General features: G+C 35.2%; 5 protein-coding genes and 1 pseudogene across 7 annotated transcripts; 4 read left to right on the top strand and 2 right to left on the bottom strand.

The window, feature by feature from the left end:
- Positions 1-18243: 18243 nt before the first annotated feature.
- LOC113349480 (venom phosphodiesterase 2-like) lies at positions 18244-20122 on the bottom strand. The gene has a single exon (XM_026593452.1). It carries the CDS (start codon positions 19980-19982, stop codon positions 18531-18533), a length of 1452 nt encoding a protein of 483 aa, XP_026449237.1. The 5' UTR covers positions 19983-20122; the 3' UTR covers positions 18244-18530.
- An 8461-nt stretch (positions 20123-28583) lies between these two features.
- LOC113349482 lies at positions 28584-31551 on the top strand (annotated as a pseudogene).
- Positions 31121-33089, top strand: LOC113352272 (acylamino-acid-releasing enzyme 2-like). The gene is made up of 9 exons (XM_026596115.1): positions 31121-31173; positions 31301-31347; positions 31438-31547; positions 31650-31728; positions 31876-32053; positions 32168-32228; positions 32325-32447; positions 32654-32854; positions 33003-33089. Exons 1-9 carry the CDS (start codon positions 31121-31123, stop codon positions 33087-33089), a joined length of 939 nt encoding a protein of 312 aa, XP_026451900.1.
- On the top strand, positions 33001-39486 carry LOC113349481 (acylamino-acid-releasing enzyme 1-like). 3 transcript variants are annotated; one of them, XM_026593453.1, is made up of 20 exons: positions 33001-33071; positions 33183-33259; positions 33352-33411; positions 35062-35232; positions 35347-35656; positions 35765-35986; positions 36070-36306; positions 36411-36488; positions 36617-36755; positions 36908-37059; positions 37150-37229; positions 37323-37432; positions 37514-37592; positions 37718-37895; positions 38009-38069; positions 38174-38296; positions 38556-38756; positions 38900-38968; positions 39077-39153; positions 39242-39486. In XM_026593453.1, the coding sequence occupies exons 2-20, from the start codon at positions 33247-33249 to the stop codon at positions 39303-39305; spliced, it is 2424 nt and encodes an 807-aa protein (XP_026449238.1). In that variant the 5' UTR covers positions 33001-33071; positions 33183-33246; the 3' UTR covers positions 39306-39486. The 3 variants fall into 3 exon arrangements, with proteins under 3 accessions (XP_026449238.1, XP_026449239.1, XP_026449240.1); XM_026593454.1 differs by having other exon boundaries at positions 35077-35232; XM_026593455.1 differs by lacking the exons at positions 33001-33071; positions 33183-33259; positions 33352-33411 and adding an exon at positions 34675-34826 and having other exon boundaries at positions 35077-35232.
- A 903-nt stretch (positions 39487-40389) lies between these two features.
- On the top strand, positions 40390-45277 carry LOC113349483 (acylamino-acid-releasing enzyme 1-like). Its single transcript, XM_026593456.1, has 18 exons — positions 40390-40526; positions 40832-40987; positions 41083-41392; positions 41499-41720; positions 41810-42046; positions 42156-42242; positions 42360-42498; positions 42709-42860; positions 42951-43030; positions 43125-43234; positions 43343-43421; positions 43519-43696; positions 43807-43867; positions 43976-44098; positions 44373-44573; positions 44698-44766; positions 44877-44953; positions 45047-45277. Exons 2-18 carry the CDS (start codon positions 40861-40863, stop codon positions 45108-45110), a joined length of 2316 nt encoding a protein of 771 aa, XP_026449241.1. The 5' UTR covers positions 40390-40526; positions 40832-40860; the 3' UTR covers positions 45111-45277.
- Positions 45278-45407: 130 nt separating this feature from the next.
- LOC113349484 (60S ribosomal protein L22-3-like) lies at positions 45408-47727 on the bottom strand. The gene is made up of 2 exons (XM_026593457.1): positions 47420-47727; positions 45408-45758 (listed from the first exon to the last, which is right to left on the bottom strand). The coding sequence occupies exons 1-2, from the start codon at positions 47653-47655 to the stop codon at positions 45614-45616; spliced, it is 381 nt and encodes a 126-aa protein (XP_026449242.1). The 5' UTR covers positions 47656-47727; the 3' UTR covers positions 45408-45613.
- Positions 47728-72089: the final 24362 nt, after the last annotated feature.

Raw genomic sequence — 72089 nt, forward strand, 5'->3', positions numbered from 1 at the left:
ATTCTATCCCCTCTCACTTGCCACCCTTTCTAGTAGACCCAAGGAGCATATTTATACTCAAAAACACGCTTAAATCCATCGCTATAACTCCAAATAATCCTTCATTACTCGGGCAGTGAAGAGAATATTTTCTTACCATTTTTGGAATTTCACACGTAAACTTCATTGTAGCACGCTCCAATTCAGCTTATACACGCCTCAGAATTCGTCTAACGCTATCAGAACTTCTCCATGCACAGCAGAAACATATTTTTGCTCGTGTTACAGTCCACGTACTCTGTTTTGGGCTTGTGAATCACACCGAGAATTCCATCCAAAGTTAATCGATCCTGTCACTCATACTGTGTTTCTTAACCTATATCACATCTCTCTACCAAATTTCAGCCATTGAATCGACCCATAACCCCTTCATTTTCTCAATCGAAATTCTTCCAGAACTGTTTAAGTATTTCCCACCAAAATTCAGAATTTGAATTCTTGAGGATGACTGCCCCCTAACCGTCTGTCGAGTGTAACTAGCAGGTTTCCAACTCAGGTGCCCCTTATAAATTGAGGTGCCCTTTATCCAAAACAGAGAGTCCGAATAACAAATGTCCTCCGGGATGCTCCGCATAATTTTTCGAGCCGATTTTTCCAAAATTATTTATTTCCAAAAAAATACCTACAAACACATAAAACACCATAATAAGGACAAAAACGAGTACTATCAATAGAGACATTGAGGACAATTCAGACACAAAAATGTGTCTACCAATGCACGAAGATGCAAAACAAATATCAAGACGCTGCGAAGATTGTCAGCGACATAGAAAGAAAATACATGCACCTGGATCACCATTGTCATCTTCAACCAGTGTGTGGCCTTTTGGAAAGTGGGGCTTAGATATTGTAGGGTCATTTTTACCAGGTTCTGGACAAAGAAGATACTTAATAGTCGCAACAGATTATTCACAAAATGGACAGAAGTGAAGGCAGTACAGCATATTCGCGATAAAGATATCTTTACATTCATATTCGAAAATATCATTTGCAGATTCAGAATTCCTGCGCAGTTGGTATCTGATAATGGGAAACAGATTGAAGGGCAGAACATAGAACTGTTACTTAATGCATTTAAGATAAAATGTGGAAAGTCTACTCCTTTGTATCCACAAGCTAATGGGCAGGTGGAGGCAACAAACAAAACAATTGCAGATATATTAAAGAAGAAATTGGAAGGACATCATAGAGCATGGTGCGAACAAGTACATAATGCAATATGGGCTTATAATACAACTAGAAGAGAAGCTACTGGAATGTCACCTTTTTGTTTAACATACGGAGTTGAAGCGGTGTTACCAACAGAAGTTGTTATTCCGACAACAAAGAGAGAAGCTTGGGAGAAAAATCTTAGTGCGGGTTTGATCTTAAACAAACTTGATGAATTAGAAGAAAATAGAGAAAGAGCTTTACAACATATGGAGAATTATCAGTGAAGATTAGCCCGAGAATATAATAAACGTGTCAAAGTACGCGAATTCCAGCAAGGAGATTTAGTTCTGCGAGAGACACTAATATATCAGCGAGCAAATGGTGGAAAATTAGCGAAAAATGGGATGTACCTTACATCATTAAGGAGATAGTTGGAACATGAGCTTATAAATTAATGGATCCAGAAGGTAGATATGTTGGTCATAGACTTGACAGACCATGGAACATGTTGTACTTAAAAAGATATTATCCGTAAGAAGCTTTGAGAAGTTATGGATTCTAAAAGAATAATTGCAAGGTTATTCATATCAAAACAAGATCATGATGTGCGAAAGTTTCGCAGAGATAATCATAGAACAATGACATAAAAGAAAGGGGCAAACCTTTATGGCGTACACCCTAGTTCGCGAATAAAATTTCGCAAGAGGCAAATGTAAGACCTAAAGTACGTCATATAAGGGGGTACCTGTTGCATGGCTCAGGGAAAGGCTACACCGCCACTGGAACCTGAGTCATGGAGATTTGGGGTCAATAAAGCCCATCCGGGAGAGGCACCTTGGATTCTCAGCTTAAGCATATGACTTAGGTTGGGAGACTAAGGTAATAAGGACTCTCCCAAGGAGTGCAGAATCTGATCAAGGCGCCGAGGTACACGGTTGAGTCAAGAGTGCCAGGGGAGTTTGAAGCGTACCTTGCCATTCTTGAAAAGTCTTGGATTATACTCCACTGGGCCTGAAGAAAACCCCACTTAGGGTGCAGTCTAAAAAGGGATAAGAGGCTGCGAAAACAACTGGTTGTTGTTAAGACTGGATGGGAGGAGCTAACCTTGTATGGTAGAAGTACGCCTCCTTGAAGGGGAAACCAGGGGGAAGATAAGGGCGGCACCCTCCATTAGGGAGCTGATAAGTGTCTTAAGACGCAAATGTCATGAGGCTTTTTACTTGCAAGGGTATTAAGGCTTGTCATATTTGTGCAACAATCCTGAAAAGGCAATAATACAAAAGAAAAAGATAAGACGAGATCAATGGGTTTTCGCATGAAAGTGCGAAGACGTCCTGCGATTTCGTCGCAAGACGGCAATGTCATGGGGATTTATTTTCGCAAGAATATTTAGGCCTGTCATATTGTCGCAACATTCCTGAAGAGGCCATAATACAAAAGAAAAACTTAAGGCAAGATCAATGGGTTCTTGCATGAAAGTGCAAGAACGTCCTGCGATTTTGTCGCAATGACAAGAGGTGGCATAATAAGACCTTTAATTAGGAAGGCAAAATAAGACCACATGACAAAACAAAATATTTATAAGTATTCATAACAGATCATTTCTCGCAAGAAAGATAATGAGAGGCAAGTATGAGAATCAATAAACAAGAGGCATTATCTTTCTCACCAGCAAAATACTAAAAGGGAAAATTGATTCCAAAGTTGGTTGAAGAATATTGTTTGCAAAAAATAATAAAGATGAGACAATTCAAGAAGATAGAACTAGATAAGAAGCTCATGCTTCAGTATTAATTCCATTAGAAGGAGATAATGGACGTTCTTCGCCAATGTTCTTATTATCGCCAACCTCTCCTTCATTTCGATTCTGATCTTCACCTTGATTAGCACCTTGATTATCGCCAGCAATTACTTCTTCAGAAGAGATTTCTTTTTCATTTTCATCTTGATTAACACCAGCAGTTGTTTCCTTAGAAGGAATCTCTTCTCCATCTTCCAAAAGACTATCCTCTACACCACTTTCATAATCATAATCACTGTCAGCATGACGAGGAACTTCATCATCATCTACTTCCAAAGGTTCGATTGATGTAGGAGGAAGAGATTTAGACAATAAAATATCATTTACAAGGACTTCAGCCCGGAGATGAACTTGACGAAGAAGTGCTCTCTGATGATTCCTATCTTGAATATCCTTAAAGTAAGCAAAATAATCAAGTCTTCTTTATGCTCGGTCATGAGAACCAGTAAGGACAGAAACGAGTAATGCATTTTCTTTGCGAATCTTGACATATTTAGCCTCCAAAACAGAAATGGAGGAATGAAGATTTTTCTCAGACTCTGCGAAAGGTAGAATACAAAATTTCAGTAATATGAAGAACTCAAAAAGATATGACAAAGAAAAGATAGTTAAGGCAGTCAAACTATTATGACTACCTTCCTTTTGAGAAATAAGATGTTGAATCAAGTTCAGAAACTATTCTCCCAACGGTCCATTGCATCATCAAATTTATCTCCAACTAAACCTTTAAGTCGAGACTGAAGATTTTTCTCTTTAGAAATAAGGAAGGCATTTTTCTTCGCAAGAGAAGAATAGGATTCTTCTAATTTGGAATATTGTTCTTTAAGTTGATTCGCCTTTATACTTAAAGCTATTTTACCTTGAATGAGTGTATCTCTTTCAGCGATAGATGACTCTGTTACTTCTTTAAGTTCATTTCTCAAAGAGTGAAGAGATTGCTCTTGGTCATCACATACTTTCTGAAGGATGCCAAGTTGTTGCGAAGATATCGCCATCTTATTTAAATAAATTTGTTTCTCTTGAGATAGAGTTTTATTCTCATCTGATAAAGATTCCATCCCAAGATTAGCTTTAGTTAAAGAATAAGAGAGGCGAGACATTTCATTACTTAATAAATCTTGCCTCTGGATTAATTGGGTATTTTCATTGGTAAGATTATTTATATGATCAACAGAGTATGAATAGAGGTAATTGGTTATATTGATCCATCAAAATCTCTTTATCAACACGGGCTTCTTCAACAGCAGATTCAAATTGATATCTCTCCATTATTCGTTTCTGGTTTAAGGCTTAACATGCGAAATAGGGATTTCAAGGATAATTAAATATGGAAAGGATAAAATCCTTAGAAAGGAAAATTGAAGACACTGATAAGGAAATCATACCTCTCAGTTCATCATTCTTCTTACGAAGGTTGTCACGATCCAGCAAAACATTCTGAAGCTTTTGATTTTCGAGACCAAGAGCATTACACTCTTTTTCCAAAGCTGTTTGCGAAGCAGCTCTGTCAGAACAAAAATACTTACTTAGAATTTCGCAAATACCAGACTTGACAGGATCAATGGGAGACTTCTTGCCATCATCCAGGACCTCAGACAAGACTTTGAAAGCAATGTCTATCCCTTCCACGATTTCTTTCGAAAAGGGAAGAGGCTCAGATAGAGAACTGGTAATGATAGAAGGTTGAGAAACATTATCAACAGAAGGAGAAGAAGTTTCATTCACAGAAGGATCAATAAGGGGGGTTTCAATCATTGAAAGGTAAGTTGAAGAAATGAAATCTGAGGCAGCCTTTTCGCGAATTGGAGATAATGTTTTAACTTGCGAAGATGTCGCAGAAGATTTACAAGAGATAAGTAAGTGGAATGGAACAGAGGTTTCAACTGTTTTAAGGTGGCGAGATTTCTTGAGAGGTTTATTGACATCCTTATCACCCTGCGAATTACAATCCAGATAAGAAACAGAGGCAACAATATTGTTATTAGAAAATAATAATGTTTCTTACTACCTTCTGATTCGCAGACTTTCTTTTGTGTACAACAATCTTATGCTGCGGTTTGGGAATATTAGGGTTCTGAACCGTGAATTTGGTGTTGGAGGCGTTTTTGCTGAAATAACAGCAGTATGGGAATCACATAATCAACATAATTAAATAAAGTAGTAAACAAGATCAATTTCAGCAAAACCCATAAGAAAGAAAAAAGAAAACTAACCTCGACGAATCCATGGAAAACACCAGCAGGAAGATTAATTCGTAAAAATTAAGAAAGTTACAAACAGTGAAGATCTTCAAAGGGAACAGTATGGAGATGAAGAAGAAAATAAAAAGAGTAAAAGAAGAAGAAAGAAGAAAAGTTGTAATGACAGAATTTACGGAAGAATAATAGAGTTGCAGAGATGAGAGAATAAAAAGAGAAGAGAAAGTAAAAAGAAAATGGAAAGAAGAGTAAGAAGAATATACATATAGAGGATTTTCTGCTCGAAGAAATAAACACCATTAATATGAAAAGATGTGAGCGGTTAAAAAGCAGCAGTTACAGAAGACGTGTCAAGAAATAGATGGAAGAAAGGATACGTGTGATAAATGCAGAATATGAAGAAATGAACAGTTGCAGCATTTCTCACATCATTCTCTACTTCGCAGAAAAGATATGAGAAGAGGCAAGATGTAGGATCAGAATCTCGCAGCAATAATGCCTCAACGAAATTATCAACAACACAACAGCGTTGCAGAACAATTTCAGGAATGACATAATAAACGACGTCAGCTAAAATCATGAGAAAAATGTGATGGTCCTGCGAAAATTAGAGAGTTTGCGAGATTAACATTTGTAAGGTTGCGAGAATGTCTCAAGCCATATCCGAAAATAAAGGACAGATTAGCTGTCATCCACTATGTACTCCCCTATAAATAGTCGTTCAGTTGTAAAAGGAAATGAGAGATCTTTTTCTGAGTGAGAAGCAAGTAAATAGGTGAGAGAAAATCTAGAGCAGGGGTTATTCTTGATTTATTTATCTTTTCTTGTAAGATTGTTCAAAGATTGATCAATAAAATTAAGATTTTTAATCCAAAATGAGTTGAATGTTAATGAAATCTTGTGAGGGGTGTAGTGTAGGATTTCCTGCAACTACATTTTGTTATGTTTTGAATCGTGTTACAAATTCAAAAACTAAAATTTCACCATATGAACTTTGGGAAAACAGAAAACCAACTGTATTTTATTTTAAAGTATGGGGTTGTTTGGCTTATGTTCGTATTCCTGATCCTAAAAGATCAAAACTAGCTAGTAAAGCTTATGAATGTGTTTTTGTTGGGTATGCTCAAAACAGTAAAGCTTATAGATTTTTTGATCTTAATAATAAAGTTATTATTGAATCTATTGATGCTGATTTCTTTGAAGATAGATTTCCTTTTAAATCTAGAAATAGTGGGGGTTCTCTACCTAGTACGAGTTCTGAATTTAGAATAGAAGAACATAGAACTGCAGAAACTAGAGACGCTGAAATTGAACCTAGGCGTAGCAAAAGGTCTAGGATTGCGACAGATTATGGTTCTGATTTTGAAGTCTATACCATAGAGGAAGACCCTTCTAGTCTTCAAGAGGCACTTAATTCTCCTGAATCCGGTTTTTGGCAAGAAGCCGTAGATAATGAAATGGACTCCCATAATCTTAATGGAACTTGGAACCTAGCAGATTTACCCCCTGATTGCAAAGCAATAGGTTGTAAATGGGTACTTAAAAGGAAGTTGAACCCTGATGGTACAGTAGACAAACACAAAGCTAGGTTGGTAGCTAAAGGATATAGACAAAGAGAAGATGTAGATTTCTTTGATACTTCTCCTGTTACAAGATTGACTTCTATTCCTGTTTTGATTGTTGTTGCTGTTGTGCATAATCTTGTTGTTCATCAAATGGATGTTAAAACATCTTTTTTGAATGGTGAATTAGAAGAAGAAATTTACATGGAACAACCTGAAGGTTTTTTTGTTCCTGGTGAAGAACATAAAGTGTGTAATTTAGATAAGTCACTGTATGGTCTGAAACAAGCTCCTAAGCAATGGCATGAAAAATTTGATAACTTGATGACTTCACATGGTTTCAGAATTAATGAAAGTGACAAATGCATATACTATAAGTTTGAAAATAATACATGCATCATGATTTGTTTGTATGTGGATGATTTCCTGATTTTTGGTTCAAACTTGTCTCTGGTTGAAGAAACTAACAATATGCTTAAGTCTAACTTTGAAATGAAAGATTTGGGTGAAGCTAGTGTAATTTTGGGAATTAAGATTACTAGAACTAATGATGGCATTTATTTGGATCAGTATCATTATATTGAAAAGATTTTAAAGAAGTACAACTATTTTGATTGTAAACCTGTGAGTACTCCTTTTGATGCTAGTGTTAAACTGTTTAAGAATACTGGTGATAGCATTAGACAATCTGAATATGCTAGTATAATTGGTAGTCTTCGTTATGCAACTGATTGTACCAGACCAGACATTGCATATGCAGTGGGGGTTTTATGCAGGTTTACCAGTTGTCCTGGTTTGGAACACTGGAATGCAGTTGAGAGGGTTATGCGGTATCTTAAAAAGACCGTTAACCTAGGATTACATTATAAGAGATTTCCTGCAGTCCTTGAAGGATACAACGATGCTGATTGGAACTCTCTTTCAGATGACTCCAAGTCCACTGGTGGATATTTGTTTAATATTGCTGGTGGCGCTGTGTCTTGGAAGTCAAAGAAACACACAATTCTGGCTTAATCTACGATGGAGTCTGAATTGATAGCACTAGAAGCAGCTAGTGAAGAAGCAGGATGGTTGAGAAACTTGCTTTCTCAAATTCCTGTATGAGATAGACCGTACCAGCTATTATGATCCATTGTGATAATGAAGCGGCAATTGCAAAAGTACAGAACTATTTTTATAACGGTAAGAATCGACAAATGCGTCGAAAGCACAGCACAGTTAGGGAGTTTCTCACAACTAGTGTTGTACGTGTGGACCATGTTAGGTCGGAAGAGAACTTAGCTGATCCTTTGACGAAAGGATTAGCTAGGGAAAAGGTATTATATACCTCTAAAGGCATGGGACTTTTGCCCACTAGAAGTTGAGTCATTTTGTGATGGATACCCACCTAGAAATAGGTTCAAAGGTAATAACGATTCACAAATGATATGGAGATATAATCATGCATCTTTCTCATGGCATGATATCCTGAAGCGGGTTAAGGTTGAGTTCTTTAACTCTTAATGAAGTCTATAGCTCTGTATAGATACCAATCTAGAGGAGTACTTTTGATAGACTCACCTATGTGAATGAGAAAGTGTGGCCGCTTTCGATGAGAACATGGGCAGTTCTCTAGAACATTCATTGAAACTGGGATAGGCACAAGGCCGTAATGTGCTGGCATTTAGGACTTTACTCTTAGTATACTTGTGTGTGTATTAAGTAATTCGTTCTCTCCATAGAGTTCAAAGACATATGTTCACTCTGTGTCAGAGTTCGGAGAATTTAATACTATGTAAAGGTTCAAAACCGAAAGGTACCTTTGCTTATGCACATAACTATACGGATCTTGCTCAATGATTTTAAAAAATATAAGTAGGGGATTGTTGGGATATATGTTTTAAAATAATTATTTTGTACATTTATATCAACAATTCGAGCTTGGCCTAGTGGTTAAGCATTTTGGGCCCGGAGGGATAGGTCTCAGGATCGAATCCCTCCCCCTACTGATGGGTGTATATATATAAATAATATATATAACATCAGTCCAGGAGCGGGGCCTTGGGGGTCTTGGGAGGTCTCTTTAATTTGGAAAGTAGTTTTTGCTCCTTTTAAAAAGTTTTTCTTCAAAACGTTTTCACAGGTTTTAATTACAAATTAAATAGTATTTATTCTGGCATAAATTACTTGGCCGTTTTTGGACTGTTACACGGGATTTTATGGAGAAATTAAAACCAAAATTTATTCCCATTAATTTTGTCTTAATTGCGAAAGCTATAATAAGCCAGTTTTGAGAAACAGAAAAGTAAGAATTTTCTATATACTGTTTTTGTGAATCAAAAGTTTTTCTGAGCAAGATTAAAAGAGTGAAAGTGATCGATTTCTCACTGTGTGCGTGAGAGATCGACGAGAGTTTTTCTCGGCTGTTTTATCCTGGGGACGTTGTGACAAACAAAGACTGCTTGCACAAAACTCAAGGCAGAGCCACGAAACGTCTTAAAGAGAGCGACCTGGTCGTGACTCAGCCGCAATCCAGTTTTTGTGTTTAACCTTTGTTTTGCAGGAGTGAAATCAACAATAGTTCTAACAAAAACTATGAAGAAAAACTTCCTAGCAGTGACAACAGAGATAACGGAAACCTATCATTACCATTTAAACTCTGGTTACATACTTAAATATTGAAGTTATAGATTAAGTCAACATTATCGACTGGTTTTAGTAGTGAATTTTAACTTGCACATATAAGATGATCCATTGAAAAAAAAAAAAAAAAAACGCAGAATCAAAGAGTGGAGAACTGTCGCGTGGAAATTTCATTTTTTTAAACGAAAGAAGAATTTACATCGGGGCTACAAGCAGTAGAAAAGAAAAGAGAAACAAAGCAAAAAAATAATTAATGAAAAATCGCATCCCAATTATTTCCTGCAGAGACAATTTGAAGTCCAGCCTCCTAAGAAAACATAGAAAGTTTCACAGGAATACAACCAGGATATGACAACTATTATGCTTCTTTGCTAGGATTTTTATGACAAGGATGCCAAATGATAAAACTCAGCCAACTAAACATGAAAACTATAACTCATAAATACTTAAAAATGGTTTTACTTGTTGCATGAATATTCTGCACACATGTTTGCTACTATATTGCATCGACAGATTGATACGTAATCGATCAAGGGTACCTAGAATCAGTGTTGTTTAATAGGAAATTAGGAAGAACGCAAAAGAAAGATAATAGAATACAAATAAAAGAACACAATTTATTCTTCTAACTTCTTCTTCTTTATAACTGTGAAAAAACTCTATTACAAACCAAAACTATGGTTGCACTCTCTCTCGAGTTTCTCTCCACCTGCTAACTTCTTCTTCTTAATTGCTTGAAAGAAAACTTTATTACAATCAATAACTGACAGCTCTCCCTCTCGTTTTCTCTACCTTTCTAGCCTACAAATCTCCTCCTTTTATAGGAGTGTAAACTTGCTGAAAAAAATAAAGCTATGAGTTTTAGAACTCATTTAAACTAGGAATCCTATCTATAGTAGGAAACCTCAAAAGCTATGAGTTTTAGAACTCATCGAAACTAGGAATCCTAATCTAAGTAAGGAAACCTCAAGTCTTGTTGATGAAACAAACTGGTCGACCAACATTTAGTATCTTCTAGACACTCTCTAGCCATAGTATGGCTCAACTAAACCTAGGCCAATGATTAGCCTCATCTGACAGCCTTAGCTGTCCCTATGCTTCTGTTATTTTCTTGTGTGAATATATTCTTCACACCACTTAAGTTCTGTGCATATGATCTGCACCTCTAACTATCTAGTTGTTGTAAGGCTCTGTGAAGATAATCTTCACGTCACTCTTCTAGCCTTGATACGGCTCAACTTCTGCTATGATACTCTTGTATCATGGCTCCCCCATTTTAGGAAGCTGGAACTCCTGTGTAAGCTCTGAACTGAAGGTGAAAAACTCAGTCTCCCCCTGTTCCTTGTTGAACCACCTTGCTTTACTAGGTTAAAAACCCATTACCTTTTATATTCCGCAGATTAAAGCTTAATTTCTAGCTCAGTTGTCTCGAGCTCATTCTCTAGTACTCTTGCGCAATATCCAGTTGACTTCCCACGATCATAAACAAACCCAAATCTTCTCTTCTAGTACTGAGCTTAGTTACACCAATAGTAAACATCGACTCCTTCTTCTCGTCTTTGGAATCTGAACATACTAATCTCTAATCATCATCTTCTATTTCAGGAAATAACCACTCCATTGAATCCTGCCAAGCAACCAACCAAATTCTCCTTTCTTTTCCTTGTAATTTCTGACCAATTTGATTAGCATTTGCTGTGCTTGCATATTGCACATTCAACATAATATTTGCATTCAATATAATCATCTGAACCAACCAATTAGTGTTGCAAGTTTGCAACTCTTTCTCCCTATCTTGATATTCGAAACATGTTAATATCTGATCTACGCTAAATATCAAACCACGACAGACAATTAATGAATTCTTCCTTGTTTTTCCTTGGAAATCTTCATGCCATCGAATAATACTTGCTGCTCTTGGATAATTCTCATTAGTCTTACTACTGGTAGCTCGTACTTGTTGACGCAAACTTCTTATATGATCAGTATAATCCTCTTTGTCCTTACTAATATCCTTACTCCAAGTATGAGCAGCACGAACACAAGAATCATTTGACTTAATTTTCTAATCCAAAGGTAGCTTCCAATCTAGAAGCACGGTCTCTTCCTGCAGTAAATCTTTGGTGTCTCTCTTTGCAAAAAACCGAAGTAGTTTCTTTGTTGTCTTTGAAATTTCTTTTCCTCTCTCATAATAATTACCTCCACACTTCGAAAACAGAACAACACCATCTGCAGTAACACTAAGGACCCAAATCTGAGCCAGAGGTAACTCCACATCTTGCCCTTTCTGTCGGTGGTGCTTGGCATACATCTCTAGAACTCCATTCTTGAATATCCACAACAATTGTTGATATGCAGATCTGCACTACATAGCTTCCATCAAAGCTAAAAAAAATCTTACTAACACCACTATCGTCTGCTAGAACACCTAATATCTCAGCAAGTACAAGCTGGCGACCATCATATGATGTTTATTTTGACTTGCCACGGTCAAAAACCAAAACCATTCTATGAACTCCATGTAAAACTTGAACTACTAGGAATTCTCCGTCATACTTGTTGAAAACATCATCTTTACTATGTCGAAATTTGTAAAATAAACTTATGTTAGTCTCTTTGCTGATAAGAGTATCAGCAGGACCTGCTGTAAGAACTTCATCTTCAACTTCTGAAAAAATATCGCAAAGTTCTCTACAGACTTCTTCAGGACCAAACTCTTCTTTATAAGAGTTTATGACTTCCTTCTCTTCCCTGATATGGGTATCAATAGCATCAGATGTAAGAACAACTCCGTCTTCAACTTCTGGATAGCTGTCTTCATCTTCAACTTCTGGATAATTGTCTAAGACTGGTGGTAAATCCCAATCAACTATAACTTCGGCTTCACTCGCAAAGTTATCGTATTTCGGCTCTTCAACATAGTTTATCTCTTCCTATAATTCTTCTTTTTCTCCCTTTGTACTTTCTTTTCTACGCTTAGGCTTTCGTTTGACAACACTTGCTTTTATGAACGCAACTAACGTATCTGTTAAGTTTTGTATCTTAAGTTCAAGTTTAGCAAGCTTGTCCTCATCTGTTAGTTTCCTCTCGTCTTCTTTACTTCCCATCTTGATTCTAATACTTTCTCTAAGTTGCTTTGTCTTCCCCTGATCGCGTACACTGAATTCGTGTTGAGTCCATGCACCACATCTAACCCTAGAAGTCAGAACGTGGCTCTAATACCACTTGATACGTAATCGATCAAGGGTACCTAGAGTCAGTGTTGTTTAATAGGAAGTTAGGAAGAACGCAAAAGAAAGATAATAGAATACAAAGAAAAGAACACAATTGATTCTTCTAACTTCTTCTTCTTTATAACTGTGAAAGAAAAAACTTTATTACAAACTAACACTATGGTTGCACTCTCTCTCGAGTTTCTCTCCACCTGCTAACTTCTTCTTCTTAATTGCTTGAAAGAAAACTCTATTACAATCAATAACTGACTGCTCTCCCTCTCGTTTTCTCTACCTTTCTAGCCTACAAATCTCCTCATTTTATAGGAGTGTAAACTTGCTGAAAAAGAAAATAAAGCTATGAGTTTTAGAACTCATCTAAACTAGGAATCCTATCTAAAGTAGGAAACCTCAAAAGCTATGAGTTTTAGAACTCATCTAAACTAGGAATCCTAATCTAAGTAAGGAAACCTCAAGTCTTGTTGATCAAACAAACTGGTCGACCAACATATCTTCTAGACACTCTCTAGCCATAGTATGGCTCAACAAAACCTAGGCCAATGATTAGCCTCATCTGGCAGCCTTAGATGTCCCTCTGCTTCTGTTATTTGCTTGTATGAATATAATCTTCACACCACTTAAGTTCTGTGCATATGATCTGCACCTCTAACTATCTAGCCGTTGATACGGCTCTGTGAAGATAATCTTCACTTCACTCTTCTAGCCTTGATACGACTCAACTTCTGCTAGGATACTCTTGTATCTCAGATGCAGACAGAAATCATCTCTGGGTATTTCATTAGGGCTAGCATCATTGGGATTCATTCAAAAGAATGGAATCCACGAGTGTTGAACTACCGTTTTTTGGAGCTCCTTTTATCTTGAGAAATGAAGTTAGCAAGTTACAAAAACATGGAGGGAATTTGTAAAACGTTTTCATCACAAGAATTTGATTCATAAAGATCTTGAACTAGCGAAACAAAGAAACATCACTATCGTTTAAGTCAAATAAATTCATATAGATAACAACACGGTATTTAGTCGTCTTCAATTAAACATGAAAAATGAAACGCATATACTCGATGCCTATGAATTTCATAGCAAAGAAAGCAAGCAACTCAAAGAAGGAATCTATACTATCTAATTATCTTACATATATACTTCCAGATTGGGAGATTCAGTTTGCTTCAATGTCTCATAAAATTGTAGACACATGTTTATCAATTTATCTACCAGAACAACAAACATCTAAAAGTTTCAGCTTGTTGATTGTTCAAAATGCATACCGTATTTCCTTTCCTCTGTCAAATACTTATTGTTTTCTGTTTATATAGATGTTGCTTGTTTTACGCCAACAAGGACCCTTCTCAAAAAAAAATTAGGCATGATTAATTGGTTTGTTATAAGAAAAATCTAATATGACTTCTCATGATAGAATGTATATGCCGTCTTTCATTCATTTTACACCTTGTAATTTCATCGTTTTTGTGAATAACAGCTGAATTTTCCTCCGAAAATATAATGCTCATATAAATTACATTTGGGAACATTTTGTATGCAATATGAAAAGCAATTCATGCCTATAAGTAGAATCTACTGTGGAATGTGGTGTATTGTTGTTGTGTAAACATTTGTGTGTGAATCTCTGCATATTCTGATATTTTTAAACTTACATACCAAGGCACTCATTTTAGGATGAAAGATGGTTTTGGGTTATGAAACATTGGGAAAAGCTGGAGAGAAAAAATTATTCTAATTAAAAAGTATGAATTAGGGTCCCGAGAAGTTGGAGAAAGCTGGAAAAAATTATCAGACTAACTACTCATGATTTAAAGGAACGACTTAAGTTTGGGTATGGGCTTGGCTATGATAACAGGAGAAATATTGAGGTAAATCTTCGAAAAATTGGAAAAAGAAAGAAATTATGCAATTGGTATAAATTAGAATACAGTAGAACTTCGATAAATTAATTCGCGATAAATTAATAACTTCGCTAAAATAATATTTTTTATCGGTCCCGAATTGGGTCAGTGTATTAAATTAATAACCTCACTAAATTTATAAGATAATAAAAATAGTGTCCAATAGGGCCCAACTGAAATATAAATTAATAATCGTTATAATGACACTACATTATGATGCCTTAGTAAAATAAAATTCCAAAGTTGTTTGTTTTTTGTTCACATTTATGCAACGTCGGACTTTATCTATGATATTTTGCAGTCCCTTCAGGAGTGCCGTTTTCAAATTCTAGGAGGAAATCATTTAGTTTTACTATTGATAAGATTTTTCTTTACGAGAATCTGGCTCCACGCAACTATCATCCTTTAGTTCCTCTTTTTGGGGATTGATATAACACTCCCAATAATTTCTTCGTCTGTCCAAATTTCCGTGTTGTTATCATTTTCACCTGGATAGTATAGCAAAATGTCGACATTTATTTGATTACCGTAATTCAACTCCTTGATTATGAATCCAAGTTCATTAATACCTCCATCTTCAACGAGTACTGGTACATCTTCATTTTCTTGTGACCGAAGTTTACAATGTTGGAAACAATTTGCAATTGACTTTTGTTGAACATCTGTTGCCCATGACGAAATTGCAGTATTAATCGCCTCGCAAGGACATTGATTTATTATGAACTTAATTTTCCCGTTTCATAACCTTGAATATATCTGTTATTATGAGAAATATTTAAGTTAACTTAAATATTTCGTTTTCTTTTATTTTTGAAACTTAAACTTAGAATGTTTTGATAAGTTAATAACTTATTAATTTATCGATAAATTAATACTTCGCTAAATTGATAGAATTTGTCAGTCCCAACATTATTAATTTATTGAAGTTTTATTATAAGCATAATTCATAGTATCGTGCAAAAACAATGGAAAAAAATCGTGAAAACAAAATACAGGTTTTATACATCCATCAGTTTCTTTTTTTTTCAATTTATAGGTTATTTTCTTGTATCGATTTGATTTTTGAAAAAATTAAGAGGTTTTAGGAAAGATAAGAAAATTGTAGAAGGAAACCGAGAAATTATGTCTATTTTGATATTTATGGTGCAGATTTCTTTCATTACTTTCTGTGGCTATAAAAAACAAAGATACTTCATATTTTTCTTTGAGTGTTTACATCCTAAGCCAGAATGTATACACATGGAGACCGTCTTTGCAGCTGGGCGTATAGTGTAGCAACACAAAAGAAAGGCTGGAGAGGTAAAATTCGTCTTCCGGCAGTAATTTAAAAAATATGTGAGGACACCCTTAGGACAACCAAATACATTATTTATATGTCCTTATTATTTTTGAAACTCAATAAATATATCCTTATATAATAATAAATATATCCCTATTTTTTAATAACCTTATCCATTTAAAATTAGATTACCTTAATACCCTCATCCATATAATTTTTTTTTTTATTTCAAAATGGAAAATTTTCTTCCTCCACCACCACTAGCACCACCAACACCAATATTCAACTACCATTCCACCACCACCATCACTAATATTCTGCCACCACTCCTTCACCACCACCGTTACACCACCACCAGTCCTCCACCACCACTAGTTCGTCGCTGCCACCACCACTAGTCCACCGTCGCCACCATCACTGGTTCAGATATTTTTGTATCAACAACAGTAATTGATCCAAATAAAACTAGAACCAACAGTAGAAGTTGATCCAATTTAGGGGATCAACAACGGTAGTTGATCCAAATAAAAAAGGATCAACAGTAGAAGTTGATCCAATTTAGGGGATCAACAACGGTAGTTGATCCAAAAAAAAAGGATCAACAGTAGAAGTTGATCCAATTTAGGGGATCAACAATGAAAGTTGATTCATGTAAATGGAGTGAACTTGGCGTGAGTCGAACACGCATCATCTGACATGGAGTCAGTCATGCTACTATTGCACCACAAGTTCAACATTGGAAGAAATTTACATGATTTAAACTACAAGCATGATTATACTAATCCAAGAAACATTGTCAACAATAGGAGTTGATTGGATCAATAACAGTAGTGATCCCATAAAAAATTGGGTCAACAACAGGAGTTCATCCCATAAATGGGATCGACAACCGTAGTTGATCCATAAGAAATTGGGTCAACAACCGTAATTGATCCCATAAATAGGATCAACAACAATAATTACTCCCATAAAAACATATAAACAATAACAAATGATCATCACATGTAGCTTCATAAGCAACAACAGCTTGAAGACCATTTTCAGATCTCGACTTCACCACCATTTTCAGGTCGATTGCATACCGAATCAACTCCTTCTTCTCTTTATTCAAATCCCAACATCTCGACTTCACCACCATTTTCAGATCGATTCCATACCGAATCAACTCCTTCTTCTCTTTATTCACAGAAACAATGACCCATCACAATTTTGTACCCAGTTCAACTCGATCTCGAACACAGATTCAAACCCTATTAAAACAACACCAACAGTTCCCATCACCAACTGTGACCCAAAATCGAACAGATCCTTCATCTTCTTTGCTAATCTAACTCGACCACATTCTTAAATTCATCTCAGGAACCCTAATTTCAACTTGCGGCCTTCGATCTCTCAGTTTAGATTTAACAGCAGCAGAACATATTAACAAAATTGAAAATTAAAAAAAAAAAAAAAAGCATAACCGTAATAGATCTGTTGGTAGCGGTGGCGGAGGTAACGGAGGTGGTGGTGCTGGTTGTTGTGGAGGCAGTCGAGATGGTGATGGTGGAGGAGAGATGGAGAAGATGGTGGTGGGAGCGATGCATTTGTGTTCTCTATGAAGAAGAACGAAGAGACCAGGCTAAATAAGGAATTAGAATAATTAGGTTTTTAGAAAAATTTCAATTTTACCATCAGGAATATTGGTAAAGAGGCTCAGGGATATTTATGAAGGCCCATCAAAAAAAGGGACAATAATTCAATTTCCACCCAAAAGTTTGCCAAAGAAAACTGCACTAATGCTAAATCCTTAACAAAAAACATGCCTTTGAGGTTGTCTGTTAGTATGATACGCAAGGATGGGTGATGGATTGCTGAGACACATGGCGGACATCATGACAGTCATAAGCCTGTCTGGCTAGTTGAAGTTTGGCTTTCTTTTTACCCCAATCATTTTTGAGTGGTTTTAAAGATTCAGAATGTATATTTTATTTGTCTTCTCAGGTGAATGATCATCCAGGGAAACCCTTTCCAAATCATTCAAGTAGACCTCATGTGGACTTGCATGATTTTGACTTAGAACTGTGGCAATGAATCTAAACAGTCAATTAAACATTTTGGCATCGATTCAAAATTACGAGTCCTGACTGCACGGACGTCGAAATAACTAACATGTTCAAGCATTTCATGCAAGGATGATAGGTGCAATGACTCCTTCGTCACCCACATCAGAGGGTGAATATGAGAGTTCACTGCTAAACAAAAACTATACCTGAAAAAAAACCTCCTAATGCACCAAAAAAATACAACTAGAGTAGTCTCACAAAGATGACGGAAACTTACTATTACCATTTAAACTCCGATTACATGCTTAAATAATGAAGTCATAGATTAAGTCAACATTATCTACTGGTTTTAGTAGTGAATTTTAACTTGCACATAAGCAAACACAGGAAGAAAAAAAATGCAGAATCAAAGAGTGGAGAACTGTCGCGTGGAAATTTCATTCACAGCTTCCTACGAAAACATAGGAAGTTTTACAGAATTACAACCAGGATATGGCGACCATTATGCTTATGTACTAGGATTATTATGACAAGGATGCCAAATGATAACAGTTAAACCCACTAAACACGAAAACTAGAACTCATATATAATTTAAGTTTTACCTGCCCCATGAACATTCTGCACACCTGTTTGCTGCTATTTTTGCAATGACGGATGCAGCTACAAATCATTTCTGGATGTTCCATTACAGCTAACATCACCGGGATTCATTCAAAAGAATGGAATCCACAAACGATGAAGTACCATTATTTGGAGCTCCTTTTATCTTAAGAATTGAAGTTAGCAAGTTATAAATCTGAACATTCTCAAATGACGGAACTTTGCAACCCCTAGCAAACTGAGGGCCATGACCTATAAATATAGTCCTCATGGAGAAGAAAGCATTATCATAACCATGAGCGCCACCACATTCTTGCCTCTTCACATTCGTCTGTTCTACCTTATACCCTTCTCCAACCAATCCAATAATAGGTGGAATTCGATAACTCGAAGCATAATGCAACCGTTTCGGCAAATCCTCCTTGAGAAAAACCTTCAAATTCATCCCATTCTTAACCTTACCCGACGCCAAACCTTCATTCATTTTCGCCACAACATCCGAATGAGAAACACCCTCCGGAGGACTAATTGCTAACACCGGAGTATACGATTGGACCCATTCTTTCGGCACCTTCACCCACTTGGCCAAATCATCAAGAAACACTAGTTTCTGATCACAAGTACCAACCATACCATGGTCACCTAACATAATCACACTAACATCTTCGAAAACCCCTCTTTTCTCTAACCCTTTAATCAACCTACCAATCAAACTATCAATATGAGCTACGGCTTTCGTAATCTCAGGATCATCAGGTCCAACTAGATGACCTTGATGATCTGGGTCTTCAAAATAAAGTGTCATCAATGAAGGGATTTCATCACTAGGAAAGTCAAAATACTCTAACACAGAATCAACCCTATCTTCAAAAGGAACAGAACTATTATAATGCTTACAATATTTAGTATCACAATTCCAAGAACCTTTATTTACCTCAGACCCAGGCCAGAAATAAGTTGCAGCAATCCCCCCTTGATTCACAATCGTCTCCCAAATTGGTTCTCCAAGCCACCATTTTGGTTCTTTACTCTGCATTGTAAAACCCTCACCGGAAATTGGATCAGTAAATCGATTATTGATAACCCCATGTGATTCAGGGTAAAGACCGGTGACAATTGAGTAATGATTAGGGAAAGTAAGTGTTGGAAAAACAGGGATTAAACCCATTTCTGCTTCAGTCCCATTATTGATTAATCGATGAATGTTTGGTGTATCTGTTTTGTATTGGTAACCAAATCGAAACCCATCTGAAGAAATTAAGATTATAACTGGTTTCTTGAGTTTCTGTAATGGACGGGTTGTGAGTTGAATTGGGGTTTTGAGAGCAGTGGGATGTGAAGATGATGCGGAGGAGAAGAAAAGGAATGCAAATGCGATTGATGAAGAAAGAGCAATGCAAGTGATGAGGAGAAGTGAAATGAAGATGAGGGTTGTTGTGGGTTTTTGATTTGGATGTTTAAGGGAAGATTCAATTTTGCTGTGTGAGAGCAGAGCTTGAGATGGGTCTGGTGTAGGGGATGGTGAGATTGGGAGTGATGAAGATGCCATTTTTTGGTTGTTTGTTTTGTTTTCTTCTTCTTCTTTGTTTACTCTTTTTATTGGGAAGAAGAAGAAGAAGAAGAAGATGAATGAATAAAGGTGAAGACTTTTTTTTGTGGACAGTCTGGTAGTGAGTGTTGAAGAGTGGTTAGGTTGATAATTAAGACTTATTAAAGCTTAGTGGTGAGAGAGTGAGCCAAGAAAATGATATATAGTATATACTAATCTGATTTTTTAAGGCTAAAGTTACAAATTTGACTGATTTTATTTTATTTTTTGTTTTGATACAATTGACTGATTTCGTAACGCTGTAGTATAGTGGTAAAATCATAAGAGTAGTAATTTGTGAATAAAATAAAATAAAGCTACACACATTAAAATGCATTTTTATTATTTTTATTATGGATAAATATATTGATCGAAAAAGGATAATATGAATTTTCCATTAGTCAGTAATAATTTTACCAGAATTGCATAGTGATCAAAGTGTTTTTCTTGTTAATTAGTAATTTAATGGAATATTTGTACTGATTGATTAAAATGGTATCCCCATTATTAAGAGAAGGTTGTTATTGGGGCGTCACATTTCATTAGAGGGGCATCATCTAATAGAACAAAAACGGGTCACCCATAAGTAATATCAAAAACCCCTTATCTCAAATAATTTTGTAATGACTAAACAATTCTTATTTAGTTAATTTTAATTTAATTTAATTTAATTAGATAAAAATTAAATTAATGAATTTTGTTATATACTTGGTGAATTATGGGACAAAGTTTTTGTGGTAGAAAAACTGGCCGTAAAATAAACTTCTACGGTTGGAAATAATCCAAATCTAGACGTAAAATCACTTCTACGGTTGAAAATATTCCAAATCTAGACGTAAAATCACTTCTACGGTTGGAATTAAAAGATAACTGGACATAAAATCAGATTCTACGGTTGGAATTAAAAGGAACCTGGAGGTAAAATGAGCTTCTACGGTTGGAACTAATTCAAACCTGGACGTAAAACTACATGCAAATAAAATTCTACGGTTGGAATTAATCCAAAACTGGACGTAAAATTACTTCTATGGTTGGAATTAAAAGAAAACTGGACGTAAAATCGGATTCTACGGTTGGAATTAAAAGAAACCTGGACGTAAAATGAGCTTCTACTGTTGGAACTAATCCAAACCTGGACGTAAAATTACGTGCAAATAAAATTCTGCGGTTGGAATTAATCCAAACCTGGACGTAAAATCACTTCTAGTTAAAGGGTAATCTAGACATTTTGCATATGTGTTAGGATATCCCATAACCACTTTTTTTGGACATTAAGAATCCAAGTGAAGCCCTTCTATTTGAGTATGACGCCCCAATAATAGCCTTCTATTAATATGTGTGGTTGACAGAGGAATAATAAGATTTTTTATTTCTTCATCTGGTGGTATTGTTGGAAAAAAATTGTTTTATAGATTAAGTTGTTTTTTCTACTATTTAGAGGCGTTGATAATAGGGGTTTACCTGCAACGATTCTTAATGAATTTTCAATGTCACTCCATCAAAATTGCACTACAACTAATAATGCTGCAAATTCATCGTTGGTGAGCTCTTGAGAGTCTGAGACACCATCGCTAACGTTAAAGTGACATTACCAACTCCGGTATACCAAATAGAGAAACCATCACCTCAAACAAATCCATTACAATTCAAAAATTATCACAGGAAACAAATTGATTAATATGAATTCTTTACCGATTAAAGGAAAATAATATTTCTCAGATCGAGATATATTTTTGTTATTTTTCTTATCGACGATTATATTGATTTCGAAAAAGGATACAAATTTCCACTAATCAGTAATAACTCTACCAAATTTGATCCGTTGATATATCTATTATTAGTTTGTATGGTTAATAAAGCAATAATAATTCCAAGAAGAATAGAAGATACCTTTGTTTGTTTTATTTTTCCTATTAGGGGCATTGCCCAAAAACTTATGTTTTCTTGATTATGATGTTTTCTCTATTATTTATGTGGTTGATCGTGAAGTTTAACTAGGTGCGACTTCTAATGTTTTTCACTAGGAAATTAGAATTTGTTTTAAGCATAACAAGACAACTACTGGACCACAAATAACGCATTTGATTCATGAATTTATCGGTTCAAACTTATGTTGTTGTTTTTTTTTTTATTAATCCAGTTTATTTTTTGAATTATTCATAATACTAGAACTCCAATGGATCCGTGAGTTCAAACTAAGAAGCCATTTGTAATACAAGTTATCAAATAATTATTAAGATTCTAGCTAAGGGCTAGTCTTATGATAGAAAATTTTCATCTTCTAAGTTCCATGACACCTCGACACTTTGGAACAGGTCATGGAAGTTCAAGCTAATGGTGGAAGGTAAAATGAATTAAAAACGTCAACCCTGATTGAGTTAAGTGTCGTTCCAAATTGCGTTCAATCTTAGACCACAAAATCGAAGGTCAGAAAGGCACAATCATATCCAGAAACAAAATCAGCCACAAGACTGAGCACAAATCGGATAGGCTTTTAGTTTGGATTCCAAGCTATCTTCGGCGAAATCTTAGTAGTCCTGGAAAAAGTGTTGATGATCCCAAGTTGGAAACCATTAGACTTGATATTCCACACTATTCCACCATTAGATTTGCGCTGACAAAATAAAACGAATAGTGGAGAAGATAATATCACCGTTCCAATTTGTTATCTAGGAAAAACTATGATATGATGCACTATTTTAAAAAGAAATAAGGTAAATCTAGCGGTCTTCATTGGAGATGCCCAAACCAGCATAACCGATGCTGGGTGATCTCCTCAATTATTGCTACCCCAAGTTTCTTGCGTATGCATGCAATGATCAATTTCCGTGACGATTTAATTTTCGAAGATTACCCGGGCCAGTCGGACAAAACTATACACTCGTTGAATACATCAGTGTAGGGCACGTGCGGCCTATAACATCTAAGGGCATCACGGACTTGTTATGGCCTCAAACTTTCATGGCATATACGACGATAATCCCTCTAAAAAGCTGGTCGAAGGGGAAATCCTCCGGATAACTAGTTGTCGGTTATGGTCTTGTTCGTTAACGAAATTAACCAGACAAATCGCTCCACCAACTAAAAACGACCTTGCACCAAATGGGCTTGACCATCAACCCAAATCTAATACTTATTGCATCCTGGCTGTAACTTGAAACTTTAAATTTTAGGTGGTGAGTATGAAGTTATGAAGACTTTAATATGATTTTCAATCAATCTAAAAAACAAGTAGGTCTACCTTTTAGTAAAACTAGTAGTGAGTATTACTACAAAATTCTTGAAAAAGCTGGTTTATATGATTTAGGATATACTGAATATCATTATACTTGGAATAACCATAGAGAGGGTAATCAAAATATACAAGAACGACTAGATAGAGTTGTTGTCAATGCTGATTGGCATTTGCAATTTCCCAATGATTCTTTGTCTCACCTAGTAGTTGTTGGTTCAGATCATTGCCCTATTCTTCTTACTTTAGATAGTAAAATTTTCAAGCCAGATTGGATTTTTTTAAGTTCTATGATACTTGGTTAAAATATAACTCATGTATTCAAGTTATTAAAGATTCTTGGAAGACGCTTCTAAAAGTCTAGTACTGAATTTAAAATCTTTAGGAAATAATGTTGGAAAGGAAAAAGAATATTTTTGGTTTGCCTGCTAAGAAAATAAATAGGCTCCTAAGAGAAATTGAGAGATTAAAGACAAGTAGAATAACAGAGTATCAACAGAAAAGATTAAAAGAGAAAATACTGGAACTAAAATCCCTTTATGACATTCAAGAAGCTATAACTGGGAACAATCAAGGAATAACATAATTGGGTTAGAGGAGACAAACACAAAATACTTCTATATAATTACTCTGAGAAGACGAAAATGGAATAACATAGAAAGTATGTTAAATGATCAAAATGTAGCTACTAGAAATAAAGGTGAGATCCGTACAAATCTAACCACCTACTTCCAATCCGTTTTCTCTGAAAACATGATAAAACAAAATACAAATGACCACATATTCAATAATATTTCACCAGTTATTTCTTCCTCTGAAAACTCTAGTATTCTGATTCCACCAACAAAAGCGGAAATTTTCTTAGTCCTTAAAAATATGATGGTTTTGTAGTTAGTTTCTTCTTATATAACTGGGAAATAATGGGATCACAGGTTACAGATACAGTCCAATTTTTTAAAAAAAAAACTAATTAATGCATCTAGAGATAAATAAAACTCATCTTTTCTTGATTCCTAAAATAAAACAACCAAAACATCCTAGTCAATTTAAACCAATGACTTTGCAACACAGTGTGGTTGCAAAGATTTTAGCTAATAGAATCGAACCATTTCTAGAGAAGATAATTTCACCATTTCAATCTGATTTTCTTTCGTCTAGACAGATTTCTGATAACATAATTGTAGCACATGAAATTATTCATTCTTTTAAAATGAAAAAAGCTAGAACCAGAGGCTTAGGGACAAAAATTGATATGTCTAAAGATTTTGATAGAGTAAACTGGAACTTTCTTCTTTCTGCTCTGAAAACCTTTAATAAAAATGTCTGCCTGCTTATAGAGCAATGTATTTCCACAACCACCATCTCTGTTTTGTTAAATGGAACACTAGGTGATCCTTTCAAACCTACAAGAGGTTTACATTAAGGAGATCCTCTCTCTTCATATTCATTTATAATTTGTATGGAAATTTTTTCTAGACTACTACTTTTTTCAGGAAAACAAAAAAGTTTTACATCCGGTCAAGATAACACCTAAAATTGACCATATTTCTCTTCTTTTCTTTGCAGATGATTGTCTGCTCCTTGTTAAAGCTGACTCAGTGGAATGTAGGAATTTACTAGAAACAATAGCAATTTTTAGTAAGGCCTCTGGTCAACTTATTAATTTCGAAAAGTCAGTAGTTTTTTTTTAGTAAAAACATGGAACCTAAACACCGAAGGATGATGTCCAAGTTGTTGAAACTAAAACATATCAACCTTAGGACCCATATTTAGGATCCCCTCTTTTCATGGAAAGATCAAAAATAAAAAGAATTGCGCCAATACTTGAAAGAATGGAATCCAAATCTAAAGGATGGAAAGGCTTAGTCCTCTCTCAACCTACTAGATCTGTTTTGAACATAGCTGTCATGTTAGTATTCCTTTTTATCAAATGGGGTGCTTTGTTCTGCCAAAACAGATAACAAACAAATTAATGCAATTTAAAGAGATATTTGGTGCGGAAAGACTATGTTGGATAAGGTTATATCCAAAATCATGTCCAAATCTTTATAAACCAATCCAAAAGGGAGGCTTAGGTTTTAGAGATGCCTGAAAGTTTAACCTGGAAATGATAGCTAAAGTTGCTTGGAGATTAGTTAAAGAACCAGATGCCTATGGGAAAAAACTATGAGCTCCAAGTATTTTAGAACAAAATCTTCTTTTAGAGCCAAGCTTACAACAAATAGATCTTGGACATGGAATTGCATTAGGCAAGGGCTTGAACTTATCTACAGTAGAACTTCAATAAATTAATCTTCGATAAATTAATTACTTCGATAAAATAATAATTTTCTCCGGTCCCAACTAGGCTTGTACAAGCTAAATTTTAACTCGATAAATTAATAATTTTGTTAAAATAATAATTTTCTCCGGTCCCAAAACTATTAATTTATCGAAATTTTACTGTATATGTATAATATATGGGAAGTAGGAAATGGACAAAACATAAATATATGGAATGATAAATGGAACCCTGGGACTAACAATGCCTTGGCAAGCCTATGTAAGTCTACAAATAATCACTTAGTCTGGGTTTCAGACTTAATTAATCCTGAAACCAGTTCATGGATTAATAACATCTACATTTTCAAGGATCTTTTTTTTTTTAATCGAAAGAGAAGATATATTAAAGAGTGAAGGAATATACAAATATTTCTACCATAGGTAGATTAGAACAAAGAAAATAAAGTAAAAACAGAAATCTAAAAATTACATGAATATTGCATGATAGCACTGAATTGGAGAAGTTCAAATGAACGTGATGGCCTGCAGCTATCGCCCACACTAAAAATGATGATTTAGCTTCATGAATGAGATCATCTTCTGTTTTGAAAAGCTAGTCTTCCTCAAATCTTCTACAATTCCTTTCCCTCTAGATGGTGTTAACAATTGCAGCTGGAATTAATCTCCAGATGAAGTTCCCGGAATGAGAGAAGCGATTGTTATTCCAAGTCTCTGCTAGAACTCGCATGGAGCCAGGCAATACCCACATCCAACCTGTACTAGGGGTAAGAGCACACCACATATTGTAAGCAATTTTTCAATGCAGAAATAGATGGTGTTGCAACTCAACACCACTACCACACAAAGCACAATTGTTATACAGATTCATACCCTTTTGCTGAAGAATGTCTATGGTATTAAGCATGTTCCACTACCAGCTGTAAGTAGAGTGATTTGACAGTGAACACACCTGGAGGATTTAGTTTCCACCTTCTAGTGTCTGCCAGGCCATCCCTAGGCGGGGGAGAATCACCAAATATCAACTTAGATGGACACTAACTAGATCAAGATAATACACAGTTAAATCCATGTATGATAAACTAAATGAATCTGGAACTGACATAGTTAGTCTAGCTTTGTCTGAATCTTTCTGTAAAACTATGTGGAAATTAGATGTATCTCAAAAAATTAAGTTATTTTTCTGAAAATGTTTACAAAATGCTTTGCCTACAAACTCTAAACTATTTGGAAAAGTAAAAGATGTATCTCCCCATTGTACCATGTGTGGGGTAGAAATTGAAACAACTGAACACCTTCTTTTCCACCGTCCTTATGCTAAGGAAGTGTGGAACTCAGCACCGAATCCTATATCTTTGAATCTAGAAAACTGCAGTAAAATTTTAGATCTTTGCAAAAACTGGTTCAATAACAATAAAAAAGAAATATCTATTAAATTAATCCTTACTAAGATGTGGTTTATCTGTAAAGAAAAATGTAATAGGATTTTTGAAGAAAAAGCTAAAACTGCTTCAAGTCTGGCCTTAGAAGTTCAAGGACATATCTCTTTTTGGTCTACAAGAAGCTGTACACCCAAAAAACAGAAGCAGGTTCAAACTTTACCATCTAGTTATGCCTTAATTAAGAGAAACGATGCACGGAATTTTGAAGAAGGAAGAGCAAGACCGTCAACTGGTTCAGATCCTCAAGAAGCAGAAGCTATAGGAGTGCTCCAGGCAGCAGTTTGGGCCGAGGAGAAGAAGATAAAGAACTTTAGCATTGAAGGAGACTGTGAAAGCATTTTCAACTACTTTCATGGAAAGAACTTGGATATTTCTTGGCGTGCCAAAGCCTCTCTCAATGAGGCTAATAGGATAACAAATCTCTGTACTAATTTTTTGGGATTTCATTTTGTTCCTAAACTGGGAAACAGGGCTGCGGATATCTTACCCAAGTTTGTAAGGCCTTTAAACTCTGCTTTAGATCGGGAGATTATGCCTCCATCTTGCATTATGCACCAACTATCCGTAGATAAATCTAATATTGGGAGACATCCTCAAGACCCAAATTAGATAACTCTACTTCTATTGTAATGTCCGCTCACTTTGAGCCTTAGTTTAAAAAAATAAAATAAAATGTGTATATGTATATATGAACTGTGAAGAGGATATACTAATCTTATTTTCATAAGAAGGCTATTATTGGGGCGTCATATTCCATTAAAGGGGCGTCACCTAATAGGACAAAAATAGGTCACCCATAAGTAATATCAAAACCCCCTTATCTCAAATAATTTTGTAATGACTAATCAACCCTTATTTAGTTAATTTTAATTTAATTTAATTTAATTAGATAATAATTAAATTAATGAATTTTGTTGTATACTTGATGAATTCTGGGACAAAATTTTTGAGGGAAGAAAAACTAGAGAGAAGAAAAAATTAGTCAATCACACGAGCTGTAAAATAAACTTCTACGGTTAGAAATAATCCAAACCTGGACGTAAAATCACTTCTACGGTTGGAATTAAAAGGAAACTGGACGTAAAATCAGATTTTACGGTTGGAATGAAAAGGAACCTGGACGTAAAATGAGATTCTACGGTTGGAACTATCCAAACCTGGACGTAGTTCATTCCAACCTGGACGTAAAATGAGCTTCTACGGTTGGAACTATCCAAACCTGGACGTAAAACTACATGCAAATAAAATTCCATGGTCGGAATTAATCCAAACCTGGCCATGATTTCTTCATAACCACTTTTACGGTTGGAATTAATTCAAACCTGACCGTAAAACTACATGCAAATAAAATTCTACGGTTGGAATTAATACAAACCTGGCCGTGATTTCTTCTACGATTTTTAAGTTTTTATTTTAGTTCAAGGATAATTTAGATATTTTGTATATGTGTTAGGATATCTCATAACCATTTTTTTGGGCACTAAGAATCCGGGTGAAACCTCATTATTGGAGTTAAAGCGAATGAAATATTTTAATCTAGAATGACACAAATCGAGGTGTTTTTTTCTTTGTTTTTTCCGATCAATAAAGAGAAAGAAGTATATTGGTCGAAAGAAAGGCACAAGCAGGCTTTTCCCCAAGTCAATAACAGTTTTACTACTAAAAGATCCTGATTTTTTTCGTGCTATCCAGTCATGTATGTTAGTGGGGTGATCAGAAAAAACCAAAGTAGTGGGAATATCAGTCAATTAAAAGATGTAATCTCCATTTATTGGTGCGGTTAATGGAAGATTAGTAGTACATATTCTAAAAGAAGTAATCTCCGTTAGCCACCACTTCAGTTTGACTCTCCTCCTCCTCTCAGTCTCAGACAACGATTCTCACCATTTTCTATAGCCCACCACCACAAGTAAGTCCATCTCTGACTCTATCTATTCAAATCGTTCAAATGGGTACTGTTTTTAGTGATTAAAGTACTTAAAAAAATTTCACCTTTTAGTTCTGTCAGAAATTTTGTTGGATACAATATTTGGAAATAGGTGTTTGTAGAAATGTCTTACTGGATTGAATTAAAACTTGCCCATGATTACAAAATTGGAAATGGTTTTCTCTTTAACTAGTTTTCTGTGGTTTTTCTACATCAAATTGTACTGATTTAGTTAGAATTTGTACATGGGCAGAAGTTTTGGACATTGATAGCTATGAAGGAAGTCTCCCAGGGTTTAGATGTGGCAAATGAGGAAGAATTTTCTTCCCAATCTACATTACTTCAAGAATTTGCCTCCTTACCTACCATCGACAAGGCATGGGTCTTTGAATCGGAGAATGGTAACAAATTCGCTTTTGTAACTCATGCCAATCTTTGTTAGTGGTTGTTTTTCAGCTGCACAGTTTATCTTAGTAGCATTATTTGTTTGTACTGCAGGAGGTAGTTCCCGCGCAATGTTTTCGATAAGCCAACCAAATCTCTTAGGAAATGAAAAACGGACTCATATTCTATCTTCTCATATTGCAAAACAAAATGACGGGTCTGTCAGCTTTCAATGGGCGCCATTCCCTGTTGAAATGTCAGGTGTATCAACAATTGTTCCATCACCATCAGGACAGAAAATGCTTGTTATAAGAAATCAGGAAAATGATAGTCCAACACAATTTGAAATCTGGGGACCATCTCGGGTGGAAAAGGAAATACATATCCCAAAATCTGTTCATGGCTCAGTATATACCGATGGATGGTAGTTACTAGCGATGCTTGTCGTTTTTTATGTTTATGAGTGGTGTTTTAGTGAGAGTTTGAAAGAAATCGTTGTGATTCATTTGCAAAGCTTGTTTGCTTCATAGGTTTGAGGGGATTTCCTGGAGCGCGGATGAAAATTCTCATTGCTTATGTAGCTGAGGATCCATGTCCATCCAAGCCAGTGTTTGATGGCCTAGGCTACAAGAAAAGAGGTTCTACAGAGAAAGACTGCAGTAGCTGGAAAGGGCAAGGAGATTTTGAAGGGGACTGGGGTGAAGCCTATTCGACGAAAAGGCGTCCTGGACTATTTGTTGTCAATATTGTTAGGTCCGGCATCTTTCTTATCAACACTTTAACTTACAATCACATGCATATTTGGTCATATGATTAAATTTCATTTTGTCTTGATTTCAGCGGAGATGTACACATTGTAGATGGACTCTCCAAGTCCTTAAGTGTAGGACAAGTTATATGGGCGCCGAAGAATGATGAGTTGGACCAGTACTTGGTTTTTGTGGGGTGGCCATCAGACTGTGGATCTGAAAAGATTGTAAGAAAGCTTGGTATAAAATACTGTTATAATAGGCCATGCGCGCTATATGCAGTCAAAGCATCATTTCACAAATCAGCAACTGATAAACTTGAAACCAAGTAGGTTCCAGTTTCTATCTAGATGTCTTTCATCCTTCTTGGTTCTAGTTTTTAGTTAGCAGAGACGATGTTGTTTAGACTTGGATCTTAAGCGTTATTATTGTTCCAGAGGTGGCAGATCTGAAGATAAGACTGCAGCCATCAATCTTACTCAAGGCATAAGTAGTGCATTCTTTCCCTGATTCAGGTGCATTTTATGACTTCCAATTTTTGTTTTGTTGCTGTGCCGCTTAATTTGGCATGTTGAGAAAATACCTTTTGAACATATTTCGAAACTGCTTTAAAAAATGCTGAGAAGAATTTAGTTGATTTGCAGCCCAGACGGGAAATTCCTCGTTTTCCTGTCTGCAAAAAGTGCTGTGGATACTGGAGCACATATGGCCACTGACTCTCTCCACAGGATTGATTGGCCTACTGATGGGAAGCCTCAAACATCTCTTAAATTGTTTGACGTAGTAAGCTGTTCTTTCTATGCATTAACTTCGTTTTGTGTTATTCGTTAAGATGGTTAGAAATAGTTGGCAGATGCATCCAGATGCAACCCAGGAATATTCTTTTGCAGAAATGCCCTTCTATCATGAGATGGATGCTCATTTGCACATTGACGCCAAAAGTTCATCGAAGTGTACTAAGGAATGTACATTTTCTGTGTTGTTTAGGTCCCGTTGTACAGTGTGCCAAAGAGGATTGCTTTCCAGGACTTTACTGTTCAGGTTTCCTCCGTAACCCCTGGCTTTCCGATGGACAGACGATGATTATGTCTTCCTACTGGCGCAGCAGTCAAGTAATAGTTTCTGTTGATGTGTTGAGGTAACCATCAATATGGTTTTCATTTTCTGCTCTACTCAAACCTTGCTCCCTTATTTCATGTGATTCAATAAATATATTCGTACTTTCCATGTAGTGGGAGAGTAGCTTGAGTTACTCCCTATTTAAGTGCTTCGTGGAACATTCTTGCGTTAGATGGGGACAATATTCTCTCTGGTACATCAAATTATGTTCTTGTTTATCCCTCAAATAAATCAAACAGACATTAGATAAATGATTATTTCTTCTTTTTTTGTTTTCTTCAAGTGTCTAGTAGTCCAGTAGAGCCTCCTGAAATCAAGTATGGGTACTCTACTGAGAGGAAGGAATGGAATTGGCTCGATATTTCAGGTCCTGTTTCTATATACTCTACGAAGGTTAGCTACATCCTTTTGTATATTCTATTCATGTTATACATACTAGCACCTCAATTTTTTTCCTTCTTAAGTTGACATATGTCTTATTCTTCAAATCTGCAGGTTAAATCTATGCTGTCATCCCTCCAATTTAGTATAATGAAGATTCCAGTTCGTGATACTTCTGAAGACCTTACGGACGGTAATTTATTGACATTCACTAACCCTATATAATGTAAATCAGATTTTCTTCACAAATCAGAAAGATACTGTAAGTGTCAACGTGTTCTGTTGCAACAGATGGAAGTAGCATCACTATTAATACATATATGTTTTCATTTCATTTCAGGTGCTAGGACACCCTATGAAGCCATATTTGTTTCTTCCAAAACCAGGAAAAGTGATGCATGTGATCCATTGGTTGTAATCCTTCATGGTGGACCGCATTCTGCCTCGTCAACTGACTTTAATAAAAATCATGCTTTCCTGTCTACATTAGGTTACAGCTTGCTCATAGTAAATTATAGGTGAGCCCAAAAATTCCTTTCCTGTGTAACTCTGGGGTAAGGCGAGCTATCGACAACCCCCTAGTATATCCTCTTTATAGTGATTCTCTTGCTAAGTTGCTTGTAATTATTCAGAGGTACAATGGGATTTGGAGAGGAGGCGTTACAATCACTCCCAGGAAAAGCTGGTTCACAGGTGTGTTAATTTACTTGTATGTCTTGGATATGTTTTCTGGTTTAGAGATTAAAGACTTTTTCTCTCTTCTAATAACAGATTTCTTAATGTGGGCAGGATGTAAGTGATGTACTTGCAGCTCTAGACCGTGTCATTGAAATGGGTCTCGCTGACCCATCTAAAGTTGCTGTGGTTGGAATCTCACATGGGGGCTTTTTGACGACCCACTTGATTGGCCAGGTAGTTTGCCACTTTGCATCTTCTGTACTCCAAGACGTAGTTAGATATCAGCTTGTGCATATGTGGTGTTGGCTGTTATCATCTTTTTAACCTTCAGATCTGTGTCCATCTTCATTTGATGAATAGTACTCTTTCCTTATTGGCTCTTACAAATAGTTTCGAGTACTCCTTTCCATAATGCACTTGTGTTGGTTTTGCTGGTGTAGGCACCAGATAGGTTTGCAGTAGCGGCTGCGAGAAATCCTGTTTGTAATCTTGCATTGATGGTTGGTACGTCTGATATCCCTGATTGGTGTTATGTGGGAGCATATGGTTGTAACGAGGGGAAAAATTACTTTACAGAGGCACCTTCATTTGATCATCTACACGTGATGTATAACAAGTCTCCTATTTCCCACTTTGCAAAGGTACTTTATATTTGTAACTACAGTTTGAAGTTAATCTTTCAAGAGGCGTCGATTTATGTTCGAGTAGAAAGAAATAGAGCATTTTCATATGTTTTTCCCAGGAGCATAGCATTTGGAGGTTCAGCTTTGTGCTTGTTTTTTTCTTCAGGTCAAAACGCCAACCCTCTTCCTTCTAGGCGCACAGGATCTGCGCGTTCCAGTTTCCGATGGGTTGCAAGTAAGATTTTACATGTAGTCTTTTAGTCTAACACAGTTAAAATCGGCAGCTTGGGAATTCGATATTACATGATTCCAAGTGCCTGACATCATTGGTTGGAAAACTCTGTAGTACGCACGAGCATTGAAGGAGAACGGAGTTGAGGTTAAGGTGATGATGTTTCCAAAGGACATCCATGAAATTAACAGGTTCACATCGGTCATTGACTTATCTTAATTATTATATTACACAACATAGTTCTCCTAAAACTCTTCCCACTGATTCTTTTTCCTTGTTGCAGGCCGCGATCTGACTTTGAAAGCTTTCTTAATATTGGTGTCTGGTTCAATAAGCATTTTCAGTAAGTGGGGGTTGTGATTTAAAATTCTCTGTTTCCTTTAAATTTTAATGTAAATGAAATTATTGGTTCTATTTTGCCAATTCTCATAGACTCCACTACATATGAAAAAGCTGAAAAAATCCACTAGTCCAGTTATTGAATAACTTAATTTTATGTGTATAGAACCTTTTAATTGTGCAAAGCTTGTCCCATAATAGGAAGCCCGTCTATATATACGTAGTTCTACTCCAGATTTTCAAGGTTGCATCTTTGGAAAGAAAGAAGAACAAGGATAAAAAAAAAATGAGGCTTAGGTTCCAAAGATGCTGATAAGGCTAATCTGGCAAATAGTGGCAATGCTAAGTGCTAACTGAACTAGCTAACATCATGTTTTTTTTCTTGTTCTCTCTTAATTTTTCTGGATCTGACTGAAATCATCTGGACCTGACTCAACTGACTCAAAAACATGGAGCCAGTGGCTTGGTCCCATGAGACATTCTGACTCAAACCAAGTCAGGAATTAGGTCTGAGTCAGATAGCGAGTGAGATCTGACAAAAACTAATCCTGAGTCCCTCTGAACTTCTCTATTAAATGTAAATACTTTCATAAAACTGCACCTTGTAAAAATCTCTATTTTAAGTTCTTGGATGTGGAAGTGCAGAAGTAAAGGGCTGCACCTAGTCTAACAACACAACATTTGGTTAGGCAAATCCATAAACTTATGGCATGATAATTGGATCCCTAGTATTAGTATAGTTCTGTCTCAAACGGGTTTGCCGATTAACCCAATAATCTAACACTTTTTGTTGTTGTAGACTTGATTGACTGTAACCATAAGTGGAACTTAGCTTCTCTACAATAATGTTATTTCCAAGATTCTGAACATTAATCTGACAAAGATAAATTAAGATAGCTCTTAACTTTAGTGGGGTGTTAAAGAAAAAGGAACAAATAAAAAGTAGTGTGACATATTTGTTTAAGTTGATTAAAAAATGTTATCTCCATTAGTTGATGACTTGCACCATGTTTATTTTGATCTAATCGTGATTTGAATCTGATTAAAAAATGTTATCTCTATTAGTTGATGAGCACCATGTTTATTTTGATCTAATTCGTGATCTGATGCGTGGCAAGTTATGTCAGATTGTTTGTTTTTTGAAGTCTGATTCGGCTCATATATCTGACTTGAAGCTATTTGAATCACGTTTCATTTTGTACTTGACTTGTCTGACTGGAATCAAAAAAATTATGTAACTAGACTATTTTATAATTTTGGAGTCATCTGTAAAGAGACATAAATCAGATCTAGAAGAGTTAGGAAAAAAAAAACAACAATACCAACACTGCTACTACACCCACTTCAGTTTGACTCTAAGTCAGTCTTCCTCTCAGTCTGAGACAACAGATTCCCACCATTTTCTACTGCACACCAGAAGTAAGTCCATCTCTAACTCTATTTATTCATGATTAGCAAGATGAGTACAATTTTTAGTGATAAAAGAACTTAAAAATGCAGAACTTTTGTTGGATACAAAATTGGAAATTGGTTTTTGTTGAATTTAATTAACTGCGCATGATTACACTGAAGTCCTTATAGATATCAATTATGAAATCTGTTATCTAGTTTTCAGTGGTTTTTTCTGTTTCACTTGTACTGATCCATTGGTTAGACTGTACACACATAGGTAGGCAGAAGTTTTCGACGTTGATAGCTATGAAAGAAGTCTCTCAGGGTTTAAATGCGGCAAATGAGGAAGAATTTGCTTCCCAATCTACATTACTTAAAGAATTTTCCTCCTTATCTACCATCGACAAGGCATGGGTCTTTGAATCGGAGAATGGTAACAAATTCGCTTTTGACGTTATGATTGCAATATAACTCTTGCTAATATTTGTTAGTATTTGTTTTTGAGCTGCAAAGTTTTTCTTAGTAGCACTATTTGTTTGTACTGCAGGAGGTAGTTCTCGGGCAATGTTTTTGATAAACCAACCAAATCTCTTAGGAAATGACAAACGGACTCATCTTCTATCTTCCCATATTTCAAAACAAAGTGACGGATCTGTAAGCTTTCAATGGGCACCATTCCCCGTCGAAATGTCAGGTGTGTCAACAATTGTTCCATCACCGTCAGGACAGAAAATGCTTGTTATACGAAATCAGGAAAATGATGGTCCAACACAATTTGAAATCTGGGGACCATCTCAGGTGGACAAGGAAATACATATCCCAAAGTCTGTTCATGGCTCAGTATATACTGATGGATGGTAGTTGCTAGTGATACTCGTTGGTTTTTTTATGTTAATGAGTGGTGTTTCAGTGAGAGTTTGAAAGAAATTTTTGTGATTCATTTGCAAAGCTTGTTTGCTTCATAGGTTTGAGGGGATTTCCTGGAGCTCGGATGAAACTCTCATTGCTTATGTTGCTGAGGATCCATGTCCATCCAAGCCAGTGTTTGATGGTCTCGGCTACAAGAGAACAGGTTCTTCCGAGAAGGACTGCAATAGCTGGAAAGGGCAAGGAGACTTCGAAGAGGAATGGGGTGAAGCCTACTCGGGCAAAAGGCGTCCTGAACTGTTTGTTGTCAATATTGTTAGGTCCGACATCTTTCTCAACGCTCTAGCTTATAATCACATGCATTTTTGGGTATGAATTAAATTTCAGTTTGTCCTGATTTCAGTGGAGAGGTGCACATTGTTGATGGAATTCCCAAGTCCTTAAATGTAGGACAAGTTGTATGGGCGCCGAAGAATGAAGAGTTGGACCACTACTTGGTTTTTGTGGGGTGGCCATCAGACTGTGGATCTGAAAAGATTGTAAGAAAGCTTGGTATAAAATACTGTTATAATAGGCCATGCGCGCTATACGCAGTCAAGGCATCAGTTCCCAAATCACAAACAAATAAACTTAAAACCGAGTAGGTTCCAATTTCTATCTAGATGTCATCCTTCTTGGTTCTAGTTTTAAGTTAGCTGGCCTGTTGTTTTTTAGATTGTGATCATAAGCGTCCTTATGTTCTAGGGGTGACAGAACTGAAGATGAGACTGCAGCCATCGATCTTACTCGAGGCATAAGTAGTGCATTCTTTCCCCGTTTCAGGTGCACTATATGACTTCAGTTTGTTGTTTTGTTACTGTGCAACTTAATTTGGTATATTAAGAAAATACCTTGTGAACCAATTTCGAAACTACTTTGAAAGTGCTGAGGGGAATAGAATTGATTTACAGCCCAGATGGGAAGTCCCTTGTTTTCTTGTCTGCAAAAAGTGCTGTGGATACTGGAGCACATTCTGCCACTAACTCTCTCCACAGAATTGACTGGCCTACTGATGGGAAGCCTAATGTATCTCTCAAATTGATTGATGTGGTAAGCTGTTCTTTCTAATGCATTAACTTCGTTTCATATTATTCTTTAAGATGGTAAGAAATAGTTGACAGATGCTCATTTGCACCTTCAGGCCAAAAAATCAGCAAAGTGTACCAAGGAATGTATATTTTATTATTTTATTTATTTTTTAGGTTCCTGTTGTAAAGTGTGCTGAAGACGATTGCTTTCCAGGACTTTATTGTCCAAGTTTCCTCCGTAACCCGTGGCTTTCCGATGGACAGACAATGATTATGTCTTCTTACTGGCGCAGCAGTCAAGTAATAATTTCTGTTCATGTGTTGAGGTAGGTAACCGTCAAAAAAGTTTTCATTTTCAGCTCTACTGACTGTGTTCCTATTTGTAATTGACAAATATATTCATGTTATCTACGTAGCGGGAAAGTATCTCGAGTTACTCCTAAATCAAGTGATTCGTGGGACATTCTTGCCTTGGATGGGGACAACATTCTCTTTGGTACATCAAATACTGAACCTGTTTTTACTCTCAGATAAACCAAACAGACATTAGATAAATGATTTTTCCTTCTGTTTCAATTTCTCTTTGAAGTGTCTAGTAGTCCAGTAGAGCCTCCTGAAATCAAATACGGGTACTCTACTGAGGGGATGGAATGGAATTGGCTAGATATTTCAAGTCCTGTTTCCAAATACTCTACCAAGGTTAGCGACATCCTTTTGTGTATTCCTATTCATGTCATATTCTTAAGTTGACATACCTCTTATTCTACAAATATGCTACAGGTTAGATCTATGCTGTCATCGCTCCAGTTTAGTATAATGAAAATTCCAGTTCGCGATGCTTCTGTAGAGCTTACAGACGGTAATTTATTGGAATTCAGTAACACTAAATAATGTAAATAAGGTATTCTCACATATGTGAGAAAGACACTGTAAGACCAGAAATAGCGTCTATATTAACTCACATAAATGTTCAATTCATTTCAGGTGCCAGGACACCCTATGAAGCCATATTTGTTTCTTCTAAAATCAGAAAAAGTGGTGCATGTGATCCATTGATTGTAATCCTTCATGGTGGACCGCATTTTCTCATATTGACCAACTTTATTAAAAATCACGCATTCCTGTCTGCATTAGGTTACAGCTTGCTCATCGTAAATTATAGGTGAGCCCGTAAATTTCTTTCATCTGTTACTCTGGGGTTAGGCGAGATATCGACCACCCCTGGTGTGTCCTCTTTATCGTTATTCTCTTGCTGAGTTGCTGATAATTATTCAGAGGTTCGTTGGGATTTGGAGAGGAGGCATTACAATCAATCCTAGGAAATGTTGGATCGCAGGTGTTTACTTGCTTACCTGTCTTAAATATGTTTTCTGGTTTAGATATAATAGCTTGTCTCTTCCCTTATTTATATCTTAATAACAGGTTTCTTGATGTGTGCAGGATGTCTATGATGTACTTGCAGCTCTAGACCATGTCATTGAAATGGGACTTGCAGACCCATCTAAAGTTGCTGTTTTTGGAGGCTCACATGGGGGCTTTTTAACAACCCACTTGATTGGCCAGGTAGTTTGCTACTTTCATCTTCTGGACTCCAAGACATTAGGACATATATTAGGATATCTCCGGTTAGATATCAGTTTGTGTACATTGGTATATCCCAGAGTTATTGCTTCAACCATTTCTTTCAACTTCTTTATCGTTCAGAATTAAGTCCATCTTCATTTTATATTTTTAAGTATAGTTCTTCTTCCTTATTGGCTCTTATGAATAGTTTTGAGTACTCACTTTCCCTAATGTAGTTGTCTTGGTTCTCTTGGTGTAGGCACCAGACAGGTTTGTGGCAGCGGCTGCAAGAAATCCTGTTTGTAATCTTGCATTGATGGTTGGCACGACTGATATCCCCGATTGGTGTTATGTGTTAGCGTATGGTGGTAGCGAGGGAAAAGATTACTTTACAGAGGCACCTTCACTTGATCATCTATATGTGATGTATAACAAGTCTCCTATTTCACACCTCGCAAAGGTACTTTATATTTATAAGATTAGTCATTTGAGTCAGTTTGGCATTGATTTATGTTCGAGTAGAAAGAAAGAGATCATTTTCATATGTTTTCCCCAAGAGCGCAGTATTTGGTGGTTCAGCTTTGCACTTTTTGTTTTCTTCAGGTCAAAACACCAACCCTCTTCCTGTTAGGCGCACAGGATCTACGTGTTCCAGTTTCAAATGGATTGCAAGTAAGATTATACATGTAGTCTGTTAGTCTAACACCGTTAAAATTGGCTGCTCAGGAAACCAATATTAGATGATTCCAATAGTCTGACATTATTGTTTTTTTTGTATAGTACGCACGAGCACTGAAGGAGAATGGAGTTGAGGTTAAGGTGATAGTGTTTCCAAAGGACACCCATGGAATTGACAGGTTCACTTCAGTCATCGTTTTATGTTAATTCTTACATAGAATTGGTCTCTTAAAATTCTTCACATGGATTCTTTTTTCTTTATTGCAGGCCGCAATCCGACTTTGAAAGCTTTCTGAATATTGGTGTCTGGTTCAATAAGCATTTTCAATAAGCGGGAGTTGTGATCCATGCCATCTTTGAAATACCTGTTTTCCTATTTATTTTTAATATAAGACCTGTCAAAAATTTGCACACAGTGTTGATAAAGTTAATGCTAACTGATTTGCCAATTCTCATAGACTCCAGCACATATGATGAAGCTGAAGAAATTCATAAGAACTTTTTAAGATTAAGATGTGGGTTAGGTTTCAAAAATGCTAATAAGACTAATCTGGCAAATACTGGCAATGCTAGCCAAACTAGCCTAGTGAATACTGAGTCCCTTGATTTGACTCCATTAGTTGATGATTTGCACCATGTTTGTTTTGATCTGATCTAAATCTATTTCATCTGTTTACTTTTCTAACGATGTGTTTGTTTTTCTGCGGAGTCGGCGTCTGAATCTGACTCGGTCCCTAACTCGGCATGAGTCAGATAGTTTGTTCTTTAATTTAAGAGATCTAAGTCAGACCTAACCCCTGACTTAGACCCTTTTGAGTCAGGTGATAAAATGTCCCCGATTCATGGAACCAAGTTACTGACTCACATATTTTTGAGTCAGATAAGTCTAGTTTGACTCAAAAACAAATATATTGAGTCAGATCCAGACGAAAGTGAGATCAAGAAAAGAAAAAACAAACATGTAAGATATGACGAAAAGAAAAAACAAACATGTAAAATATGACGATCTATACATCTGACTCAAAACTATTTGAGTTTTGAGTCTGCTATCATTTTGTACCTGACTCACTCCGTACATATTTGACTCATATTAAAAAAAGTAATCAATTAATCCGAGTTAGATGTATTAATCATTATTTTTATATAGTCATGTCAGATGTAAAAAATCAGATTCAGATCAAGATCCAGACATATTAAATCAAATCAACGAGTCATAAAAAAGATAATCCAGTATATTTGACTCTCGTGTTAAAAAACAAAAAATTATTACTCTACTACTTTATATTTTTTGAGTCAGATGTATAGAGTCATTAATCTACGTAATAAATCAAATCAGATCTAGAGTGGAAAAAAAAAAAAAATCCATCCAGGAATAATATTCTAATAAGATATGGTCTTATCCGCTGATAAGACCAGGGAATACGACGCATTCCTCACCAATACCAACACTACTACTACGGCCACTTTAGTTTTGACTCTCTTATTCCTACTTTGTCCGGCTTCTCCTTCTCCTTCAGTAGTAACCCCTAAATCAGTCTACTGCACGCCACAAGTAAGTCCATCTCTGACACTATTTATTCATTCATGATTAGCAAGATGGGTACAATTTGTTTACTTTTAGTGATACAAGAAGTCCTTAAAAACTTGGAGCTTGACTTTTGCTAACTAAAAATGCAGAAATTTTGTTGGATACAGAATTGTCTCAGAAATGTCTTATTGAATTGAATTAAAAACTGCCCATGATTACACTGACTAAAGTCCTCAGAGATATCAATTATGAAACCTGTTATCTAGCTAGTTTTCAGTGGTTTTTTCTGTTTTACTTGTACTGATCAATTAGTTAGACTTGATATATAGGTAGGCAGAAGTTTTCGACATTGATAGCTATGAAAGAAGTCTCTCAAGGTTTAGATGTGGCAAATGAGGAAGAATTTGCTTCCCAATCTAAATTACTTACAGAATTTGCCTCCTTATCTACCATCGACAAGGCATGGGTCTTTGAATCAGAGAATGGTAACAAATTTAATTCTTCCATGTCGTCGTTGTAATATAACTCTTGCCAATATTTGTTTTTAAGCTGCAATATGTATTATGTGTTTGTACTGCAGGAGGTAGTACTCGGGCAATGTTTTTGATAAGCCAACCAAATCTCTTAGGAAATAAGAAACGGACTCATATTCTATCTTCTCATATTGCAAAACAAAGTGATGGTTCTGTCAGCTTTCAATGGGCGTCATTCCCTGTTGAAACGTCAGGTGTATCAACAATTGTTCCATCACCGTCAGGACAGAAAATGCTTGTTATACGAAATCAGGAAAATGATAGTCCAACACAATTTGAAATCTGGGGACCATCTCAGGTGGACAAGGAAATACATATTCCAAAGTCTGTTCATGGCTCAGTATATACTGATGGATGGTAGTTGCTAGTGATACTCGTTGGTTTTTATGTTAATGAGTGGTGTTTCAGTGAGAGTTTGAAAGAAATTTTTGTGATTCATTTGCAAAGCTTGTTTGCTTCATAGGTTTGAGGGGATTTCCTGGAGCTCGGATGAAACTCTCATTGCTTATGTTGCTGAGGATCCATGTCCATCCAAGCCAGTGTTTGATGGTCTCGGCTACAAGAGAACAGGTTCTTCCGAGAAGGACTGCAATAGCTGGAAAGGGCAAGGAGACTTCGAAGAGGAATGGGGTGAAGGCTATTCAGGGAAAAGGCGTCCTGGACTATTTGTTGTCAATATTGTTAGGTCCGGCATCTTTCTTGTCAACACTTTTAACTTATAATCACATGCATGTTATTTGGGAATGATTAAACTTCATTTTGACGTGATTTCAGTGGAGATGTGCACATTGTTGATGGAATTTCCAAGTCCTTAAGTGTAGGACAAGTTGTATGGGCGCCGAAGAATGATGATTTGGACCAGTACTTGGTTTTTGTTGGGTGGCCATCAGACTGTGGATCTGAAAAGACCGAAAGAAAGCTTGGTATAAAATTCTGCTATAATAGGCCTTGCGCTCTATACGCAGTCAAAGCATCAGTTCACAAATCAGAAACTGATAAACTTGAAACCAAGTAGGTTCCAATTTCTTTCTAGATATCTTTCATCAGTCATGGTTCTATTATTAAGTTAGCCTGGCCTGATCTTGTTTAGATTGTGATCATTAGCGTTATTATGTTCCAGGGTTGACAGAAGTCACAGAACTGAAGATGAGACTGCAGCCATCAATCTTACTCGAGGCATAAGTAGTGCATTCTTTCCCCGATTCAGGTGCCCTATTTTACTTCCACTTTTTATTTTGTGGGTGTGCAACTAAATTTGATAAATTAGGAAAACTCCTTTTGAGCCAATTCTGAAAGTGCTGAGGGGAATATAATTGATTTACAGCCCAGATGGGAGGTTCCTTGTTTTCCTGTCTGCAAAAAGTGCTGTGGATACTGGAGCACATTCTGCCACTAACTCTCTCCACAGGATTGATTGGCCTACTGATGGGAAGCCTAACACATCTCCCAAATTGATTGACGTGGTAAGCTGTTCTTTCTTATGCATTAACTTCATTTCGTATTATGCTTTAAAATGGTAAGAAATAGTTGGCAGATGCATCCACCTGCAGCGCAGGACTCAGAGTTTCTTTTGCAGATATTCCCTTTTGTCATGAAATGGATTCTCATTTGCACATTCTGGCCAAAAAATCAGCAAAGTGTACTAAGGAATGTACATTTTCTTTGTTGTTTAGGTCCCTGTTGTAAAGTGTGCGGAAGAGGATTGCTTTCCAGGACTTTACTGTTCAGGTTTCCTCCGTAACCCGTGGCTTTCCGATGGACAGACAATGGTTATGCCTTCTTACTGGCGCAGCAGTCAAGTAATAGTTTCTGTAGATGTGTTGAGGTAACCGTCAAACATACTTTTCACTTTTAGCTCTACTCAGACCGTGTTCCTAATTTGTAATTGACTAATATATTCATATTTTCTACGTAGTGGGAGAGTATCTCGGGTTACTCCTAATTCTACTGCTTCCTGGAACATTCTTGCGTTAGATGGGGACAATATTCTCTCTGGTACATCAAATACTGATCTTCTTTTTACTCTCAAATAAACCAAATGAACACTAGATAAATGATTTTTCCTTCTTTTTTCTGTTTCTCTTTGAAGTGTCTAGTAGTCCAGTGGAGCCTCCTGAAATCAAGTATGGGTACTCTACTGAGAGGAAGGAATGGAACTGGTTAGATATTTCGAGTCCTGTTTCTAAATACTCTACCAAGGTTAGCGACATCCTCTTGTATTTTCCTATTCATTATATACATACTAGCAGCTCAAATTGTTTTCCTTCTTAAGTTGACATACCTTTTATTCGACAAAATATGCTACAGGTTAAATCTATGCTGTCATCTCTCCAGTTTAGTATAATGAAGATTCCAGTTCGTGATGCTTCAATAGAGGTTACAGACGGTAATTGGCATTCACTAACACTAAATAATGTAAATCTGATATTTTCACATATGTGAGTAGATGGAAGTAACATCTACATTAATTCAATTCATTTCAGCTGCCAGGACACCATATGAAGCCATATTCGTTTCTTCTAAAACCAGGAAAAGTGGTGCATGTGATCCATTGATTGTAATCCTTCATGGTGGACCGCATTTTCTCGTTTCGACTAACTATAGTAAAAATCATGCATTCCTGTCTGCATTAGGTTACAGCTTGCTCATTGTAAATTATAGGTAAGCCCAGAAATTTCTTTCATCTGTTACTCTGGGGTTAGTCGAGATATCGACCACCTCTAGTGTATCCTCTTTATCGTGATCTTACTGAGTTGGTGGTAATTATTCAGAGGTTCATTGGGATTTGGAGAGGAGGCATTACAATCAGTCCTAGGAAAAATTGGATCACAGGTTTTTGCTTACTTGTCTGTCTTAGATATGTTTTCTGGTTTAGATATTGAAGGGTTTTTTTCTTTCCCATTATTCATACATTAATAACAGATTTCTTAATGTGGGCAGGATGTCAATGATGTACTTGCAGCTCTAGACCATGTCATTGAAATGGGACTTGCAGACCCATCTAAAGTTGCTGTTGTTGGAGGCTCACACGGGGGCTTTTTAACAACCCACTTGATCGGCCAGGTAGTTTGCCACTTTAGATATTCTGGACTCCAAGACAGAAGGACATAAATTAGGATATCTTTAATTGGATATATTTTGTATATCCCAGATTTATTGCTTCTACCATTTCCTTCAACACAATATTATTCGGTATCGACTGTTATCATCTTCTTTAACCTTCAGAATTAAGTCCATTCTCATTTTAGGAATAGGTTGTTTGCCTTGTCGAGACTCTTATGAATAGTTTTGAGTACTCAACTTCCCTAATGTACTTGTCTTGGTTCTCTTGGTGTAGGCACCAGATAGGTTTGTGGCAGCGGCTGCGAGAAATCCTGTTTGTAGTCTTGTGTTGATGGTTGGTACGTCTGATATTCCTGAGTGGTGTTTTGTGGAAGCATATGGTGGTAGGGAGGGAAAAGAGTACTTTACAGAGGCACCTTCACTTGATCATCTGCATGTGTTGTATAACAAATCTCCTATTTCACACCTCTCAAAGGTACTTTATATTGCAACTAAAGTTTGACATTATGTTCGAGTAGAAATAAAGAGAGCATTTTCATATGATTTTCCCCAAAAGCGCAGCATTTGGTGGTTCAGCTCTGTGCTTGTTGTTTCTTCAGGTCAAAACACCAACCCTCTTGCTTCTAGGCGCACAGGATCTGCGTGTTCCAGTTTCAAATGGATTGCAAGTAAGATTATACATGTTGTCTGTTAGTCTAACACAGTTAAATTGGCAGCTCGGGAATTCGATATTACATGATTCCAAAAGTCTAACATCATTGGTTGAAAAATTATGTAGTATGCACGAGCATTGAAGGAGAATGGAGTTGAGGTTAAGGTGATCGTGTTTCCAATTGACACCCATGGACTTGACAGGTTCTCACTTCAGTCATCGTTTTATGTTAATATTTACATAGCATTGTTTTCTTAAAATTCTTCACACGGATTATTATTGTTTCTTTGTTGCAGGCCGCAAGCTGACTTTGAAAGCTTTCTTAATATTGGTGTCTGGTTCAATAAGCATTTTCAATAAGTGGGGGTCCAATGTGATCTTTGAAATACCTGTTTTCTTTAAATTTGAAAAAAAAGATCGGTTAAATCCAGTTATTCAAGAAATTCTTACCTGTTTTGCAAAATTCAAAACTGCTGTACATATGATAGAACTGAAGAAATCCAGTTATTGAATAACTTATTCTTAAATTGTGCAAAGTTTGTCGCGCCTCCGGTGCAAACAGAGGGCATGCAAAGCTTAATCACTACAGGTTATAGTGACATGACATCTTATCACTACATGTTATGGGTTTAACAAACTTGAATTCATAGATAGAGGTAGAAAGTAAACATGCATAATGCACATGCTAAGAACAAACGAAACATAAGGCAAGGTTTTAACAAGCCAGAACATTAATTCTTGAAACTTTTTGGTACCAAAAAAGAAAAAGACACTTGTGTTCACCAATTCACGGCACTACTCTGAAATCTAAAACTGGTAAAGATATTACAAAACTAGCAGAAAGACTTAACAAGTAAAACAAACTAATCCTCTTCCTCAGCTTCGTTTTCAGCAATGTTGAAGTATCGCAATTCATACACATTACGGTCTTTGCTGGATGCAATGACTCTCAACCAATCCCTGACATTGTGCTTCTTCAAGTATTTCTTGGTCAGATACTTCATGTACCTAATCACATGAACCACAAAGAGAATCAGTACAAGGAAACCCAAATACACGCATAGGGGTCATAGTGAGCAATAAGCTCTCAAATTCTGCTAGTAACAAATAAATAATCTTGCAGACATCACAACACGAATAAAAACAATTCACTAACTGTATATTCAGACCATACTTCCCATGTTAAATAACTCTTTCAGAAATCGCTAGATGGGTTCCCATTTCAAGACACCCCGTTAAATGTGAAACCTCCCATATTCATCAAATAACCTACGCCTAATGATTTTAAGTTCCCAAACACCAACTAGAGATACTAGATTATCCTTTAATAACACTAAAAGGTAACCGTTTTGATTAGCAATGCAGTAAGGTGTGCTATCTAACAATGATCAAAACCAGTAAATAATATATTAGCAATGCTTAATGATTTTTAGACACCCTGTTCAAGTGAGACCTCCCACATTCATCAAATGGAAATGATAGATTGACCACGGATTGAATCCCGCGGTCTGTCCCGACTGAGAGGACACAATACTATCTCTCTCTGTCGGGACAGACCACAGGACTGAACCCGCGGTCAGTCTATCATCACTCTTCATCAAAATAACCTAAGCCTAATGATTTCAAGTTCCCCAACACCAACTAGGGATACTAGATTATCCTTTCACAACATTAACCACATTCATTAGCAATGCAGTAAGTAGCGCTTGTCTGAGGTACTGCAACTTAATGGTAACCAGAACCTGTACATAATCTATCATGTGACTGTAATGATAGAAACAGAACAAAACTAACATCTTCTAAGACAATAAGCACAACATAAACTCTGTGAAAACACACTACTTTAAATTATAATTCCACTGACCAATAAGAAACATACAACTTCTGCTCATTCTACGTAGTTGAGTCAGAATGTGAACGACGAACATAACTAAAGGCCAGGGCTGTGCATAATCTATCATGTGTTGTAACAATAGAAACAGAACAAAACCAACATCTTCTAAGACAATAAGCACAACATACAATCTGCAAACATACACAATCTACTTTCACAATCTGCAAAAACACACTCTCCTTCAATCTCCTTCAAATTAGAATTCCACTCACCACTAAGAAACATACAACTTATGCTCATTCTAAGTAGTTGAGTCAGAATATGAACAACGAACATATCTTACAGCTTGGGTTAAGCCTTTTAAGGGCTAAATATCGGATAGAATGAAGGTGTAGAAACATATAATGAATTCTAGTTCTTGTTCCAAAAAGATCAAGTAGATATACAGTAAAACCTTGATATATTAATAACTTAGCTACATTGATAATTTCCCCGTCCAGAAGATATCAATTTATCAAGGCTTAACTGTGTTTCTCTTTGAAAGAATTCATATTCATATTCACATCTTCATTTTAATCAATCTCTAACTTAACCAGAGATCTATATGTTCATTGTTGTTCACATTCTGACCCAAACAATAATATGCCGTTTATTTCACAAGCAGTTGTAGATCAATTTAACAAAGCAGCATTTAATAAAATCACACATGAATCAAATCTAATTGCAAGCTCAAACTTTCAACATATCAAAAGAACATAATCTAAAATAAAATCGAACTTTTAGCTAAAAAACACAAAACCCAGACCTAAAATTACAAATCTAAGAAGAAATATACCTCTTGGACAAAGGGTTGTTGGAGTTAACAGTAATCTTGCTCTTATCACGAACAATAGTGATTTCATCACCAAGAGCACCAGCTTTACCACCAACTTTGATTCTTTCTTGTAAAAACTTCTCCAAAGAAGCGATATCCATAATCTTATCTTCAACTGGTTTTGCACAATCAATTGTGAAACTTGATCCTTTCTTCTTACCTCCTTTCTGGGCAGCCATTTTCTTCACTTGACTCATTTTTTTTTCTCTCTGCTTCGGCTTCCTCTCTGTAAACAAGGAAAACCCTAAAAACGCAGTTTCTTTGAAGAGCTGAAAAGAAAAATGAGATTTATAGTGAGGGTTTATAATGGATCCCTAGTTTACTTGTTGGGCTTAAAACGAGTGAAGGCCTTTGTATGTCCATAAGGCCGTTATATCGTTTCGGGTTTTGCAATTTACAATGAAACCTATTTTGAGGCATACTCATTTTTTTTGAGGCATACTCATCCATTATATTATCTAGGGTGGGTTTATAAGGGGTGTCTAAAGATAGTGTAATTACCTATATATCCCTAAATAATTTCAATTTGTCATAGTTTCCTTATACTCAAAAACCTAAAATTAAAAATCAAAATAAACTTTAAACTTAAACATTTAGGACTCCAATTCAATAAAGAAATTAATCAAACAAAGGAAACACGAATCGAAGTGAGCGATGTTGGAATGCGAAATCCAAATCTCAATTGCTCTTAGATGTATTTTAGAATGTATGCGTAACAGACCCATCTTGTTTTTGATTGATTTTATTTTGTTTGATCGGTAGAATATGATTTCAAAGATGAAATTAGGGTTTTCAGAAGATCAGTTCGGCTGATCTTGCAATATCAATTTTGAGCCGAACTTAGTGTATGATTTAGAGAAACACTGTGTTCGGCTAATGCGACTTTACAATATTTTCATCCGAACCTCAATTTTTCAAGCCGAACCTAGTGGATGATTCAGTTTCTGAGTGAAGTTAGGCTGATAACTTTTGAGCCGAACTGTTCATCTGGTCAGCAGATCTGAGTTTTAAAAATTTAATTTTTTGGCAGATTCAACTTATAAAAGGAAATTAAACCTCGATAAAAGTTTACCTTTGATTCGAATCACACATTGTGGTCACTTCTAATCACTAAAATTTCAAAAGTCAAAACCCAAGCTTTTTTTCTTCACTTCTTCTTCTTCCTCTCAAAAATCCCAACTCTCTCACATAAATTTGATTTTTCTACTAATTCACCACTAATAATTTAATGTTTTATCAATCCTTAAAATTCATAATTAATAAATTCTAATCATAATCATTTACACTAATTATATAAGGGTAGTTATGCCATTATCAAAAATGGTGGATGAGGGGTGATATTGTTTTTTATTTAGTGACCCTATTTTGGCATTATCTAGTATGCCTCAAAAAAATCTAGTATGCCTCAAAATAGGTTTCTTTACAATTAATTCCCATTCAAAAACCCGAAAAATGCCTCAGACAAAAATAATTTAGAAAAGGGAAAATTAGGCTAAGGCCCGACCCATGGGTAACCCATAATATGAGGCCCTTGATTAAAAGAAATTTAAATCTAGGCCCAGAGTTATTAAAAGACATTCATACCCTTTTATATATTGTCATGCCCTAAATTAAATAAAATTTAAATCTAGGCCCAAAATTATTAAAGTATAGTGTGGATGTGTAAACAGAAGTTACACATGCATATGGCATGTGTATCCAGAAGTTACACATCCATATGACATGTGTAATACAAAGTTACACTTGTATATATATATGTCGACTCACATATGCTTATGACAAGAAACGGTTACACATATGTAACCAGAAGTTACACATGTGTATCCAAAAGTCACACATTATTACACATGCTATATGTATGTGTATCTACAAGTTACACATCCATATGCATCACTTATACATCAAAACTACATATACAAAAAATACATGTATTACTTTAATTTTTATTTACAATAATTCGTCTGTTTATAAATTAGATCAATCTGCACGAAGGTTTAGCAGGCAACAACAAATACCTTGAAGCATAACACATTTGTTTCAAAAAATAACCAAATAATTAACATACTTCTTCGCCAATGCGCTCCCTGCTAATCTATATACAATAGTAGCTCTGACCTCATCACTTGCAGCAACTTCCGTTAACTCATCATCAAGTAAACAACTGAACCTTGCACTTGAAAGGCACAAGATTATCAACATCTTCAAACAACATACTTTGGAAGAAAAAAAAACACGCCTCATTTTATGCAACAGAAAATAAAGCTTCAGACAGTAATCATACTGGCAGAATAATACAAAGGTGAACCTTGACAAAACAAACTATTAGGAGTGTAACTGCAAGTTACACATGTATCTGACTTGTGTAAATAAGATTTACACATGTATATAGCATGTGTAACTAGGAGTTACACTTATACATGACTTATGTACTCGGAAGTTACACATGCATATTGCTTATGTGCTAAGAAGGTAAATAGATGTTGCATGGAAGATCTTACGGAAAATGTGAATACTATCCCAAAATAAATGTAAATGATACCGTCTCAAACATACTCACCAGTATTGTGATGCAATACCTTGCCTATGAGCTTTTCCCTAACTTCTCTAGATCTTTCTCTGTCTACTATGAGTACTAGTGCTTGCACAACAAAAACATTAATTCAAGTGCCTGCAAATGCAATCTAAACAATCTTGTAACTTTAGTATTTTTTATTTTTTTAATCCAATTCAAAATTGAAACCGTACTTATTCAAACAAGAAACACATACTTAAGAGTAACATGAATAAGATGGATCATCTCTTCTGTGCTTGTAATTTGATGGACAATATGACACATCTCTTCTAAATTCTCTTGACAGTACACAGGAAACTGATTTGTGATCCTCAACTAGTAACAGTTATGGACAGGTAATTCTTTCTTGTCGTGAAGCGCAACACAAGCCAAGTATCTATATATTGGTTGGTTTGAAATTAAAATAAAATATGAGAGAACCTGAACAGAACAGAAATTGAGAAACATAATTGAAAATTCACAATTCAATAATCAAAACTGTCCAATTTCTTCTACAAAAACTAATCTCAACAATCCTATGAAAAAAAAAACAAAACAGACCACATATCATTTCAATTCAATCCCTAAAACCAGAATTTACATATTCAATCAGTATGTGTAAGTAGAAGTTACACATGTATTTAGCATGTGTAAGTAGAAGTTACACATATATTTAGCTTGTGTAACCAGAAGTTACACATCTATTTAGCTTGTGTATCTATAAGTTACACATCCATATGCATGTGTAATCTTATAATTACTCAAAACAAAAAATTGCATCTATAAGTTACACATGCAGTTGAGTTTTACTATATACAATTTCAGTCACTAATTATCTATTGTACAGGAAGCTTCTTCCGATCATTTCACAAACATTAATCAATGTATATGTCATATTGCAATTTGTCATGAACTTTCAAGCCTAGGTAACTTAAAGAACGGTGGAAAACAAATTATTAGTTCATGGTTTAATGGGAGTTAAACAAATTTGACTACACTTACATTTTCCAGCACCACCACTGGCTCCGTATCCTCATCTAAAAGTTGCACCTCTACCACCAACACCTCCTAAAATCACGAACTAAATATAATAGTTGCAACACTTTGCAATTCCACCACCACAAATTAATATGACACCTCCAGTTATTTCTCCACAACTCACACCACACCTCCAGTAGTACCACCACCCGCACCACCATCGGCTATAACTTTCACCATCACAAAGCTATGAACTGACAAGTAAAGAACAATGAACAACTATCGATTAGATACACGTTTCATATCATACAATAATTCACATGTTATATACACGTTTCAGAATGAAAAGAATGCAACATTAATGGAGAGAATGCAACATTTTCAATCAGTAACAACCATTACTATATGTAAGTAAAATCTATGTAACCAGAAGTTACACACTCAATCAGTATGTGTAAGTAAAAGTTACACATCTAATTAACATGTGTAACTAGAATTTACACATCTATTCAGATGAACTTTTAGAGGCTACAGATTTAGCAGACATAATTTGTGTCGAACAACATGTCAAAATATCTATATGCTTCATGAAAATGAGTAAAAATTGAGGAACAGAACAAGAACAAATTAGATAGTACAAAAAACAAAAAATAAGTATAATGGAGCTAAGTCTGGGAGGAGCTTACCATTGGCCTCTTCTGTAGATGATAAATATAAAGGGGCTGGGAAGATTATATCAGATAACTGCACTTCACTTCGCAAGCGACCCGATTCTATCGAGAAACTAGCAAAAGATTGGTCCACTAGCATTAAGCAACTTGAGCTTCAGTTCGAAAGTTCTCACTTTCAGCTTACAATAACGAGTTCAGGATTCATTTACTACTTTAAGAGATACACATGCATCTGACTTGTGTAACTGAAATTTACACATGCATATGATTAGTTTAGTTTCCAGGATTTCTATCTTCCACAGTTAATTAACAAAACATTGTGCAAAGACACCAACAAACCAACATTGAGAAAATATAGACATCGATGAACCATCATCATGGAAAGAGAATAAATGTGTAATCAACAGTTACACATGCATATTGGCATGTGTAATCAGCAGTTACACAGCCATTATCAACAAAACTCGTATATCTATAAACGTTAAAGCACAAAAGATATCTACTAGACAACAATATTGTTTCTTTAGCACCTATTTAACATATCCAGGCATTGAAACACAAATAGAATTGTTGTATCTAATTTCTCAAACATGTTGTGCTCGTCTTGTCATAAAATTAAACCAACATACAGTAATGTACATTTCACAATAAAATTCATTGAACTATGCCACAACTAATAAATTATTATACTAGTACTAGTTCAAAGCATCTATAATGAACAAAAAATGCAGGGAATTTATAGCATCCTAAAGATCACTATTCTAATGTAATGGTTTCTTTCGATTCGCAAATCGACCCAACGTTCGCTGCAGAGTTGAAATAAGATCTTATTATACACAAAGTAAAATCTAATTTCATCCTTATAAGTACACAAACTAAAAAGATAATTTTGGAACTCAAAATTAGAACAGGCATGTTAAGAGAATCCACTGGAAGGAAGAAAAACATAAATACACATATGAATAATTATCACACCTAGTTTTTTCCAATTCGTCATCTGCATATTTCACTTGCAGGGGACTAGATGCATGATTTAAATAGAAACTTCAAAAACAAACTTTGATTAAAGAAAGAAAGCCAAATATTGACAACAAAACTTAAGATTTGACTATCTAACACCCGCGAAGTATCGACTATAGCATAATGCAATGAGTGACTAATTAGAATCATATTAAATTTCCACTATACAGAGAACCTTCTTTTCCATAACAACAAATGACCCCATTATAAAATCATCATTTAGTGTTTATTATCAGAAGCTAGCACGGACCTTAGAATGGGCAAACATTCCCATTTCACTAGTCTGGCAGTCTAATGGTCATACAGACACTTTTAACAAACACTAGTTAGGTACCCAAATAATTACTAAAATCACCAGAAGATACCAATATCATTGAAGTGTTCACATTAATCCTCTTTCTATAAATATATCAGAGAACAAAGCACCGGAAGATACCAATATCATTGAAATGTTCACATTAATCCGCTTTCTATAAATATATCAGATGAAACACACATGATATAGAATATTCCTAACCTAGCTATACCACTTGACTGCCAATTATAATGTAGTATTAGGAAGCTCACACCGAAAAATCCAACTTCAGTGCATAATACTGTTCATTCTCAGTTTCATGCCATCATTTGATATAAGCATAATCATTTCATAAGTCATATCATTTCTAATAGGACATGACCTATCTATACCAATCAGTTCTCAATCTGGTATCTTAAAAACTAAGTCAAACACAAATGAATGCACCGCCACTACCTATCCAGTTCATGTACCTGCTTTCAAATGACACGACCTCAAATAAAATAAAAAATGTTAGCTAGCTAGCATGTTTTCATTCGAATACCGATAGTAAAGTTTGGTCCCCTGTAACAACAAATCTATAAGCAAATAAAGGTACAATATGAGAGGCATAGGAATTCTAGATGGCATCTTTCACACTCCAAATAGAAAACGACACTAGTTCCAAAATTTAAATTACCTGCAATAGCATACCGCCTGCAACAAATGACAACAATCTGATGGTGTCCTGGATTAAAATTGAACAAATTAAATAATTGGAAACTTTCACCCCTAGCTTTCAGATAGCTCTATATAGTATAAAAATAAGAAAAACAACTAATCATACCTTGCTCTGAAAAGCAACAAGGGACTATACATCATTCTCATCTTAAACAACAACAAGTTCAACATCATCTATTCATCTCTCTACAATGCAACTCAAGCAACCAATCTACCAATTCTTCTAAACCCTAGACATCAAAACAGAGTAGATCAACTCCCATAACAAACAAAAACTAAATCGAAAGAAATATATTAAAAATCAGAAGAAAAGTAAGATCTAATACCGCTTATTCCTATCTTGAATCTTCAAAGATGAAATAAATAGCGACAATTTCATTTCTGCTGCTGTTAAAGATCTTCTTAATTCCCATTATTGAACCTGCACAACAAGTAATTAAGCTTAAAACTACGATGAAGATGTTCGATTAATTCAAGAAAAATCAAATTCTTCTTCTTCTCAGATCTGAATTGAGTCTATCAAAACAAAAATCAAAAACCTAGTCGAACTAAGAAAAGCAAGACGAAAAACTAACCTGATGCAGCTTCGAATCAATTGAAAACCTAAAATCCTAATCGATTGAAATTCTTCAGAGAGCAAAACAGTTGAACCAGCAAAAACCTAACTAGATGCATCTTAGAACCAACCGCAACCTAAATCCAAATGAAATCGATTGAATGATCAATTCAGATTTGTAGATTAACTGATTATCAACTGTAAAATCTATTGAATCAAATCGATTTTTCTTCTTCACCGATCTGAATTCGCTGGAGCGGAGAGAGAAAGAGAATGGAGATGAGAGATAAACAGAACAGAGAAATGAACATATCTTTTAATATTCCTCTTGTATTTATACTAAAGGGTAGTGTTGTCATTATTAAAATTCACAATAATTAATTATGGGCCAGATCTGAAGAAAATTTGATATTTGGGCCTAGGAATATCATTTTTTGAAAGTATGTAGTTAACAATGAATGATCCATTTAGTGGGGCTTTTATATGTTGAACTCATATAGAAGGGGGGTTATAGTATTTTTCACTTTAGAAAAACAAGCTAAAAATAAATTGTTAAGAGATGTTTTTATATTTTTTACCATGCCAAATTTGAGGTTCGATTAGGTTTATTTTCTTTAGGTTCAAACGAAGTCGAGGTTTGGCTAGGCATGTCATTTTAACCTGACCAAATATAATGGTTTTATAAACGTTTCAGGGTTCAGTTACGCAGTTGAATGTAACCAAGTGATAACTTGTTGTTTTCCCAACATGTGCATTCGTTTTATAATTTCGAAGCCAAAAGATAACTTAGTTTTTCTCATTCCTTTAATCTGCTCTTCTAAATTAAAGTATCTGGATAATTCGCAAATTAAGACTCTTTAGCATGGTTGTGATAAAAGTAAACTAGTTTGCTCGGGAATCAATGAGTAAGAATTTGTATTTGGTTGATGACGTGGAGGAAATTTTGAGGTGAAAATTTTAAGTCACTTTCTTTGCGATTGAATCATGATGGACGGGTCTCAGTGTTTTCTATCTTCTTCTCTTCTTTTCCAGCCAATGTGTGCTCATATCTTGGTATCAATACTACAACCTCATCTTTTTTTGTTGATGAAACTGAAGGTTTTCCTCATTGGTGTTCCTCAAATACCTTGAGGATGGTATCTGGGACTATGAATATTGGGGATAAATAGCCAAGCAACACGGAGACTAGTCTACCTGTTGGTGCGACGATTACAAATATGTTCGAAGGAAACATTATTCCTTATGGGAATAATGAAGCAAAAGTGGGTGAAATTGTGAACCCTAATCCTAATTATGGAAATTGGATCCTTATTCTTTACACCTGAAGTTGTAATACTCAATTCAAGATGAAGTATACACCACCAGCTGAGGTTGATTGTAAAAAGGGGGTCTCTGATTATTTTAAGGATTTCTGTACATGAATCAAGAATTGTGAAAACCTGGTAGTATTTGTTGGGAAGAGATTAATATATTATCCTTTTCGGTCATGCAGAAAATTGTGAGTAAACTATAGGACCTGAAGAAGGAGGTAAGCATCAAACTTCCATGGTGCTTGTATGTTTGAATTAAGGGAAGGTGATGATCGTAGGAAAGTTATATAACTAGTTCTGTGATACCCTGTATTTTCCACCACCGGTTTTACATGTTTTCCGGTTCGGGTGTTAACCGTATTCAATAACATGTTTTTCGTTTAGACCAAATGGAAGTTCGGTCTTACCATATGCTTGAATTGTCCTCTGTTTATTGTTGAGATACTAGCCCAGAAAAGTTTCTGCAAACCCATATTACATGAGTAAAACTTAGAAATGTGACTAATTGAGATCCACCCACCTGGTCTTAATAAGATGGGGTGTGAATATCCATCACTTGCATATACTCTTACAAGATAATTCTAGAACAAGAAAGTAATTTAGGATTTCATTAATGGGAGAAAAATAGGTTTTATTACTTTTGGAAAATGAAAAGATGGGAATTGAACTTAAAAACATAGGAACTATATATCAGAGATTTCTTAAGAGTTGAAGCTAGGGCATGAGAAGAATTCTAATGGGGAAGACATCTAGGTGCATGCTAATTTGAGGGAGGTTTACTACACATCTTCTTTGGGATTTTTCTTAATTATATGATTTGTTTCTTCCAAATTAAGATGTGAATTCCCTGATTTCTTTTGTGTTTATTTTTGAATTGCTCCATTCGATTTGAACTAATGGCTTGTTTTCATGAATTATGAAATGGGGATGTTTGGTTATGTGAAGGAAATGCCTGATTGAAATGATTGTTTGGTTTTGTGAAATAAAAATAGGGTTTCAAATAATTTTTTTCAATGTTCCCTTTTAGAATTGAAAGTGCTGGTGAAAATGCTTATTAGAACTGCAATTTTTTTATCTTGAGTTTATAGATTTCGTTGTTAACTCAACCCTTGCACTTGTCAGTTTATAATAATGGATTGCTTGCTTATTTTATGCCTGGGAATGTCGATTTCAACTATAAAGTTTGCTGATTTTGGAAAAATGGAAATGAATTGCATATGCATAGAGGTGTTCTTGTCGAGGAATGCCTTTCTTGTCTGTGTGTTTTGATAAAAAAAGTCAGTTGAGTCCCTTTTGTGAATGAACTACACTTGATGTGAATGTAAATAAGATTTATTAAGAAAACTGATTGAGTTCATGTCTTCCGTTAGTTGGAACGTAGTTCCATCTTGCGTCGGGTAATGATCCCCGATATACAGAAATGGGTAATGATCCCCATGGGAACGTAGCTTCCCGACCATCGATGGCGGATGTCCGTGCCGAGAGACGATAGGTGGGTGTACGAACCAAGGTTTTCGTGTCGTGGAATCAATGTGTCGAAATCTAAGTGACTTGATTTGTCGAAAACTTCATTGGTTTTGTGAACTTATTGTTGAATGTACCGTTTGTGATTTGAAGTTCTATCGTCGCTTATTTATATTTAATCCATATATTTTCTTGTGCTTTCTGATATTTTCCGTATCTCTTTGAGGATAGGAATGTAACCTATTGAGCCGTCATCTCACCCCAATTGATGATTTTGCATATTTTATTGAAGGGCGAAGCAAGTAGAAGTTTCATAGTTTAAAGAGTGCATTATCCTTGGCTTGTTTCCTATGTATTTGCTTGGATGTTTCACCTGAGATAGATGTTGGAGGCTTGAGCATATTTTTATCTTCTTAGAAGTTCCTTTACTGACATTTAAAAGTACTTAAGTATGGATGTTTTTCATTTGAGAATTAGATTGAAATATATGTTGAAAACGTTTTGTTTTAATGTCAGTTTCTGCAGTCTTTTTCCCTTGATAATTGGCACCAATTGGAAAAGGATTAGACCATAGTTTCTTTTGTAAAATGTCTATATATATCTTATCTAAAATGGGTTTAAAGGGTTTGGTGTTTCGATTCTTCGTTTAGGAGATGTGGCCCTTGAGGTAGATTACAGTAATTCTTAAATATGTAGGTAGGCAGTTCTGCGACCTACTTTGCCTACACTGTTGACTGGCCAAATGAACTCTGAATCTAGATTTTAAAATGCACTTGAAATCTGGTTCTTTCTACTTTCTAAATTTTGGTCAAGATCATAATTTCGACTTCTAACGAAGTCTGTGGAGCCTCGACAACTCAGGTGGTCAGAAACGCTATTTCTGCGACATTTTCTCTTTCTTTTTGCCGTGTACTTTTTGGCACTTATTCCAATTTGTTTTCTTTTGATCTTCCCAGATATTAGGTTGATAAGAACTCTTTAAAAACATGCTTAGTGGACCTGGTTATTGAATTTAAATCCTGAAACTTAAGTGAATGATATAGATTTAAGTTTCGATACCCGCCCGTAACCTCTAGAATTCGGGTTAAATCCATTATCTGAATTTTGGGGTGTTACAAGTTGGTATCAGAGCATTATATCTTACATGGGACCTTAGGCACATTTTTTTCTTATACAAACTTTCTGATCGATTGCTTGTTAAGTTTGTTTGAATCGCTTGGCTTGATTGATTGCTTGTTAATTTTGTTTGAATCCTTTGGCTTGATTGTTGCTTTTGTGATATTAACAGAACTCATTTGAATTGGTAGTTGTGAACCTAGGTACCTTGTTGAACTTTTGTGAGTGTTAAAGATTATTTTATTCGTGTTGTTTTATAAAATTTCATTCTGAACCATTGTAGAATATGTTCATTGTTAACACCATTTTTAAGTGTTAGTTTAAACCGCATTTATCGCGTTGGTGATTAAGAACTATCTTGAGATTTTATAATATTAAGAACAACGCTAGATGTTATTTTAGGAAGGGATTGGCTTTCCAAGTATCCAACAGTAATGGATTGTTATAAGAAACGATTACTTTTTCTTCCAAAGATGGTGCATCTTTTTGTTTTGATGCCGCAAGGAGTCCTTTTGATATCCCTAGTATTTAAGTATGGGGTTTTTTTCCATTGAATTTCTTGTTTTGCTTGTATTAATCAAACTGATTTGATGGATTCTTTCTTGTTTGCATGATTCTTAAAATTTACTACATGAGTATTTGGTAATCATCTTGGTATCATGATTTACAATTTTGCGTTATGAAATTTCTATTTTCTTAGTAACCTTACTTGAATCTGCCGAGGGGGTGATTTCTGTCTGATAATGCTTGTTATGGTTAAATGGCTTTTATGAACCTTAGAACTGTGATTTCTCAAATATTTTATGTTGATTTTCCTAAAGATTCAGTAGGGTCTGAAAATATCCAAGTTCTTATTTTTATCTTAAATCAAGTATATAGTTTAGTTTCAAAAGTAGCATATACCTATTTGTAAAAATGACTAAGTGAGCAACGTTTTCGAGAAATACAATGCAACCTGAAAATTGACCATGTTTTTTTGTTTAATCCAGATCCTTTTGTTTTTAATAAATGGGTATTTAAAATCTCCCTTCAACTGTGATATTTATGATTGATTGTTGGGAAATTAAAGTAGTCTTTTATATTTTTGATTTAACTCCACAGATAGTTAAAACTGAAATTTTAAAGTGTTCATGCCATGTTTTATTGTGTCTTTTCGGAGCATCTATGTACTTTACTTCTTCTTCCCACCATTTTTATGTTAAATACGACTCTCTCAGCTTTCTAACGAGACTGAATTTTCTGAATTCCATTACTTGGTGAATTTTGTACGAATTTTTTTTATCATGAACCACCGAAACTGCAGTTTTCTGAAAAACATTACTTCAGTTTTGCTTTGATGAGTACTTTAGGTATAGCTGTGAACCTTACTGTATTTTTTTTTATAATTTTTATATGATAGGGGAACTTCTCGTCTTTCAAACGACGCCAAATTTGTCGAATTCCATCAATTAACGAATTATGTATAAATTTTTGATTGGAGACTCTCGAATCTGAATTTTTCTGAAAATGTTTGTCCTATACCGTTTATATGAAACTTTTCGACTCAGCTATATACCACATTTCCTTTGGTTTTCATTTTTATGTTGAAAATAGCTTTCTCCTCTCTTTATATTTTGAACTTATACAAAATTGTTATTTTCTAAAAACACGACTCATGTACTGTTTTGGTGAGTGTTTTTGACATAGCTATGAACCTTGACGTATTTTCTTATAATTTTTGTACTATCGAGGAGCTTCTCAGCTTTTCAACGATCCATAATTAGCTAAGTTTTGTCGCCTAATGAATCTTGTGCAGATTTTTGATTGTAGACTAGCAAAACTGCAATTTTCATGAATACCTACACCAGAATCTATGTTTTAGCATTCCTTGATGCTTTGTTGTTTCAATCATTTTGTCCGTATTTCATGGGATTTACTCTCTTTATTATTTTGAGCTTTAAACACAATTTTCAAGCCCTTCACTAAAATGATTCCCATGATTCCCATGACCACAGTTTGAACTGAACCTCTATCAGTTTTGCATTGATAGTGTTCAGGAATATCATCATTACTCGCACATATGATTTCTCGGCAATAAGAAAGAATGGGTTGTGTTACTGCTTTATTATGGATTGTTTTCTCTTCTTATTCCTCTCGGTAGTCGAGGATAGGTTAGTTTCTGTTAAGTTTTGATAATATGAGAATTTTCCATTCATTTATGAATCTTGGAATGAATGCTTTTACTAAGCTTACCCCTACTTTGCATATTGTTTGGTATCCTACTTCCTGGTAAGTGATTTTCGCTCTCGTGTTAAGTTTTTGTGATTTGTAAGAACTTAATTATTAATTCCGTGAATGCTGTCAACGCTTGTATTTAATTTAGGTGAGTTTTCAATTATGGGTTTACGAGGTTCTTGAAGACTTGATTTGTGATGTTTCCCTTGTGACAACTATATTTGGGAACTGGAGTGCGAGGTGAAAGAGTGGTATCCAATTTATTTATTTATATAAAAAAATGTACGACCATTTTTAATTTCGTGGACGAAATTCCTATAAGGGAAGGAGAATGTGATACCCTGTATTTTCCGCCACCCGTTTTACATGTTTTCCGGTTCGGGTGTTAACCGTATTCAATAACATGTTTTTCGTTTAGACCAAATGGAAGTTTGGTCTTACCATATGCTTGAATTGTCCTCTGTTTATTGTTGAGATACTAGCCCAGAAAAGTTTTGCAAACCCATATTACATGAGTAAAACTTAGAAATGTGACTAATTGAGATCCACCCACCTGGTCTTAATAAGATGGGGTGTGAATATCCATCACTTGCATATACTCTTACAAGAAATTCTAGAACAAGAAAGTAATTTAGGATTTCATTAATGGGAGAAAAATAGGTTTTATTACTTTTGGAAAATGAAAAGATGGGAATTGAACTTAAAAACATAGGAACTATATATCAGAGATTTCTTAAGAGTTGAAGCTAGGGCATGAGAAGAATTCTAATGGGGAAGACATCTAGGTGCATGCTAATTTGAGGGAGGTTTACTACATCTTCTTTGGGATTTTTCTTAATTATATGATTTGTTTCTTCCAAATTAAGATGTGAATTCCCTGATTTCTTTTGTGTTTATTTTTGAATTGCTCCATTCGATTTGAACTAATGGCTTGTTTTCATGAATTATGAAATGGGGATGTTTGGTTTGTGAAGGAAATGCCTGATTGAAATGATTGTTTGGTTTTGTGAAATAAAAATAGGGTTTCAAATTTTTTTCAATGTTCCCTTTTAGAATTGAAAGTGCTGTGAAAATGCTTATTAGAACTGCAATTTTTTATCTTGAGTTTGTAGATTTCGTTGTTAACTCAACCCTTGTACTTGTCAGTTTATAATAATGGATTGCTTGCTTATTTTATGCCTGGGAATGTCGATTTCAACTATAAAGTTTGCTGATTTTGGAAAAATGGAAATGAATCCATATGCATAGAGGTGTTCTTGTCGAGGAATGCCTTTCTTGTCTGTGTGTTTTGATAAACAAAGTCAGTTGAGTCCCTTTTGTGAATGAACTACACTTGATGTGAATGTAAATAAGATTTATTAGAAAATGATTGAGTTCATGTCTTCCGTTAGTTGGAACGTAGTTCCATCTTGCGCGGGTAATGATCCCCGATATAGAGAAATGGGTAATGATCCCCATGGGAACGTAGCTTCCCGACCATCGATGACGGATGTCCGTGCCGAGAAATGATAGGTGGGTGTACGAACCAAGGTTTTCGTTCGTGGACTCAATGTGTCGAAATAAGTGACTTGATTTGTCGAAAACTTCATTGGTTTTGTGAACTTATTGTTGAATGTACCGTTTGTGATTTGAAGTTCTATCGTCGCTTATTTATATTTAATCCATATATTTTCTTGTGCTTCTGATATTTTCGTATCTCTTTGAGGATGGAATAACCTATTGAGCCGTCATCTCACCCCAATTGATGATTTGCATATTTTATTGAAGGGCGAAGCAAGTAGAAGTTTCATAGTTTAAAGAGTGCATTATCCTTGGCTTGTTTCCTATGTATTTGCTTGGATGTTTCACCTGAGATAGATGTTGGAGGCTTGAGCATATTTTTATCTTCTTAGAAGTTCCTTTACTGACATTTAAAAGTACTTAAGTATGGATGTTTTTCATTTGAGAATTAGATTGAAAATATGTTGAAAACGTTTTGTTTTAATGTCAGTTTCTGCAGTCTTTTTCCCTTGATAATTGGCACCAATTGGAAAAGGATTAGACCATAGTTTCTTTTGTAAAATGTCTATATAATCTTATCTAAAATGGGTTTAAAGGGTTTGGTGTTTCGATTCTTCGTTTAGGAGATGTGGCCCTTGAGGTAGATTACAGTAATTCTTAAATATGTAGGTAGGCAGTTCTGCGACCTACTTTGCCTACACTGTTGACTGGCCAAATGAACTCTGAATCTAGATTTTAAAATGCACTTGAAATCTGGTTCTTTCTACTTTCTAAATTTTGGTCAAGATCATAATTTCGACTTCTAACGAAGTCTGTGGAGCCTCGACAACTCAGGTGGTCAGAAACGCTATTTCTGCGACATTTTCTCTTTCTTTTTGCCGTGTACTTTTTGGCACTTATTCCAATTTGTTTTCTTTTGATCTTCCCAGATATTAGGTTGATAAGAACTCTTTAAAAACATGCTTAGTGGACCTGGTTATTGAATTTAAATCCTGAAACTTAAGTGAATGATATAGATTTAAGTTTCGATACCCGCCCGTAACCTCTAGAATTCGGGTTAAATCCATTATCTGAATTTTGGGGTGTTACAAGTTGGTATCAGAGCATTATATCTTACATGGGACCTTAGGCACATTTTTTTCTTATACAAACTTTCTGATCGATTGCTTGTTAAGTTTGTTTGAATCGCTTGGCTTGATTGATTGCTTGTTAATTTTGTTTGAATCCTTTGGCTTGATTGTTGCTTTTGTGATATTAACAGAACTCATTTGAATTGGTAGTTGTGAACCTAGGTACCTTGTTGAACTTTTGTGAGTGTTAAAGATTATTTTATTCGTGTTGTTTTATAAAATTTCATTCTGAACCATTGTAGAATATGTTCATTGTTAACACCATTTTTAAGTGTTAGTTTAAACCGCATTTATCGCGTTGGTGATTAAGAACTATCTTGAGATTTTATAATATTAAGAACAACGCTAGATGTTATTTTAGGAAGGGATTGGCTTTCCAAGTATCCAACAGTAATGGATTGTTATAAGAAACGATTACTTTTCTTCCAAAGATGGTGCATCTTTTTGTTTTGATGCCGCAAGGAGTCCTTTTGATATCCCTAGTATTTAAGTATGGGGTTTTTTTCCATTGAATTTCTTGTTTTGCTTGTATTAATCAAACTGATTTGATGGATTCTTTCTTGTTTGCATGATTCTTAAAATTTACTACATGAGTATTTGGTAATCATCTTGGTATCATGATTTACAATTTTGCGTTATGATAATTTCTATTTTCTTAGTAACCTTACTTGAATCTGCCGAGGGGGTGATTTCTGTCTGATAATGCTTGTTATGGTTAAATGGCTTTTATGAACCTTAGAACTGTGATTTCTCTCAAATATTTATATGTTGATTTTCCTAAAGATTCAGTAGGGTCTGAAAATATCCAAGTTCTTATTTTTATCTTAAATCAAGTATTATAGTTTAGTTTCAAAAGTAGCATATTACCTATTTGTAAAAATGACTAAGTGAGCAACGTTTTCGAGAAATACAATGCAACCTGAAAATTGACCATGTTTTTCTTGTTTAATCCAGATCCTTTTGTTTTTAATAAATGGGTATTTAAAATCTCCCTTCAACTGTGATATTTATGATTGATTGTTGGGAAATTAAAGTAGTCTTTTATATTTTTGATTTTAACTCCACAGATAGTTAAAACTGAAATTTTAAAGTGTTCATGCCATGTTTTATTGTGTCTTTTCGGAGCATCTATGTACTTTACTTCTTTTCCCACCATTTTTATGTTAAATACGACTCTCTCAGCTTTCTAACGAGACTGAATTTTCTGAATTCCATTACTTGGTGAATTTTGTACGAATTTTTTTTATCATGAACCACCGAAACTGCAGTTTTCTGAAAAACATTACTTCAGTTTTGCTTTGATGAGTACTTTAGGTATAGCTGTGAACCTTACTGTATTTTTTTTTTATAATTTTTATATGATAGGGGAACTTCTCGTCTTTCAAACGACGCCAAATTTGTCGAATTCCATCAATTAACGAATTATGTATAAATTTTTGATTGGAGACTCTCGAATCTGAATTTTTCTGAAAATGTTTGTCCCTATACCGTTTATATGAAACTTTTCGACTCAGCTATATACCACATTTCCTTTGGTTTTCATTTTTATGTTGAAAATAGCTTTCTCCTCTCTTTATTATTTTGAACTTATACAAAATTGTTATTTTCTAAAAACACGACTCATGTACTGTTTTGGTGAGTGTTTTTGACATAGCTATGAACCTTGACGTATTTTCTTATAATTTTTGTACGATCGAGGAGCTTCTCAGCTTTTCAACGATCCATAATTAGCTAAGTTTTGTCGCCTAATGAATCTTGTGCAGATTTTTGATTGTAGACTAGCAAAACTGCAATTTTCATGAATACCTACACCAGAATCTATGTTTTAGCATTCCTTGATGCTTTGTTGTTTCAATCATTTTGTCCGTATTTCATGGGATTTACTCTCTTTATTATTTTGAGCTTTAAACACAATTTTCAAGCCCTTCACTAAAATGATTCCCATGATTCCCATGACCACAGTTTGAACTGAACCTCTATCAGTTTTGCATTGATAGTGTTCAGGAATATCATCATTACTCGCACATATGATTTCTCGGCAATAAGAAAGAATGGGTTGTGTTACTCTTTGCTTATTATGGATTGTTTTCTCTTCTTATTCTCTCTCGGTAGTCGAGGATAGGTTAGTTTCTGTTAAGTTTTGATAATATGAGAATTTTCCATTCATTTATGAATCTTGGAATGAATGCTTTTACTAAGCTTACCCCTACTTTGCATATTGTTTGGTATCCTACTTCCTGGTAAGTGATTTTCGCTCTCGTGTTAAGTTTTTGTGATTTGTAAGAACTTAATTATTAATTCCGTGAATGCTGTCAACGCTTGTATTTAATTTAGGTGAGTTTTCAATTATGGGTTTACGAGGTTCTTGAAGACTTGATTTGTGATGTTTCCCTTGTGACAACTATATTTGGGAACTGGAGTGCGAGGTGAAAGAGTGGTATCCAATTTATTTATTTATATAAAAAAATGTACGACCATTTTTAATTTCGTGGACGAAATTCCTATAAGGGAAGGAGAATGTGATACCCTGTATTTTCCGCCACCCGTTTTACATGTTTTCCGGTTCGGGTGTTAACCGTATTCAATAACATGTTTTTCGTTTAGACCAAATGGAAGTTTGGTCTTACCATATGCTTGAATTGTCCTCTGTTTATTGTTGAGATACTAGCCCAGAAAAGTTTTTGCAAACCCATATTACATGAGTAAAACTTAGAAATGTGACTAATTGAGATCCACCCACCTGGTCTTAATAAGATGGGGTGTGAATATCCATCACTTGCATATACTCTTACAAGAGAATTCTAGAACAAGAAAGTAATTTAGGATTTCATTAATGGGAGAAAAATAGGTTTTATTACTTTTGGAAAATGAAAAGATGGGAATTGAACTTAAAAACATAGGAACTATATATCAGAGATTTCTTAAGAGTTGAAGCTAGGGCATGAGAAGAATTCTAATGGGGAAGACATCTAGGTGCATGCTAATTTGAGGGAGGTTTACTACTCATCTTCTTTGGGATTTTTCTTAATTATATGATTTGTTTCTTCCAAATTAAGATGTGAATTCCCTGATTTCTTTTGTGTTTATTTTTGAATTGCTCCATTCGATTTGAACTAATGGCTTGTTTTCATGAATTATGAAATGGGGCTGTTTGGTTTTGTGAAGGAAATGCCTGATTGAAATGATTGTTTGGTTTTGTGAAATAAAAATAGGGTTTCAAATGATTGTTTTCAATGTTCCCTTTTAGAATTGAAAGTGCTTGTGAAAATGCTTATTAGAACTGCAATTATTTTATCTTGAGTTTGTAGATTTCGTTGTTAACTCAACCCTTGTACTTGTCAGTTTATAATAATGGATTGCTTGCTTATTTTATGCCTGGGAATGTCGATTTCAACTATAAAGTTTGCTGATTTTGGAAAAATGGAAATGAACTCCATATGCATAGAGGTGTTCTTGTCGAGGAATGCCTTTCTTGTCTGTGTGTTTTGATAAACAAAGTCAGTTGAGTCCCTTTTGTGAATGAACTACAATTGATGTGAATGTAAATAAGATTTATTCAGAAAAATGATTGAGTTCATGTCTTCCGTTAGTTGGAACGTAGTTCCATCTTGCGCCGGGTAATGATCCCCGATATAGAGAAATGGGTAATGATCCCCATGGGAACGTAGCTTCCCGACCATCGATGACGGCTGTCCGTGCCGAGAAATGATAGATGGGTGTACGAACCAAGGTTTTCGTTCCGTGGACTCAATGTATCGAAATATAAGTGACTTGATTTGTCAAAAACTTCATTGGTTTTGTGAACTTATTGTTGAATGTACCGTTTGTGATTTGAAGTTCTATCGTCGCTTATTTATATTTAATCCATATATTTTCTTGTGCTTCCTGAGATTTTTCGTATCTCTTTGAGGATGGGAACATAACCTATTGATCCGTCATCTCACCCCAATTGAATACTTTGCATATTTTATCGAAGGGCGAAGCAAGTAGAAGTTTCATAGTTTAAAGAGTGCATTATCCTTGGCTTGTTTCCTATGTATTTGCTTGGATGTTTCACCTGAGATAGATGTTGGAGGCTTGAGCATATTTTTATCTTCTTAGAAGTTCCTTTACTGACATTTAAAAGTACTTAAGTATGGATGTTTTTCATTTGAGAATTAGATTGAAATATATGTTGAAAACGTTTTGTTTTAATGTCAGTTTCTGCAGTCTTTTTCCCTTGATAACTGGAACCAATTGGAAAAGGATTAGACCATAGTTTCTTTTGTAAAATGTCTATATATATCTTATCTAAAATGGGTTTAAAGGGTTTGGTGTTTCGATTCTTCGTTTAGGAGATGTGGCCCTTGAGGTAGATTACAGTAATTCTGAAATATGTAGGTAGGCAGTTCTGCGACCTACTTTGCCTACACTGTTGACTGGCCAAATGAACTCTGAATCTGGATTTTTAAAATGCACTTGAAATCTGGTTCTTTCTACTTTCTAAATTTGGGTCAAGATCATAATTTCGACTTCTAACGAAGTCTGTGGAGCCTCGACAACTCAGGTGGTCAGAAACGCTATTTCTGCGACATTTTCTCTTTCTTTTTGCTGTGTACTTTTTGGCACTTATTCCAATTTGTTTTCTTTTGATCTCCCCAGATGTTAGGTTGATAAGAACTCTTTAAAAACATGCTTAATAGACTTGGTTATTGAATTTAAATCCTGAAACTTAAGTGAATGATATAGATTTAAATTTCGATACCCGCCCATAACCTCTAGAATTCAGGTTAAATCCATTATCCGAATTTTGGGGTGTTACAAGTTGGTATCAGAGCATTAGATCTTACATGGGACCTTAGACACATTTTTTTCTTATCAAAACTCTTTGATCGATTGCTTGTTAAGTTTGTTTGAATCGCTTGGCTTGATTGATAGCTTGTTAATTTTGTTTGAATCGTTTGGCTTGATTGTTGCTTTTGTGATATTAAAAGAACTCATTTGAATTGGTAGTTGTGAACCTAGGTACCTTGTTGAACTTTTGTGAGTGTTAAAGATTATTTTGTTCGTGTTGTTTTATAGAATTTCATTCTGAACCATTGTAGAATATGTTTATTGTTAACACCAGTTTTAAGTGTTAGTTTAAACCGCATTTATCGCGTTGGTGATTAAGCACTATCTTGAGATTTTATAATATAAAGAACAACGCTAGATGTTATTTTAGGAAGGGATTGGCTTTCCAAGTATCCAATAATAATGGATTGTTATAAGAAACAATTACTTTTCTTCCAAAGACGGTGTATCTTTTTGTTTGGATGCCGCAAGGAGTCCTTTTGATATCCCTAGTATTTAAGTATGGGGTTTTCTTTCCATTGAATTTCTTGTTTTGCTTGTATTAATCAAACTGATTTGATGGATTCTTCCTTGTTTGCATGATTCTTGAAATATACTACATGGGTATTTGGTAATCATCTTGGTATCATGATTTACAATTTTCCATTATGATAATCTCTATTTTCTTAGTAACCTTACTTGAATCTGCCGAGGGGGTGATTTCTGTCTGATAATGCTTGCTATGGTTAAGTGGGTTTTATGAACCTTGGAACTGTGATTGCTCTCAAACATTTATATGTTGATTTTCCTAAAGATTCAGTAGGGTCTGAAAATATCCAAGTTCTTATTTTTATCTAAAATCAAGTGTTATAGTTTAGTTTCCAAAGTAGCATATTACCTATTTGTAAAAATGACTAATTGAGCAACGTTTTCGAGAAATACAATGCAACCTGATTGACCATGTTCTTCTTGTTTAATCCAGATCCTTTTGTTTTTAATAAATGGGTATTTTAAATCTCCCTTCAACTGTGATATTTATGATTGATTGCTGGGAAATTAAAGTAGTCTTTTATATTTTTGATTTTAACTCCACAGATAGTTAAAACTGAAATTTTAAAGTGTTCATGCCATGTTTTATTGTGTCTTTTCGGACCATCTATGTAATTTACTTCTTTCCTACCATTTTTATGTTAAATAAGACTCTCTCAGCTTTTTAACGAGACTGAATTTTCTGAATTCCATTACTTAGTGAATTTTGTACGAATTTTTTATCATGAACCACCGAAACTGCAGTTTTCTGAAAAACATTACTTCAGTTTTGCTTTGATGAGTACTTTAGGTATAGCTGTGAACCTTACTGTATTTTTTTTTATATAAATTTTATATGATAGGGGAACTTCTCATCTTTCAAACGAGGCCAAATTTGTCGAATTCCATCACCTAACGAATTATGTATCAATTTTTGATTGGAGACTCTCGAATCTGATTTTTTCTAAAAATGTTTGTCCCTATACCGTTTATATGAAACTTTTAGACTCAACTATATACCAAATTTCCTTTGGTTTTAATTTTTATGTTGAAGATAGCTTTCTCATCTTTATAATGAGATCAAACTTGCGGAATTCCATCGCTTAATAAATTTTGGATGGATTTTTGATCGTAAACTACGAAATTGTTATTTTCTAAAAACACAACTCATGTACTGTTTTGGTGAGTGTTTTTGACATAGCTATGAACCTTGACGTATTTTCTTATAATTTTTGTACGATCGAGGAGCTTCTCAGCTTTTCAACGATCCATAATTAGCTAAGTTTTGTCGCCTAATGAATCTTGTGCAGATCTTTGATTGTAGACTAGCAAAACTGCAATGTTCATGAATACCTACACCAGAATCTATGTTTTAGCATTCCTTGATGCTTTGTTGTTTCAATCATTTTGTCCGTATTTCATGGGATTTACTCTCTTTATTATTTTGAGCTTTAAACACAATTTTCAAGCCCTTCACTGAAATGATTCCCATGATTCCCATGACCACAGTTTGAACTGAACCTCTATCAGTTTTGCATTGATCGTGTTCAGGAATATCATCATTACTCGCACATATGATTTCTCGGCAATCTGAAAGAATGGGTTGTGTTACTGCTTTATTATGGATTGTTTTCTCTTCTTATTCCTCTCGGCAGTCGAGGATAGGTTAGTTTCTGTTAAGTTTTGATAATATGAGAATTTTCCTTTCATTTATGAATCTTGGAATGAATGCTTTTACTAAGCTTACCCCTACTTTGCATATTGTTTGGTATCCTACTTCCTGGTAAGTGATTTTTGCTCTCGTGTTAAGTTTTTTTGATTTGTAAGAACTTAATTATTAATTCCGTGAATGCTGTCAATGCTTGTATTTAATTTAGGTGAGTTTTCAATTATGGGTTTACGAGGTTCTTGAAGACTTGATTTGTGATGTTTCCCTTGTGACAACTATATTTGGGAACCCGAGTACGAGGTGAAAGAGTGGTATCCAATTTATTTATTTATTTAAAAAAAATGTACGACCATTTTTAATTTCATGGACGAAATTCCTATAAGGGTAGGAGGATGTGATACCCTGTATTTTCCGCCACCCGTTTTACATGTTTTCCGGTTCGGGTGTTAACCGTATTCAATAACATGTTTTTCGTTTAGATCAAATAGAAGTTTGGTCTTACCATATGCTTGAATTGTCCTCTGTTTATTTTTGAGATACTAGCCCAGAAAAGTTTTTGCAAACCCATATTACATGAGTAAAACTTAGAAATGTGACTAATTGAGATCCACCCACCTGGTCTTAATAAGATGGGGTGTGAATATCCATCACTTGCATATACTCTTACAAGAGAATTCTAGAACAAGAAAGTAATTTAGGATTTCATTAATGGGAGAAAAATAGGTTTTATTACTTTTGGAAAATGAAAAGATGGGAATTGAACTTAAAAACATAGGAACTATATATCAGAGATTTCTTAAGAGTTGAAGCTAGGGCATGAGAAGAATTCTAATGGGGAAGACATATAGGTGCATGCTAATTTGAGGTAGGTTTACTACTCATCTTCTTTGGGATTTTTTTCTTAATTATATGATTTTTTTCTTCCAAATTAAGATGTGAATTCCCTGATTTCTTTTGTGTTTATTTTTTAATTGCTCCATTCGATTTGAACTAATGGCTTGTTTTCATGAATTATGAGATGGGGATGTTTGGTTTTGTGAAGGAAATGCCTAGTTGAAATGATTGTTTGGTTTTGTGAAATAAAAATAGGGTTTCAAATGATTGTTTTCAATGTTCCCTTTTAGAACTGAAAGTGCTTGTGAAAATGCTTATTAGAACTCCAATTCTTTTATCTTGAGTTTGTAGATTTCACTGTTAACTTAACCCTTGTACTTGTCAGTTTATAATAATGGATTGCTTGCTTATTTTATGCCTGGGAATGTCGATTTCAACTATAAAGTTTGCTGATTTTGGAAAAATGGAAATGAACTCCATATGCATAGAGGTGTTCTTGTCGAGGAATGCCTTTCTTGTCTGTGTGTTTTGATAAACAAAGTCAGTTGAGACCCTTTTGTGAATGAACTACACTTGATGTGAATGTAAATAAGATTTATTCAGAAAACTGATTGAGTTCATGTCTTCCGTTAGTTGGAAAGTAGTTCCATCTTGCGCCGGGTAATGATCCCCGATATAGAGAAATGGGTAATGATCCCCCATGGGAACGTAGCTTCCCGACCATCGATGGCGGCTGTCCGTGCCGAGAAACGACAAGTGGGTGTAAGAACCAAGGTTTTCGTGCCGTGGACTCAATGTATCGAAATCTAAGTGACTTGATTTGTCGAAAACTTCATTGGTTTTGTGAACTTATTGTTGAATGTACCGTTTGTGATTTGAAGTTCTATCGTCGCTTATTTATATTTAATCCTTATATTTCTTGTGCTTTCTGAGATTTTCCGTATCTCTTTGAGGATGGGAATGTAACCTATTGAGACGTCATCTCACCCCAATTGACGATTTTACAGATTTTATCGAAGGGCGAAGCAAGTAGAAGTTTCATAGTTTAAAGAGTGCATTATCCTTGGCTTGTTTCCTATGTATTTGCTTGGATGTTTCACCTGAGATAGACGTTGGAGACTTGAGCATATTTTTATCTTCTTAGAAGTTCCTTTACTGACATTTGAAAGTACTTAAGTATGGATGTTTTTCATTTGAGAATTAGATTGAAATAAATGTTGAAAACGTTTTGTTTTAAAGTAGACATTAACATTCCACTTTTGA

This window comes from Papaver somniferum, chromosome 2, assembly GCF_003573695.1.
Source record: "Papaver somniferum cultivar HN1 chromosome 2, ASM357369v1, whole genome shotgun sequence".
Lineage (NCBI taxonomy): Eukaryota > Viridiplantae > Streptophyta > Magnoliopsida > Ranunculales > Papaveraceae > Papaver > Papaver somniferum.

Coding starts and splice junctions, on each gene's coding strand:
- LOC113349484 (XM_026593457.1), bottom strand. CDS start 47,655: ATGAGTCAAGTGAAGAAAATGGCTGCCCAGAAAGGAGGTAAGAAGAAA. Junction 45,759..47,419: donor AACAACCCTTTGTCCAAGAG/GTATATTTCTTC, acceptor TCATGTGATTAG/GTACATGAAGTATCTGACCA.
- LOC113349480 (XM_026593452.1), bottom strand. CDS start 19,982: ATGGCATCTTCATCACTCCCAATCTCACCATCCCCTACACCAGACCCA.
- LOC113349483 (XM_026593456.1), top strand. CDS start 40,861: ATGAAAGAAGTCTCTCAAGGTTTAGATGTGGCAAATGAGGAAGAATTT. Junction 42,499..42,708: donor CTCCCAAATTGATTGACGTG/GTAAGCTGTTCT, acceptor TTTGTTGTTTAG/GTCCCTGTTGTAAAGTGTGC. Junction 42,861..42,950: donor GTTTCTGTAGATGTGTTGAG/GTAACCGTCAAA, acceptor TTTTCTACGTAG/TGGGAGAGTATCTCGGGTTA.
- LOC113352272 (XM_026596115.1), top strand. CDS start 31,121: ATGTCTTCCTACTGGCGCAGCAGTCAAGTAATAGTTTCTGTTGATGTG. Junction 31,729..31,875: donor TTCTGAAGACCTTACGGACG/GTAATTTATTGA, acceptor ATTTCATTTCAG/GTGCTAGGACACCCTATGAA. Junction 32,229..32,324: donor CAGGAAAAGCTGGTTCACAG/GTGTGTTAATTT, acceptor TAATGTGGGCAG/GATGTAAGTGATGTACTTGC.
- LOC113349481 (XM_026593453.1), top strand. Junction 38,297..38,555: donor CAACCCACTTGATTGGCCAG/GTAGTTTGCTAC, acceptor CTCTTGGTGTAG/GCACCAGACAGGTTTGTGGC. Junction 38,969..39,076: donor CAGTTTCAAATGGATTGCAA/GTAAGATTATAC, acceptor TTTTTTGTATAG/TACGCACGAGCACTGAAGGA.